The sequence below is a fragment of the Abramis brama genome, assembly GCF_963993115.1.
Source record: "Abramis brama genome assembly, chromosome: 1".
NCBI classification, from domain to species: domain Eukaryota; kingdom Metazoa; phylum Chordata; class Actinopteri; order Cypriniformes; family Leuciscidae; genus Abramis; species Abramis brama.
Window position 1 is genome coordinate 38,383,212 of NC_139963.1, and position 72,089 is coordinate 38,455,300.

Here is a 72,089-nt window from a genome sequence, read left to right on the forward strand (position 1 = left end):
TCCAGACACCTTGTGTTTTCGTCTCTCATATACCTACGTACCATATTGTAATTATAGCATCAATATCAATCAGCGACTCGGAAAAGAAATGCATCTGGCTCCCGGGTAGACTGTCTCAAAATAAAAGTGTTTATGGCTTTCAGCTCTTATTGCTTTGTTCTTGCTTTGAGGAGGGGTAGAGTTCAGATTTTGCTCGTGGCGTCAGCAGGGCTGATGAATAAGAAACGTAAGATGAAGCTGACAGAATTATGGAATTCAGAAGCAAAAACAGGTGCTTGTCATTCTGAGGGAAACTGCAACACTTCAGTGCGTTCTGGCATATGTCAACAATGTCGGACAGAAGAGGCCTGTTGAATGGGCTTCACCGCCAAAAGCAGACATCAGATCAACTGTCTTTGATTGTATATGGGATGTTGTTCTGTTTGCATTTGCAGCGTAACAAGGGGCCATTCACACAGGAACGTATCTTCTCCTGTGCTGGTTTTAAATAGGTTTTATGTGCCTTATAAGCAACTGGTCAAGGTTTGTCTGGTTAGCATGGTGTACGCATTAAACTCGCAATGTAACGGAAGTGACGTACATACGAGGCATTATCGAAAAATAAAAAACGCAGGGTTGTTGATTGGATGGAATCAGATCTGGGGTGCGTTTCCTGAAGTCAACTATGGTCTCAAGTTTCGATGAATTGTGTTGGTAATGACGGATATTGCGATCATAATTGGCTTCGGGAAAATGAATGTGAGCTTACAGTCGGTTGTAAGAAAGGGGCGGAGTTTAAGCGGACTAATATGTGCTTGTGAATACGTGCAATTCACCTTTATTCCAATAGGTGGCAATGTCTGATACACAATGATAAAGTGACGTTTCACCGGGGGGCAGGGTTTCATAAAATATTGAAGCTTCCCCGGGCACCGCCATTGATTAGCGGACCATCACCTGCTGTTAGCATTCCATTGACTCCCATTCATTTTGGCGTCACTTTGACAGCGAATAACTTTACATCTGAGGCGTTTAAAGACTCCATTTGTCCATTATTTATTTCTAAAGAAACACGAAAATGTATAAAAGGCTCCATTACCTTGTATCTTATGTTATGGCCCCGTAGAAGCAGTTTAAAAATAGGCTAACGATTGCGTCATAACCACGCGACTCTGTCGCACAGTAGAGAGATTACCGTATGGACAGGAGGAGAAGCTCGCGGGCAATCGGGGGGACGTGGAGACAAAATGACAAAGTAATTAATCAGAATACTTAGCAAAAGTTGCTCCTGCTGCTAGCTCATGGACACCTCCTACTCACACTCTCCGTCTCTGCAAGTTTCGGAAGGGAATGATTCAGATTTATCTTGGCACAGCTACTAGAAGACAGACGGGTTGCTAACGTCACATCTACGTCGTCAAGCTCAGTTTGAGTCTGCCCAGTACGCTCGACCATCAGGAAGTGAGTGCTTCTAATTGACTTCACTTGTCTCCGTTGAATCCAATGGGGTCGCTGTGTCCAGTTTATATACTGTCTATGCGTTTCACTCATAGTTGCACAGGCAGAAAATAATAGAATAGGAAGCATCATCATCTATTTACTGCAAAACAAGTACTAAACGCAATCAAATATTAGTGTCACTGTCACTTGATGGTGGATCTGGTGAAGAAGCTTTCAGCGATCAAAATATTGATTTTGAAGATGTTGAAAATGATAGTTTTGAGAATATGTTTGAGATGGCGAATATGAGCCAGATGCTTAATGTACTGGGAAATGACGAGGACAGTGATGATGATATAAAACATCTGCTCAAACTGAATGCTTCCAAGCTCCAAAAGGTAACAAAACATGCTTTATTTTATTCTTCTGTAATTGTTACTATAATATCAGGAGAGTTTTATATTATCGCGACTGATAGAGATCCATCCGTGTTAGTTATAGATCCGGGTCACTAAAGACCTGAATATGCGATAATGATTGGCGAAACATTAATCAATTTAAGGGTTAAAAATGACAAGATAAAACAAAGTAAAAAATGAAACGTTCACAAAGAGGATCAATAACACATATTTAGAAAATATATAGTGGAAAGATACAGTATATATAATTTCCATTTCATGCCGACTTTAACTCCTGCTGGTGACAATACTCAGTAACTGTGTAATTTATAGACCCTTTTACAGCCCACGTGATCAAATAGTTGCGCGCGCATTTTGGCAACGGAAGTGGTGTTTTTCCCCACTGGCTCTAACGTGTTGGCACCTCCGAAAGTTTATCAAAACGGTTTCCCAGCATCAAAATGTCTGGTTGTTGCGTTTACGGTTGCACTAATCGATATTCCACCAAGGGGCTTAAGTTTTATAGGATTCCGTCAGGATCACGGCCGTTTCAGAATAGTGGCTGCAGGCGATTAAACGTGTTGATTGGAGCGAGGACATAATAAAAAATGCTCGCATCTGTTGTTTAATCTGCTCGCGTAGCTTGACACGCTGCTGATTCTCGCCATACTTCCGTTGCCAATATGCGCGCGCATACGGCACTGTTGTGTACAAACAGTAAAAGGGTCTATAGTTTTCTTTTAGTTTCTTTTGAAAATGATTTTGAGTACACTACCACAACAATTTTTCAGTTAATATTACCTAGATTTCTTGAAACAATCTGTCCTCCAGATAAACTTTTGATTCACATGCTGTATTGAAAAAAAAAATATATATAATAATTATTGTGTTTAATGGCAGTTGGCAAGCCAACCTCAAGCCAATCTCTGCCATCTACTGGACTGGAGTGTGAAGTGCAAAAAAGCAGTGTCTTGCCTTTGTATGTGCTGGGTGAGTACTCGCATTGCTACTTAACTTGTGTTTTAACAATTTATGTTTTTTTGTTTGAGAATTTAGTTTTGTTTTTAGACATCCATTGTTGTTGCATTTGTGGACAATAGTCATATTTTGCAGACTGTTTTATTATAGCTCACTGTAAATATTTTTGCACTGGTACTAACTTTTATAATATAATTTTGGTGTTTTTCCATTTGACTACTCTACAAGTCATGTGGCATTTATGGCTCAAGTGACTGGCTCAAAAACCTGGATGAGCAATTGAGTGCAAAGATGTCATCATGTACTTCTGCTATTGAGATTAATAAGAATGCTCACGGAACGCTTTATTCGGGTATTATAGACCTCTTTTTGTTGTGTCCTGTGTGCAGCCTATAAGCTTTGTTATTGTTTACTTTTCAAAGGCAATTAATATTCCGCTCATTCCCTAATGTTCTGGGTTTGGCTTTTAATCGTTCTCATATAGATTCTGTAGGGCTTATTTAAATCAATAAATGGCTGCAATTACGCATGAGAGCCGATTCCAATTGATTCACACCTTCCCCTCTGGGCTATATTTTATACAATATTCACTCATTTAGTTTCACTGAGTACAGAAAGCGTGCCGTTTTCCCTCACATCAAATGGCATTTTCAACTCATTGCTGATGTAGGATTGAAAATAATCCAAGATATCTGACAACAAAAGACATTTGCTTTACTGTTTTCCACCCCCTCTTTCTACCACAAGGACCATTTGGAGTTCCCAAAGGCACAGAGGGGCTGATAGCGATCAAGGCCTGTAGGCCAAGATGTGCACTTTGGGGGTTTATGAATTGTCACACCTTTAGTATGGTGGGGGAAGTTGTAATTATCTGATTGGTCAGCTTGAATGTCTCACATTTGGGTTTTAGTCACATGGTCAGGGAAAGAAAAAAAAAATATTGTAACTGTGGCTCTGTCTCTTTAGTGCTCTGGCTCACTTATTCTCTGGGTCCCTTTCTTGGGGTTTTCTCTCTCTCTCAAGAGAGAGGCATTTTACATGCTGGGTAAGATTAATGGTATAAGTTATCATCATCTCATACATCCATTTTGTAACTATTTTAAGTGTAACCATAACCATATTTTGTCATTAAACCTTTTCAATTACAAATAATGTGCTAAATAGTTTTGATTTGGTATTGACTTTGAAGTTCTACATATAGCAATACAATATTGTCACTCTCTATAGCAACGCTCTCCCACATATTAAGCTATTGTAACTGCGCTTATTTCCATCGTTGGTATAAGTAGCAGTGGGTGGAATAGACAAGAAATGTACAGTTTTCTACCATCTTGCTAATAACGTTTCTTTAGTCATTCAGCAGTCGTGCAGCCTGAACCCCTGTAGGAAATCCACCCTTACACTGACAACATCAGTGCGGTGACTCCTGTGGGCCTGGCCACCGTTCTTCAATGCATATTTCATTCCAGAAAGATTGTTGGCTGGTAATCCATTTTCCATTTTTATGGATACACTTAAAATCAGATCACTATTTGCATGAGTTATGATATGCCATAAAAGCGGAAAATCTCATACATACAAAATGACACAAACATCTGCTTTCACTAACAAACAAAACTTGCATCCAATCCAAACCAACCCAAGCTGGTCGATCTGACAGATAAGATCTGATTTGAGAAATAGTCCTGTGTTTTTAAATATGTTGTTTTTGTCAATAGCTGTTGCCAATAGACTGCTATCAAACCTGCTGAAGCATGTGTCTTTAATTAACTCCATTACCCTCTGTCTGTAAAGCTACTGCATCTGTCAAATCCTGAACCACACTTCTCTTTGATTGGACTCCACGTAAACCTTGAATACATCCAAGTGATTGTAGATGCATTTTGTAAAAGAGAAAGAAATTTGTCAGTCAGAAATAAATAATTAAAATTCTCTCAGGCCACGAATGTACATATTTGATATGCTTTGTCTAAAGGCAAAATGAAAATGTATACATATATATAACTCTTGCCTCACCATTGACTAATGCTCGCCTCTTCGTCCTGCTATTGTTGAGGATTTATGTAAGGAAACATGCTAAAAAAAAAAAAAAACTCTTCATTTTTTTAGTGTAAAACATATTTCTGAAGTACAAAACTAGGATTGATGTGACAATTAAATAATTCAGTTCACCCAAGTTTGAGTTGAGTTGAAAGGGTCCAGTGCTATTTTGGACCCCATTGACTTTCATTGTATAGACAAAAAGAACATTCTTCAAAATGTCTTCTTTGTTGATCTGCTGAAGAAAAAAAAATGTCACACAGGTTTGTAACAACATGAGGGTGAATAAATGAGGTCAGAATATTCTTTTTTGGGGGGTGAACTATCTTTGTAATTCACTTTTTCTGTTTGTTTGTTTTTTTCGTTTTTTTTCTCGGTACCACAATTCTCTGATTGCAGACAGTGGATACTCCTGACATATTCAGTGGGCAGGCATCTATCTGAGAGGAAATCAGGCCGCCAAACTCTGACTAAGCTCTCCTCCATCAAAGTTATATGCTAAAAGGGTACACAGCACCAAGTAACATGAGATGCTGGCTGCATTAGTGAGGAGTGCAAGCTTATCACTCAGTCCATTTGAGCATGCATTCTTACCTTTGCTTCGTTTGCACAATAGGTATGACAGAGTGTTAGATTACGAACATTTACACTTCCTCTGATGAACAACGGCTGTCTGCAGTCAAACTCACCCACCCCTTGAGCAAGAGACACCAGCACTTATTTAGCATGACACCACACATATCTCCCCACTCTCTTCGTGGGCTCAACCGGACTGCCTGCAACCTCCTTACAATGAATCATAATTAATTTCACACATGTTAAACAACTAATGAGATCTGCCTGAAGCTTGGTATTTCTAATTCCCAGAGGCTCAGATTACATACTGTGCTGAACCTTTGATGCCAGTGCTATGATTATGAAACGGACTGTTTTATGATGCATTAAAGAGGATTTATATATATATATATATATATATATATTATAGGATTTATATATGTATTTTTTATCAAAGCATGTCTTATTATGTGTTAATTAACTGCATTGTGCCATCTTAAGCTAAACAGAAATATAAAGTAAGGTCCAAGAGTCTGAAAACATGTTCATTCATTCATTCATTCATTCATTCCTGGAAATAAGTTTCAGAGTTTTGAAAAATGAAAAGTTAAAATGAAAAACGAAATTTAACAAAAGTTTTCTTTTTCGAATAAATCGTTTCCTCAAAGAATCCTCAAAGAAAAAAAAAAACGTTTCACAAAAATATAAAGCAGCACAACTGTTTGACATTGATAATAATAAAAAATAATTCTTGAGCATCAAATCATATTAGAATGATTTCTAAGAGATCATTTGACACTGAATACTCGAGTAATGATGCTGAAAATTCAGCTTTGACATCACAGGAATAAATTACATTTTAAAATTTATATTGTGATATTACACAATATTACAGTTTTTGTGGTATTTTTGATCAAATAAATGCAGCCTTGGTGAGCAGAAGAGACTATTGTAATATATTGTTAATATGGATTTTATTATAAATAAATAATAATATAAAGTATATATTTTATCTGAATTTATTTTGCTGTCAAGTTTGGCATTATGATTAACACAAAGTATTTTAACGTCATTACAATACAAATACGTTCGCTATTCGCTTTTTTAGAATAGCAAAGGCTTGTCTAAAAAGAAGAATGAATAAATGCATACATTCAGATTTGCATATCATGTGATGGAAGGAAATATAAGTATGAGCTCTACTGGATTGTGACAGACAGCTCTGGATGTGTGCCTGATGGAAACAGATGTGAAACTTTGCACCGTTCAGATGGAAACTGCTTATTTTTAACTACAGGTGACAAGGCTTAGTTGTCTGTCTACCATAACACAGAGGAAACACATAATCCTTTCACTTCTTTTAAGTGTCTTTATCTCACATTCAGTGATATAGCCACAGGGTATACACTAGCTATGAGCAGCCTGAAAAAAGAACAGGAGAGGAAACGGCAGCTGATGTGTTACATAATGTGAATGCCGCCATAAAAGACGTGCAACGTTTAGTGTTGCTCGACGGCGTACAGCTTGGCAAATCTCCTCACCTTCTGCTTGTATATTGACAAGCTTATTTTTAAGCTAAAGTTTGGGGACATCTGTGGTAAAAGCACTGTGCTTGTCATATCAGCACTAGACTACCTTACGTACAGTAGCTGTTCATTACATCTGATTTGCGTTCGGTACTTGAGATGAATCAGTGAACACAGTAAACGTGAGTAGGTCACGAAGGCCCTATAGCGAACGACAGCGTTCTCTCAGGCACCTCTGTCGACCTTTCCAAGAAAGTCAACGTGAATTGTGTGAGAGACCAGAGGACAAGATGATTAAATTTCTCCCTTCAGCCACACACACTAGAAATACAAGAGGGAATACAGCAAGGTCACTACAGACTCCACTGCTCATGTTTGTTTGTTAGTTTGGGTTTGTTTGTGGAAGTCGTCTCTCCCTCCCACGGTTTTCACGAGCAAGAAAGGTAGAAGAGAAGAGACGGGTAAAGGGAAACATCAGCACGTCTATGGGCATAATCAGTTACTATGACACTCTGGAGGATCAAAAGCAATGAGCTGCTGACTGTTTAATAAACTGGGAGCTTACGCTGCAATATGCTCTTAACTATGATTCATTACTGTCACTAGATCCTATATGAAAATAAAAGAGGTGCCTGAGGAGTCTGCTCGATTCCAGCCGCGCTAAATTGCCGTAAATTGCCTCCGCATTGCACGTCAAGACTTTGTAAGGAGTTCACTTTCACACTTTTCTTTTAAAGATCCAATTAAAAATACATGAAAAGAAGAACTTTAGAAATCCTCACAAGTAGCTAAAGGGGTTTAAAGTTTATGTATTGGAAGTATATGCTAATATTTTATTCATTAGAGGCTTTCGACTAATTACAAAGGTGGAATTTTAATGCCAAATAATCCAGATGACAATTCAAATACAGATGTCAGTCATGTTTCAAGTCGCTATGTGAATTAAATGTTCATGCTCCATTTGCAATTAGTATTCAGAATCAAATTAGTGTATGATGTGGGGGAAAATGCTACAGTATTAAGAAAATGTGGGTTCCCTTGAGATTGAGAAACGTGTTTGGTTGTGCAAATTAATTGTAAAATGTAAATTCGTATCCATATGTGGAATATTGCAGTTTTTATTATAAATGATTTAACCATGCACATATTTTTTCATGTGCCCTTTTAATTTTTAATCAGAATAACTTTCCCTCCATCTTGCAGCATCCTCTCTTCTCTGATGATGTGTTTACTGGCACGAGGGCGGGGAAACCTGTCACTCACATGAGATTGACCAATAGCAAACCACAACCATCAAATCAATTCCCAATGGACAAAATCAAGTCCCACCCTATATTTTTTCTTGTTCAAGAAGCCATTTCGGACCTCTCGGATATACGTTACTATAGGGAATAAAAGTCTAACACAACTTGCATTTTATGCTGATTTTAAATGTATGATTTATGCATCATACAGTTTTCCATTAATTCTGCAAAATCAGAGAAGCAAGAAGAGAAAGTTCACCTTCAGGAGAAACCGTGTGTATTTGCTAGAGACTTTAGTGTGCCCTTGCCCTACCTGGGTCATGAGAGAAAGGGATTCTGGGAGTATAAAAGAAATCTGAGGTGAATGCCCTAAAACAGTTCTCACAAAATAAAGACTACACATTTCTCTAGTATTGCATGATCTATAATTCATTGTGCTGAATTCATTATCATTCCCATGACTCATCGCTATAGAGAAGCTGGATGGTATATGGAAAGGCTGCTGTCATAATTATGTAAAACGTCAATTACCCACAGCCTGTTGAAGTGTTGAAGTTGCACTTTTGATGTACATTATATTTATTCACGGTGCAAAACAGCTTGAGGCGCATCAAGACTGACAATCACATATGGAGACATCAAACTTCTGAAGATGAGATCTCCAACAACAAGTGGATTCAGAGAAACGAATACGGATCTGAGAATTTAAAGGTATAACTTTTATCCCTCTAGCGGTTAAAAAACAAAACTGCATGCATTTTGCAGAAGCACATTGTTTTGGTTGTGCTTCGGAGGTGCGGATGAATATGATTACCCTACTGCTAATAAAACATTCACTATAGGCTTAAGATATATAACCAGTATAGATGGGAAGGATCTCAATCTGACTAGCTGAAGACATTACTGTAGCTTAACCCTCTGGGGGTAAAAAAAAAAAAAAAAAGTTCACCGAGATGGACAGGCAGAAAGCACACCCTGTTTATTTTCTTTATTTTACAAAAACACAATGTTTTGTTTTTTTCGCTTGTAAATGGACACATAAAAAAGTAGACATTTAACAGTTTATTTTTTCATATTTCTTAAGTCTGTATGACCATAAATGACAGAGTATTTTAAGTCTATTTTGCTGCTATGTGAAAAAAATCGAGCAAAACGCGCCGGCGCGTTTGTCGACCTCAGAGGGTTAACCCATTAATAATCACGGCACTTCTTTGAAAATAAATTCCAGCACAACAGTAAAATATGTTGCTTGGTGTGTTTTAGAGTGAAATGCAGAACTGTGTTCAATTTACACACATTCAACTCATGATACAGTGATCAATCTCCAAGTGGCTTGGCTCACAGTAAATGCGAATTCTTACGAACTCCATCTCTGGATGTGCTGCAAGTTTAACATGCATTTGGAAACACATTTTGCCCTATAGGTTCTCTCTATTTACAATCGCTAAAGCTAATAGTTAAAGCTAATAGTAGTTAAAACGAATAATTATAATATGATTATTTAACCTTCATCGTAGAACTGTAGATATGTTAACGTGTCACTAATTTACTGAATTATCAACTCTTTTGAAATAGTCCTCAATTTGAAAAAATCCTCGATTGCAATTTACCAGTGTTGATTAACCGGCAAAATACCAGGAGTGGTGCATTCCACGGACAGAAATCCATGAACCACATTATTAGATTGTTTTCTAAGGCTGCTCGATAATTTAAAATCATAATACAATGCTATTGTGAAATCACGAAGGCTGTGTGATTAAGTTAAATAAATATATGTGTAACGCTCGGTTCCCAAATGAAGACGAAGATGAATCAGATTCAAATAACAAGAGGATTTATTCCAAACGTGATAAGCCAACATACGAAACAGTGTGCACTTGACACAAACAATACCAGACACTAAACTGAAGACAGGCAGGAACTAAATACACAGAAGATGATGAGACAAAGACAGACAGGTGTGAAGATCATTAGTGTCCATGGTGATTGATAACGTGCAGGTGATAGGTGATGGCTGATAGTGTGCAGGTGGGAACTGAAGAGGATGATGGGACATGTAGTGAAGACGGTGATTAACTGGTGAATGTGACAATATGCTGTCTGCTTTCAGCTCAGAGTAAAGAGTGAGTCTTTAATTACTTACATTATAATGGTTATTGTTTACTTAGGTCTATTTTGATTACCACACACACACAAAAAAAAGTCAGATTAATTTCAAACGGGCGATCCATGAAGCCCAGTGTTTTGAACAAGGAACTAAACTCCAGGTTTGTCCAGAAGGACTGTCCCTGTAATAACTAAGTCAAAGTGTCAGCTTAACAGCACATTAATAATTAGCACTGTGACTAGAATGATGTTTGTCATGTTGTTAAGGCTTTGTTAGGCACTGTTAGGATCACAGTTTCAGTGTCAGGTATGGATCTCTGTGAACTCCAGAGTTACTGAGGGAATTTCACCTTCATTGTGTTTGTGAGTTCAGCACTCAACCCTGAGGAGGTTGCTGCAATTAGCGCACTGCAATTTACTTTGGATTTAACCCATTTGTGCCCAAATTTTTCTGAATGGTTTCATGCATATAATCCTGTTAATAGTGTCCTATGTGAACATGTTCTGCATTTATTTTCCCCAGGTTTTTTTTTTTCTTTCTTGAAAATCATATTTGAATGTGCGGCAACTATAGTTGCCGGTGGGCAAATATGTTGTATGCACCCCTTCAATGTAAAATATGAATAGGAGGAGAACATTTGGCATTTATCTCAAAATAACTGCTTTCAACAGATCAATCTTTATTCATAAACAAATTTATTATGTATAAAAGTCGAAGAACATTTGATGCAGACCCAAAAAAAACTGCATCTAGCTTATAATCTCTTGAATATGAAAACACAACAAACAACAAATCCATTTGCCTTAACCATTGTGCGCTGTTCAGGGTCTTTTTGACCCACATTTCTGACTTTCATTCATGGGGATAACATGGATAATTTGACATGGTTAAGTGTTTTTAAAAGATTTTTGCCCATCTTTTGGAAAATGCTGTTCTAAAAGTAACAATTTATCACTTTAACCAGTAGATGGCTGCAGAGCACCACTATTTGCTATTTGCTTTTTGACTAACTGAAAGACATCTTTTCACAAGTTTTTCCAGTTGTACTCATATCTACATATAATGAAATCACAATTATAATAATAAAAGTTACTTTTTGTCAAAGTTTAGGCACTTTTTGTACTGAAAAAAAAATCTGTTTTTCAGTAGTGTTATATTATGATTAGAATCAAATGAATTTGATCAATGGACAAAATCCATCCTCAAAATCAGAAACAACACAGAACACACATAGACAGAAATGAAGTGGCACACTTTAAATTTGTAGAATTATATGAAAAACAGATGTTTGAAATAAATGATAAACTCTAAAAACTCCAACTTTTCTCTTTGCAACATCCTGATCAGGTTTGATTCTAATCATAATGGAACATTATTGAAAAACTGATTTTTTTTTTGACAAAAAGTAACTTTTATTGTTATAATTGTGATTTCATTATATGTAGATATGAATCTAACCGGAAAAACTTGTGAAAAGATGTCTTTTAGTTTGAAACTTTTAGTACTTTTAGAGCTCTGCAGCCATCTACTGGTTAAAGTGATTTATTTATTTTTTTACTTTTAAAACTGCATTTTCCAAGATTTGGCCAAAAATCTTACACTAAACCATGTCAAATTATCCATGTTATCCCCATGAATGAAAGTTAGAAATGTGGGTATTTTATAAGGCACATTTTGTATTAATTTTTCTTTCTTTTTTTTTGAACATTTTGTGGAGTAAAAATGTCCAAATGTAGAGTAAAAACATTAATAAACTGAGTAAAATTACATTTGTTTAAAATATATATATTGTTACAAAATAACATTTTGTTGCCTGGGGTCTCTCAGACCCCAAACAGCCTGACTGTAAACCGCAAACGAACAGCGCACAAGGGTTAAAGTTGTGGAACATAGTACAGAACAAAGTGCAGTCATAACAGGGCATTATGTATCAAAAAGGTAAATGAAAATAAATAAATACAAATAAATAGAATGAAGAAAAAAATATATCTATATAGAGATGTCATTTAAAGGGTTAAGTTATGTTTATGCACTAAACAAGACCAATAAACTTGATTTATTAACCTATTAACACAGTATACCCCATTTTCCCATGATATATGTACTTACAAGGCATTTGCCCACCGGCAACTATAGTTGCCGCTTGGACTTTTGACTAAGTATACAAAAAACTATATATCTCTTGTAAGATTTGTTTTGTTTGGCTGATTCTAGAGACCTTCATGATTATGTAGATATATATATGTCAACAAAAAATACTTATTAGTAACATGAAAATGACCTTTCTTTGGGAGGGTTTGCCTTCGCCCTGCTTCCTGGAAATAGGGGTAGGAAGTTGACAGCCTCATGTGACAGGGAGGAAGTGAATACCTTTTTTTTTTTCTTGAAATCCTTTATTTGGTTGTTTGCTTGCATTTCATTGAGAAATAAAACATGGACAACATCTAGAAAAATATTTACAAAAGGAAAATGACAACTATGTACTGCGGCAACTATAGTTGCCGGTGGGCTTTGCATCTGTTACATGACAAGTAATGAAATGAGATACAAATACCCTGTTCAAACAGGAGAAATACGGCATAACAACTTAGTCAAAAAATGCTCAACATGCTCAGATGTGGCAGAGATGCTTGTGGCACCTGTTGTTATGGGATGTGGAATTGAAGTTTCCTTGAGTTGTAGAGTCTGAGTGTTCAGCCAACATTATATCCTATAAGTGCTACCTGAATTAAAAGTGAGTTTATTTGCTGATGTAAAGTCTGTAATTATTAAGATAAACACGTAGAAACCCAAGTGCCCATTGTCATTTTACAGTTATGTTTTGAGTTGTTGCAATGTTGTTATGTAACTTCTTGATAGCGATCCAACGTAATCAAATCAACTGTCTGCGTTTAACTTGAGAAACCAACCGATCAGATTAAAAGCTGTAGGGACAGTAATTACAGTAGATGTTGTAATCATTGAATTTGTACAGATTTGCTTGAATGCAGACTGTCTGAGCCTCAAATGGCCCATGAATATCATTTAAAGAAATGACTATGGTTGGTTGCTTTTCATGTTGATCAGACAACCCGTAAGGTTTCTGCCCAAAGCAAAGGCAATGTCTACCAAACCATTCACAAAATTACTTTATCCTTTATATATCATGAAATCTTCAGACATGTTTTTGAATGATTAGACAGCTAAACTTTCCTTGAACCTGAAGGAATAATCCAGGGTAAGTACAACATAAGCTCTATTGATTTTTTTGCATACTGCCAGTTTTCAAAGAAAATAACTTCTGGTTGTTGAAAAAATAATGAAAATGTGACCCTGGATGACAAAACCAGTCACATGGGTCAATTTCTTTAAATTGAGATTTATACATCACATGAAAGCTGAATAAATAAGTGTATGTATGTATGTGTAATGTATGGTTTGTTATGGTAGGACAATATTTGGCCGAGATACAACTATTTGAAAATCTGGAATCTGAGGGTACAAAAAAATCAAAACATTAAGAAAATCGCCTTTAAAATTGTCCATTTATGTTCGTTATTGTGCTGTATTCACTCACAAAAATAAATGTTTTATCTCTTTATGGTGGGAAATTTACAAAATATCTTCATGGAACATGATCTTTACTTAATATCCTAATGATTTTTGGCATAAAAGAAAAATCAATCATTTTGACCCATACAATGTATTGTTGGCTATTGCCACAAATATACCCGTGCTACTTATGACTGGTTTTGTGATCCAGGGTCACAAATGTGTTTCACAAATATTTGCATTGCAACATTCAGATATGTCTGTCATGGGTTGGCTGTAGGCTATAGATATCAAAGGAAGACATACAAGACTTTAATAAACGCTGAGAGAACAAGAACACTACACAATGTTAACACAAGACCAAGAACTGAGGAAGGCTGAAGGCTTAAACACACAGGAGATGATGAATAACAGAACAGGGAACGATCCGGGTTACTTCCCTGAAAAAGCGGAACGAGATGCTGCGCTGCTGGGAACGTCTTTAGTCGTGACCAGCTGTGAATATAGTGTGTAACACGTCAATAGAATTGACCCAGAGGTATTAATAGAGGACCAGCCTGCCGCATCACAAACAAATTGCAAGGGGGCACCCCTTGCCAGAGCAGTAGAGGAGGCGACCCCCCTGGTGGAGTGAGCCCTTAGACCTTGCGGAACTTGACCGCGCGCCTCGTAAGCAAAAGCAATAGCATCCCTGACCCAATGTGATATGGTCTGCTTGGTGGCGGAACGAGGCTATAGTTCGAGGCCCCGTGTTACTACCCCCTATAACAGACAAACAATTGCTTTGACTTACGCCACTGGCTAGTGTGGTGGACGTAGGCCTGAAGAGCACGGACTGGACACAGTCTGTGAGATCTCTCCTGCTCCGGGGTTGTAAACGGCGGAGGGCAGAAGGCCTCAAGGGTGACCGGATGTATGGTCGAGAAAGGAACCTTAGGCAGGTAGTCAGGATGAGGATGCAAAATCGCTTTCACCTTCCCTGGGGCAAAGACTAAGCAGGATGATGAGATCAACATAGCCTGCATATCCCTGTTTCTTTTTAAAGAAGTCATAGCCAATAGAAAAAAACATCTTTAGAGTCAGAAGTTTGTCAGACGCTGACTCTACAGGTTCAAAGGGGGTCTCAACCAGACCCTCAAGGACTATAGCTAAGTCCCATGAAGGGATCTTGGTTCTTACAGGCGGCCTCAGTTGTCTGGCCCCACGAATGAAGCGAGCGAGCAGAGGATGTCTCTCGAGGACCGCTCCTTCCACTAAGGCGTGGCAAGCCGAAAGAGCGGCCACATAAACCCTGAGAGTGGAGGGGCATGTGCCTGTCAACAACTTTTCCTGCAGGAAATCCAGAACTGAAGCAATCTGGCAGTTGACTGGATCTGCATTATGTGCTGTTTCTTTTTCTTTCACTTGTCAGACAGAGTGTAGAGGAAAAAGAGAGATTTTTCTGCACACTGCCTAGCAAAAACTAACTCCTAACAAGATCTGTAGCAGATATAAAGAGGTAAGATAAGTTTTCTTGACGCACACATACACAGACTGGTCTCTGAAGACAAAAGACCTGATGATGGGCTCATCTATTTATAGCCTTGTGTCGTGGGTGCGCACCGGTGATGTCACCGACCGAGGCTATTAATACCTCCGGGTCAATTCTATTGACGTGTTACGCACTATATTCACAGCTGGTCACGACTAAAGACGTTCCCAATGCGCTAAGCAGCTCAGTATCGATTGTAGCTTGAAAGGGACCAGGGCAACTAATGAAGAACTCAAACGCAGTCAATATGGTGTTTTAGTTGAAAACTGAAAGTGACATCGGCAACCACTGGCCTGGCAGCAGAATAACGCGTTTTTAGTCATTTTCACGAATCCGTGTGAATGGGGATCGTTTTGACAACTTTGTTGTCTGTACGTGAAAAAAGCGAAGGAAAAATATTTCAGTCTTTAGTACATCATTGTCCTGAACGTACCCTGAGACTAGAAACTAAGCAAGACAAAACAGAACGTGATCGTGACAATGTCAGGGACTATCATGAGGATGCCACTTAATAAACATGCAAAATATAATAATGTTTTGATAAAGATTTGTGGATATTTACAACTAAAATAATAAATATTTTATGAAATAAGGTGCTTCAGATTTCTGTTTATAAAACCCCCAGTAAACTTGCCCCATAGACTTGGAAATCAAGCTTGAGTTGAACTTAAAGCTACTCTATGTAACTTTGTTTTATATATATATAAAAAAAAATGTTATTAATAAAAGAGTGCAAAAATATATCTTCCAAACCATGCCTTTACTTTACCCAAATACACTTTGATATACATAATGATTCAAATTTCAGACTGCTAGAGGTCCAAAAGTTACATAATGTATATTTAATGAATATTTGTGGATAATTATGTCCAGTCATATACATTTTACAAAATAATTCATGAAAGACTGTTTCTGTTTTTAAATCCTCCGATACACTTACCCAGACTGAGACTTCCATTTATAGAATTATTTTAACCCTTAAATGCATGATTGTTTCACCAATCATTATTACATATTCGGGTCTTTAGCGACCCTGATCTATATCTTACACGGATGGATCTCTACCTGTCACGATAATATAAAATGTTCCTGATATTAGAGTAACAATTACAGAATAATATTTTGTTACCTTTTGGAGCTTGGAAGAGTTCAGTTTGAGCAGATGTTTTATATCATCATCACTGTCCTCGTCATTTCCCAGTACATTCAGCATCTGGCTCATATTCACCAGCTCAAACATATTCTCAAAACTATCATTTTCAACATCTTCAAAATCAATATTTGATCGCTGAAAGCTTCTTCACCAGATCCACCATCAAGTGACAGTGACACTATTTGATTGCGTTCACTTGCTCTTCAGTAAATCGCTGAGCCATTTCAAGTTTTGCTGATGATACTTCCTATTCTTTTGTTTTCTGCCTGCGGTAACTATGAGTGAAACGTCACTTCATCATTGTGTATCAGACATTGCCACCTATTGGAATAAAGGTGAATTGCACTTGTTCATTCATCTAAGATTGAATTATTGTTGTGCAGAAAAAAAAATACTTACACTGTTACACACCTTGGGTCGTTAGTGACCCAATACCAGGGTTCACCAATCTCGGTCCTGGAGGGCCGCTGTCCTGCAGAGTTTAGCTCCAACCAGCTCCAACACACCTGTTTGAAAGTTTCTAGTATGCCTAGTGAGACCTTGATTAGCTGGTTCAGGTGTGTTTAATTGGGGTTGGAGCTAAACTCTGCAGGACAGCGGCCCTCCAGAAAACACCTGAAGTATGTGTTTAAAGGTTAAAAGGAAATCAAGATTAAGTTGAATTTAAGATGGAATATTCCTTCAAATGCTGTCCAGCCTGCGTGGATTTATTTTTTTTTATTTTTTATTTATTTTATGCCAAAGTGTCAAGGTTATGTTAAATGTAGATATATTAGATATGGACATCAGCAAGGACAGATTTTACGACATGAAAGCATATCCATGTCATTTAAAAGCAATGCACTTGTAAGGGCGAGACATTAATACAAATATTTAATTGTTTTTGAAGAGACAGTGCTAATATGGCCTGATTTATTGTCTCTGTGAGCTCTCCTGTTCTGGTTCTGAAGAATTTAGCAGCTGCATCCTAATAGAAGTAATGAGAAATCCCTCTTGCTGACAAATCTATTAAAGCACCAATTTACTTTCCAGAGCTGCTGTAGGTGATATTTATGATGCAAATGTACGAGGGGGAGACAGAGCTGCCGACCAAGTCATTAACAGTAAATGTATCAGCATTTGCATTTTGAGTGTCTCAGTTTAAAAATGATTTTTAGACACCCTGAGCTTTTACCTCTTTTATATTCCCCCACAGGCTCAGTGGCAAGAAGCCCTTTAATGACAACCTACCATAATGTAGCTCTGCTTCATGAGTGACAATGAGTTTAAAGGCAGTTTTCACACTTAAGCTGTTAAACGGCAGCTGTACTCAAGGACACTCATTTGCATATTATCACTTCATGGGTTTAAAGAAATATTAGACATTATATATACATTTATACAGTTTCCACATAGTGATGCATTAATTAATTCAACAGCAAGTGGGTGAATGAAATACACATTACAGCTATACGCGTCATAAGAAATGTAATTCTTTGCATTTAGTATCTTTTACCATATTTCTGAAAATTATATTAGTCTGTAAAACTCAGGATGAACAATAAGGAGTGAAAAATACCCAATTCAACATCACCTTAATCCCCATGACAGTTAATAGGGTTAATTGAAAAATAGAGAACAAAGACACACACACCCCTTAGCTTTTCCGGCTAAGCTCGGAGAAATATTAGACGAGCCTGAACTTATTTGTCCATGAATAAATAATGTTGAGGGCAGCTTATGAGGGCATCTGACTCCCCAGACCCATATTAGCACTCAAGGGGCTATGGATCCTGATAATGCGCTATTCTGTCTCCATTATAACTGCCTGAAAATGAAACTGTCCATTTAGAAAGGCACTGAGGAGATGGGGGACGATTTAGCTGTAGTCTTATTGTGTGATATTGTTTGTTTTCTGATAAAATACATTTTATTTTTATTAAATTTCTCAAATACTTTTACTGGTCATGGAGCCAGTAAAAATATATCCTATATAAATTGTATATATGATAATTATATATTTTGCATTATATATATATAATTTTTATTTTATTTTTTATTTTTTTTAATTGTCAAATTTGTGACAAATATTGTGTGGTTTGCCTTTAGAGGTCTAACTGCACTCTTCAATGTCAAAATGTTTGAGATGGCCAATCAAATCAAAGAAAGCGGGCTTTAGTGTTCACAGCAATGCAGTTTTTAATGGTGAAAGAGTGCGAGGTAAGATGTAAGTTGCTAAAAAAATTATTCTAGGCCTATTTGACAACTGTTTTACGACAGAAATGTTAAACGACTAGCAGTAATACCCAGTAATGTAAACTACTTGCCTTTTTGTCTAATTTCACTGTTATACTGAAAATAGGCAAGCCTGTCATTAACACGATTCAAGTATTCATAATTGAATATGACGTGACAAGAAGCATTTTTCCATTTTGCTATATTAAGTGTTTGAATTATTGAATTTGTGCATATTGATTTTATAAAACATATTATTCTATTTGTTTTACTCATTGCTAATGTTGGGGAAAGTTTTTTTTTTTTTTTAAGAAATGTGTTACAATATTGCAATACTTTTGCATTTTTCTCACCTGGCTTGAAAGTTTGTTTTTTAATAACAACAGCAACAACAAAAAGTTAGATTTTTTACTTATTTGTATGGTTAAATTGGCAAAGACATTGGCTAATAAAGTTAGATTAAATACATAAAGTTTGTGTTATTTAAAGGGGTGGTTGATTATGATTTCACTTTTCTAACTTTAGTCAGTGTGTAATGTTGCTGTTTGAGCATAAACAATATCTGCAAAGTTACAATGTTCAAAGTTCAAAACAAAGGGAGATATTTGCTTTTAAAGAAATCGCTTAATAAGGACTACAACAAACGACTGGTAGGAACTATACAACATTGATCCTGGGTTAGTGACATCACCAACCCTAAAATTTACATAAACCCCGCCCCAGAACACGATTTATAGATTATCAAGAAAGAATAAGCAAATCAATGACTAGAAGATAACTACACATAAGCTACATAAATTCATCAACTAACCAGAAACCTCCTGTTGCATTCTACATGTTGTCACTTCTTCTTGAATCTCTCCATCATTGTCTGAATCCGGTTTGAACATGTGAGTGCAAGCTGTTGAAGCTCCTTCCTCTGTGCCAGGAGAAGCAGCTCATTTGCATTTAAAGGAACAGACATAAAATGGTGTGTTTTTGCCCACCCTCAAAAATGTACAATTTTAACATGCTATATCAAAATATCTGTTGGGTATTTTGAGCTAAAACTTCACATACACACTCAGGGGACATCAAAGACTTATTTTACATATTGTGAAAAGGGCATTATACCACCACTTTAACATAATTATAACAGGTTTGTGTAATACTTGTAATGCATTACCCCCAATGCTCATTCCTTTAAATAAAGAATAGGTTATTACCATTATGATCTTTTAAATAAGTTGTTTTAAACATTCCCACAATGTTCAAAACATGGTTACAGCCTTGGCTAATTGGGTGGGTTACACTTTATTTTAGGGTGACGTAGTTGCATTGTACTTACTTAAATAAGTACTGAGTAATATTACTTAACTACATGTACTTACTATAGAGTTATGGTTAGTTTTAGGGTTAGCTACTTGTAATTACAGTATACACAATTGACTGTTATTACTATAATAAGTACATGTAGTAACATGTAACTATACGTCAGCTTAAAATAAAGTGTTTTCAACTTTGGACTCTTTAAACCATCAAGAGGAGAAGTTACCCCATTATGAGCAGTGCAAAGACGTATACATTACATGGCAAGAATATAATATGACAGGAAACAACAGCAACGTTTAAAAGAGGTGGTGAAATGCATAAAGAGAAAAATATGTTTACCCCAGCTATCAACCTTTGTTTGGCATTATATTAATCAAGTTGTGAAAGTACGAGGGCTGTAATATGACCTAATTGACAGTTGCAGAAGCTTCATTAAATCTGAGTGAAAGCTTCAGAAGCAGCAATCAAACCAGTCGGCATCTGCTGTCATGATGAATGAACGTGCATGAACCCTCTGCGGTGATACACATCAGCAGGGCTTGTGAAATACTGTAATTATGCATGGCCGATCAAAAGCAAGTCCATCCCTCTTTCTCACAAACATGCATGCTGTCATGATTGTTGCATGACTCTCTGAAGGTGAGATTTGATCCTAAGTAACTGTGTTAGCTTGTTCAACATGCACTAGGCTTTTCAGCATATAAATGAAGGCCAGTGGAAACGCTGTTTGATTATTGATCATTCCCTTGTTTGAGAACCGAGGCAGAAAACTCTCCCCGAGTTACATACACACCAGGGTTTAATGGGTGAACATGATTTCACCAAGTACAACATGTTCCTGGATCAACATTCTAATCAACCAATCAGATTTGAGGGACAAGTTTACAGTTTATATCAGGTTTAGGCTTACAACCAGGGTTAGGTGTCTCTACATCAGTGTTATTCACTATCATTTCCCTTTGATTTTAGGGATAAATTATGGGTAGGGTTAGATTTAGGGGTGTGGATAGGGTTAGGACTAAATTTTCAGACAGGAATGTTGTTCAGGAATGATGAAAGCCATCTTAGGAATAAGAAACTTCTGTCATAATTTACTTACCCACATGACATTCCCAACCTTATGAATTTCTCTTTTCTGTGGAACACCAAAGAAATTCTGAATACTGTGCTGTTTGCTTCCTTCCATGTAATTACAATGAATGTGATCTGAAGCTTTCAAATTTTTTCAGCAATCATTACTCAGTGTCACATGATCCTTCAGAAATCATTCTAATATGATGATTTGCTGCTGAAGAAACATTTCTGATTATTATCAATGTTGAAAACAGTTGCGCTGCTTAATATCCTCAGGATTCTTTGATGAATACAAAAATCAAAAGAATAGGATTTATTTAAAATAGAAATAAAAAATATCTAAATGTGTTTACTGTCACTACATTTGCAAAAAAATTCTGACTTGTCATTCTGGTTCAACATCCCGTGGGACGTGGGCAGCAATAATTCTTAAAAAACAAATTTTGCCCACATCAAACTGTCTGACAATGACAAAGACAGAGTTTGAGAATCATTTTAAATGAAAATCCCCGGGATGTTAGATGAAGTGAAACAGATTGAGTATCAGTATCTTAGAGCAACTCATCCAGCATGAGGGTAGATAAAAATCATGTGGCATTTGAGCTCTGCTTAACGGCTGAGTACATGAACCCCAAATATCTATATTAAAATCAAGCTTGGGTTTGAATTGCTGCGATGGGGATCTGAGTCAAACACTGTGCCTTTGTTTCCATGCCAGATAAACTCTGTATTTGTTTCTACAGATAACATCAGACAGGAAAGAAAAGGAAATTATAGCAAGTCGTTTCAAAACAAGAACAATGGCCCCCAAAATATTTTTCTGCACGCTTACATTGTGTTTTCCGAGCATGTCGTCTTCCCCCGAGCGGGAGGGTTTAGAGGATGAATGTCCTGAAAAAATCCATGATGATGAGGGTGTGAAGCAGGGGAGAGACTCATCAAGACCGCAGGGAGTCTAGTGTCCAGAAATCCCTGCAGTGGTCTCGGATTACCGCCCGTGTTGTTCAACTTTCTTATCCAGTGGGCTGCGGTGGTCTGGGAGGATGTCCTGCATCAATCTAAAAGCTGTCGGCCCAGTTAACCTCATCGCACCACATGAGAGACACATCTCAGACCTCTTTATCTGTGGCCATGCTCTGGGTGGTTTGTTCCTGTTGAATCTCTACTCCACACATCACTCTACGAAGGTAATGATAGAATCACCCGAGGAAAGAGAAACTGACACACAGGAAACGAACAGTAGCGGAATGTATTCCTGCAAACAGCTGAGCCTATAACTCAACATGAAATCAAATACAAGTTACTGGTCTTGCTATGCACAAGTGATCAGTGCATGCTGATCCAAATTATAATAAATATTAAAAAAGTTTAGCTTTGTAATCATTCATCACAATGTAACAAATTGGTTCACCTCTGAAAATACTTTCATAACAGCTGACGTTGCCAAGAGAGGAAAATAATGTTGACCAATATTCAAACTGCTTTGCTACTGCAAGGAAGTCTTTGAGGGATGCTGGGAAACCATATGTGAACCGGAGAGGAGAGCTAAAACGAGGAAAAAGTCCACCGAAAGAAGTGAGTGTAAGAAGCGTATATGTACAAAGTATCTACCTAACGTTAGCTTTTACAGTCAGAGGGGCGCGTAGGCTACTGGGCGTCATCTACTACAGTTCATATAGCTCACTCTGTTTAACGGCTCAAGCCATGAATGGGTCGAAATGAAAGCTGTACTCCTTATAACCACGGATAAATTAATCGAAACGTTTTAGCTGTGTTTGCCTACGTATTGTTCATTGTTCGTACTGTATTGTCTGTATTTGTTCTGTGATTTACGTTAGCAAAAAAAATAATATATATATATATATAAGAAATTGAACGAAAGAAATGCTTAATATTTTCTTTAAGGTTCTGTTACTGTATTAAAACTAAGATAAAGGAATCAGATCTCCAGTGGTTTAAAGTGATATTATGAATTGGACTTATACTGTTATTCCACATTAACTGGACATATAGCCTACCGTTCTTCCACATTCCAGAAATGTAAATTACTCTAACTTTTTATTTTTAAGATTGACACTGAAAAAACTTATCTCATTAGAATTGGGAAGCTTTTGTTGTCTATCTTCAAGTAAAATAAAAATATATAATATAATGTTCACAGTCCAAATAATGCAAAATATATTATTCAAAATGTGAAAATATGGACTTATATGGTTCTTCGTCTCAAGGCCTCTATTGTCAAAATAGCTGGCAGCGAAAGTGAGTACATCCTAAGTGAAAATGTCAAAACTGTGTCCAAAGTGTCAATATTTTGTGTGAGCACCATTGTTATCTAGCACTGCCTTAATCCTCCTGGGCATGGAGGATGCCCTACAGGTGCTCAATAGGGTTCAGGTCTGGAGACATACTTGGCCACTTCCTTAGCAAGGCAGTCGTCATCTTGGCGGTGTGTTTGGGGTCGTTATCTCGGGCCAGTTTCTGAAGGGAGGGCATCATGTTCTGCTTCAGAATGTCACAGTACATGTTGGAATCCATGTTTCCTTCAATGAAGCGCAGCTCCCCAGTACCAGCAGCACTCATGCAGCCCCAGACCATGATGCTACCACCACCATGCTTGACTGTAGGCAAGACACAATTTTCTTGGTACTCCTCACCAGGACGTCGCCACACATGCTGGACACCATCTGATCCAAACAAGTTTATCTTAGTCTCATCAGGTCACAGGACATGGTTCCAGTAATTCATGCTCTTGGACAGGTTGCTTTCAGCAAACTGTTTGCGAGCTTTCTTGTGAGCCAGCTTCAGAAGAGGCTTCCTTCTGGGACGACGGCCATGCAAACTGACTTGACCAAGCTTCTGCACCTGACGCACAGCACAAGGACTCAACTTCTTTGATTGACCCCTGCGAGGCCTGTTCCAAGTGGAACCCGTCTTGGAAAACCTCTGTATGACCCTGGCCTGTATTGTAACTCAGTTTCAGGGTGTTACCGATCTTCTTATAGCCTAGGCCATCTTTGTGGAGAGCAACAATTCTAATTCTCAAATCCTTAGAGAGTTCTTTGCCATGAGGTGCCATGTTGAACATCCAGTGTTCAATATGAGAGAATTGACCCTTCGCTAAGCCCCGCCCTCCTTAGTTACTGTTGCTACGCCTGTCAAGCTTTTGCGCCTGGCACGTCTATTACAGTATGTATGCACTGGTTTCAGACATTCCTAAGGAGATAATTAGTCATTTTTGGCAAACAGGTGAAAATATGAGAGTGCAATACTGCAGTATGCATTCGAGGGCTATATCCACGACATAATATGCAAACGATTAGAGAATAATTTCATCAAAATTGAAGTTAAAGCATAACGTTAGGTCCCAGCGCAAGCAGCAACCGCCTCATATGCTGACCATTCAAATGGGAAACACACAAATTTGAGGAACAGCTTTGTGAATGCCCAGCAGCGTAAGTGAAATTTGAAAATATTCTAATATTTATAAAACAAACAGCTTATCCATATGTATTGTGGAATAAACACAAGACATTAGCCTGACCACTTTGCAATGATACCATTCTCCCGCTTATATTTTTAGCAGGCCAGGCTAACGTTACTGCTCACACGTCGGACTAAATTACTGTTATGAACTGATTAAGTTTGCATACCAACCTTTTCCTTGGAGATCTCCGGCAAGCCCCGTGATGTTCCCTCCTTTTACTAACTACCTTTTACTTTTACTAGAACTAACGGGAGAGTCGCGATTGGATTGGGGTAACGGTTTGGCCGTCGATTAACAAAATGTTGAAATATATTTTTAAGTAACGTTAAGTTATGTCAGTGAGCCTCCGTCTTGCCTTTAATCACACTGCTTGATCCACGAGCTGGACAATAACTTTATTCTAGAGCTGCTATAAAGCCAAAACACTTTACTTTTAATTTCCTATTATCAAAGCTGCTTTGGAACAATCTACATTGTTAAAAACGCTATATAAATGAAGATGACGCCTGGCATTTCTCCCCTTGGGTTTTAGGTTTCGGGAAGGGAACAAAATCCACCACCCCGTCCAAACTTTTAGGATACCGGGTATCAGATTTGCACAATCCATACGCACAACGCGGCATGTTTCCCTCTCGCTCGAAAGCTTGCCAGACCTCCCGCGCCTAGTTACGGTTGCTAAGCCACGATTGGCCTGTGGCGGTTTTCGGGCGTGGCTTAGCGAAGGGTCAATTGTACTCAAAGCACAAATTTTAACTGCTCTAATACAAGATACACAAATTTGTATGATCCTGTCAAGCAGACAAAAACATGAAAATGATGAATAGGACGTGGCTTTGCATGGTTAAACGACGTACAGCTATTATCACTTAGGGTGTACTCACTTTTGTTGCCAGCTATTTTGACAATAATGGCTGTATGTTGAGTTATTTTCAGAGGACAGTAATATACTGCTATACAAGCAGCACATTGACTACTCTAAAATATATCCAAGTTTCATTTCTATATTATCCCTTGAGAAGATATAGCCTACTAAAATGTTTGCTGAAATGTGAGGGGTGTACTCACTTTCGTGAGATACTGTGTGTGTATATATATATATATATATATATATATATATATATATATATATATATAATAAGCATTTCCAGGATTAATTAAGATTTTATTAATTTCCATGACATTTCCAGGTCTAGAAAACACAAACCTAATCTAGAAATTCCTTATATGGCCAGGTTTTCCATGCAGTATATCCATGCAGTGTTTAGTTGTTTAAGCTTATTTTAATGCTTGCTTTGTCTTATTTTAAAGGAGCCGTATGTAAGATTGTGGCCAAAACTGGTACTGCAATCACTTTCAAATGACTGTAGAGCGGTGTATCCCCTCCCCCTCCCCCCTGACTCGAGGTTGCCAGATATGCTGCAGGATCCAGCAGGAACGTTTGTAGCTGCAGCTGTGGTAACTAGAGCAGAGCTGGCAACCCGGATGCCGAAACACTACTGACTTCGTGATTGGTAGATAGGTGGAGGGTGGAGCATCAGGCCAAAACACAACATGACAACATCAACATCAGTTGAGAGCTGCAACTTCACTTTTTAAATGACAATATCCTGGCCGTACTACTGTTGTCAGTGATATTAGTATTTGAAATGAACATGATTTCTTAATGTCTAGTGACATATCAGGGCCATTTTATGATTAATTGAAACACATTTCTTACATACAGCTCCTTTAAATAATTTAAAGTGGCCTCCTTGGTAGTGTGCTAAGGCTTCGTAATGGTTGAGAACCTTTAAAGGGATAGTTCACCCCAAAATTAAAATGAGGTCATTTACTCACCCTCATGCCATCCATACAATAGCCGCGTTTCCACTCTCAGGCCAAAAGCAGGCGTGCTAGTGCGTTCCAGGGCTAGTCACGTTTCCACTGTCACTTCAGGGCTTGATCGGGCCTCGTCAGGGCTTCCTCTGGGCCAACGGCCAGGGTTTTTTGACCCGACAAATGCCTTGGTTCAAAGAGTGCCAAAGAGGGTTTGAGGAGTGGTTACAAACAGAGGCAGAGTTTACCTGAGTCAGGAGACGGCAGCACCGGATGATTTCATATAACAGCTAACATTAGCATAAAGACTTTTAAAATCATTTTAGCTCAAAACTCTCGGCCATGTTTGAATACCTTCTGTTTGTGATCCGATGTGAGTTCTGATCACTGTATAAGGCAAACATATTTATACGTGATGCAAAAGACTATGCGCGTTAACCCTTACCAGTAAACATGGTATGACCACTTGATAAAATCAGACAAATCATATAGGCTATCACAATCATGTTTTCATTTTATCTGTCAGTAGACTGCATCTGGTCTCTTTATACCAAACTGTCTGATATCCATATTTAGCTCCGCATATGTCATAAAATTAAGCAACTTATTTTCCGGGTGATTCCTCTGTTTCTGAAAATATGAAAATATAACTATAGGCTATTGGGAGAGGGTGCTAAAGCTCCTCAGGTCATATTTTTGGTGGCATTGTAGAAATTATCATTCTTTCTAAATGTGATGTAATTAGGCCTATGTCTTTATTGTCGACCACTTTATTTCTGTGAGACTAATGTGCAATCTTGATACAAATTAATTAATTAATTATGATCAATGTATCACTTTTTATTGTAAACCTGTGGTAAAACATCGATGCTTGGGTTTTAAATCTTTAAGTAAACAACAAAAAATGCCAAACGCTTTTATCATGTTTGTTTTGCGATCTTGCTAGTTTCCAGTGATTTTTTTTTTTTTTTCTGATTAGTTTTCTGATCTAACTTCCTTTTGTTGGTGAAATGATGGGTTCGTGTGACATTGTTCCAGAGAGGCATTATGTGCAGGTTTCAGTGAAGCGCTGCGGAGCTTCTGGCCCGACAGTGGAAACACAGAATGGTTTTGGGCTTGGTGCTACAGGCCCGGGGCTTTTAGCCCGGCACGGCCCGTTTAAAGGCCTGGCTCGCACTGGCCCGACATAGCCTGGCTAACGTCAGACCTCGTCTCATTGAGACGTGGTCTGGGAACCACATGTTCATTTTCTCGTATTTGAGGCGTGGTTTACGAATGCCCAGAGCCGTTTATTGGGTGCTACGAATGTCTATCAAATGCGCCTGTACGTAGCTCATAGCCAATCGTTTCAAATTATACCAGATGACGTATGTAGAGCGACAGAAATTCGACGAGGAAGAAGACGATGGGTCAGAGATTTATGCGTACACGATGGCGTTCAGCGACTATTGCCGTTTGTGCAAGACAAACATGAGGGTAGAAGGTATATATGGACACTCTACAGACATGTTTTTCGCACTGCACGCAAGGCAGCATGGGGAAACCCAGGCTAGCTCCCTTCCCGTTCTGTGATTGGTCCCCTCGCTGAGGCGAAAATCTGGTCCATGGAATCCAGGCTGCCTAGCAATAAAATCGCGTTGCGCGCAAGGCAGCATGGGGAAACCCAGGCTAGGCCCGACAGTGGAAACACGGCTATTGGAAGTCAATGGGATCCAAAACTGTTTGGTTACCAACATTCTGTCTTTTGTGTTCGGCAGTCGAAAGAAAGTGATACAGATTTGGAACAACATGAGTAAAAGATGTTGTTGGTTTTAATTTTTGAGTGAACTATCACTTTAGGCAATGACATGAGAGCAAAAATGCTGTGATTTAATTCTACTGTATGAACAAGAAGTTAATATTGAGAAACTTGCTGTATGTTTTAGTCAAAATCCGCCCAATTCGTTTCATTTATATTTAAATACTAGTGAAAAAGTTTCAATAGAATCAAAGCTGTGAACACACACAAATGGAGTGATACAAATTATGATACACAATCAAATTCAAGGACTTTATAAGCTATCAGCAATAATAACAAATAGATTTAGTAATATGTCGGGTTGCTCTTGACCTTCAGCCTCTGTGTCCATATTTCCCAACAGGAAGAAACTAATAAATAAATAATGCCAAAATATTCCTCACCACAATCAACAACAACTCCAGTCTGGCTCGATTTTTATTTGTTATCAATTCCCGAATGGACAAAATCAAGTCCCACCCACTTCTCTCTTGCTGAAAATCTGTTCTCACTTTTATGTTACCTTAAGTGATAGGTGAAAAATATAGTAGTGAAAATAAAGCAAAAAGAGAGCCACAAATGTGTTGCACAAAGCACACCAAAAACTTTTCACAGGCACATAATACAGTCTAATGATCCAAGATCTAGGCCTTCAAATAATCTTTATAAAACAGAAAGCCTCCATGTAATTGGGCCCCATAACGCTGTAAATACGCTGTTGCTCAGGCTCTTTTTGATAATCTGCAGCTGTAAACAGCATCACATTGGTGACCTTTAGCAGGGTTTGTTGTGTGCATGTTAAACCCAAGGTCCTCTGCCTCTCACTCTGATGCTCCTATGCTTGGCTCTGAATAGTGGCCCTCTATGTCTAGCCTTGGAGGAATCAATTACTATTGATTTTCTTACAAAGTTCTGTTCACTCTCCAGGGCCAAGTCAGAGAAAGGGGACAAAGGGGATGAAAACCACTGGTGAATTACTAAAGTAACCTGCTTTACTGTGGGAGAGAGAAATTATTGAGTGTGAACAAGAAGAACACAGTACGATGGACAAGGTAATGTACATAAATGACGCCATCTGTGCTGATTAAAATTTCTTGTTGTATCGGAGTGGAGCGTAACCAAAGGTTCATCCATGTGACTGCTGTCTACTTCTCTTTGTAAAGTCATGGGAAGTGATCCAGACAATGTCTGACTTCTTGTACGATTGGGGAAACCAAAGGGAACCGCAGCAGTGTGCAAGCATACTAAAACGAGCTGTAATTCTCAGCTGACAATAACATGGTCTAGGTATATCTCACTCCCAAAAAACATGTACTCCCCCTCATGTTGCTCCAAACCTAAGACTATTTTGAAAAAAATGTTCACACTGCTCTTTTCCATACATTAAAGGTTAATGAGGACCCGTACAACACAGATGCGCTGCGCAGTTACGTTCACTACGTGAAAAGACTCGAGGCCCAGAGAGAAGGAAATGAAAAGTGGAATAAAGTCGTTATTTTTGGGGGTTTTTGCGCACAAAAAGTATTCTCGTCGCTTTATAAACTTAAGATTGAGCCACTGTAGTCACTTGGACTATATTAACGATGTCTTTAATACATTTTCTGGGCCAGCAAGTTATAATGTCTTAGAAGCCTATGGAGGAGTGATCCAGCTCTCAGATTTAATCAAAATTATCTTAATTTGTGTTCCGAAGATGAACAAAAGTTTTACGGGGTTGGAACAACATGAGGATGAGTAATTACTGACAGAATTTTCATTTTTGGGTGAACTAACCCTATAAGTTCTCTCTGCGCAAACTTTAAAAACACAAACCTGTGAGAACGCTGATGGCGTGCACATGCGTATTACGTGTTTAGTCTATAGGTATGCGACGTGAACCGGAATTATCCCGACAACGTTTTATCTGTACAGAAGTAAAGGGAAAGGAAGGAGGCCTTCACAGGGGAGAGACTAGTTGACACTTCAGGACTGCATTGTCATCGTGTCCAGGCGCAGGTCCTTCATCAGATCTGGATACGGCCTGGATCCGACGGACTGCTGTAAACCTCGGGATAAACAGAGAGACTAATATTTGCGTAGACGCCATTCTTCTTATGATGTAACAAGTACATCATGATTTATGGGAAGTGTTCCCGGTTCTGGCTGACCTAATCTATGCAGCCTAAGATTGAATTATAGAAGTCTATAATGTGTTATGTGTATGCTAGGTCACAGAGATGTGTTTTTAGTCTAGATTTAAACTGACAGAGTGTCTGCTTCCCAGACAATGGTAGGAAGACTGTTCCAGAGTTTTGGTGCTAAATAGGAAAAGGATCTACCACCTGCAGTTGATTTTGATATTCTAGGCATTATCAACTGGCCGGAATTTTGAGATCGCAATAGACGTGAAGGACTATAATGCATTAAGAGATCGCTCAAGTACTGGGGAGCTAAACCATTTAGTGCTTTGTAAGTAATCAGCAATATTTTAAAATGTATACAATGTTTAATAGGGAGCCAATGCAGTGTTGATAGAACCGGGCTAATATGGTCATACTTCCTGGTTCTGGTAAGAACTAGAGCTGCTGCGTTTTGAACTAGCTGTAGTTTGTTTATTAAGCGTGCAGGGCAACCACCCAGTAGAGCGTTACAATAATCTAGCCTTGAGGTCATGAACGCATGAACTAATTGTTCCGCATTTGTCAATGAGAGCATATGGCGTAATTTAGATATATTTTTAAGATGGAAAAATGCGGTTTTACAGATACTAGACACGTGACTTTCAAGTGAAACATTGGTATCAAAGAGCACACCCAGGTTCCTAACTAACGATGAGGACTTGACAGAGCAGCAATCAAGTGTTAGACAGTATTCTAGGTTATTACATGAGGAAGTTTTTTGTCCAATAATTAGAATCTCTGTTTTTTCAGAGAGTAGTAGTAAAGTAGTAAATTACTATCATCCAATTTTTTATATCAGCCATACATTCCGTTAATTTTGTGAATTGTAAGTTGATATTACTCATGCAATATCTCACACGTAAATGCAAATTAGATTTGAAACATTTATGGAAAATTCCAAGTTAATCAAATAACTTTCTAATACAAATAACTTCTGTTTTTCAAACACAATGCTGTCATATAGCATCAGAAAGCTTGAAATATAGCACATAAATTGCACCGTTTTACAACACCTTTACAAGGTGTAGCTCAACAGCATCTGTCTCACTTTCACTGATAAAGGTGTCCTATTGTGCCCTAGTTGTGATTTTTTTTTTTTTTTTTTGAGGTGTACAAAAATATTATAATTATGATATATAGTGATTAAATATATCTGTTAAATAAAATATCTCCATTTGGAGATTTTTTTTTATGCTCAAACAGCAACATCACACACTAACTAAAGTTGAAAAAGTGAAAAAAATGCATAATAGGACACCTTTAATGAAAAAAAGAGAAAGTAATATGTGTTTGTAATGACATCAGGGTGAGTAAAGGATTTTCTGAATTTTCATGTTTTTAGTGAACAAACCTCTCATCAAAGGTTTTCCAAATAATTTAACAGCAATTATTGTTGGTCACATTGAAACAATTCTCACTTTTTCCTATCGCTCTAATGAGATCAATGCATTATCTTTCTTAGTGCAGTCGCGGTTAGAGGTCAGCATGTGCACAAAAGGGGGCCTATTTGATTGGTATTCAACACATTTTTCATCATTTCATTGTCCCTCTGCCCTTGAATATAGAGGCACAGCGTAAAACAAAAAATTTGCATCTCAAAGTTAAATAAGCATAATTTGATGGTCTTGTTTATTTTCACGGCCTTCACTGAGGTTAGATGTGAAACAGTTGGGAGGATTTAGGAGCTTTTTTGAAAGGTTTGTTCCCTACGTCTCACATCTGGCTACAGAAGATATCCTGATCGTGTTAATTGTGCAATTAAACCACTAGCCAGGTAAGTGCATACTTCACAAAAGAAGGAAAAGAACTAAAGCGCAAGGCTTACGAAGAAGATTTAAGGCTTTTGTTTCAGGGATGCAGACTGATGCCATAGATACTGGAGCACTGCAGGGGAAGTGACATATGATATCACCTCGCGGACTGAGCTCCAATAATGGCCTGTGAACGACTCTCACAAACCTGTCATAATTAGCCAACACAGTCAGGCTGAATGGCGATGAACAGTCTTCATCTGGCCTGTAAAGACCGGAGCACTGAGCTGACTGCAGATGGAGCAGGGAAGGAGTAGATGCCAGCGGCAGTGTGTGTGGAGGGGAGACGGACATTAGAAGTTAAGGAGGTATTAGATTGTGATCATTGTCAGCTGGGTGTGGGATTCGCAGTGATGCGGAGGACACAAATGTTGGATGAAATGTGAGCTGCCTACTGGTACAAGGGGTAAATGTTCAGCTGGTCAGCTTTGTTGGAAGCTCCACATTAGCTCCTGCTGGCAGATGTCGTAACTGCACCATCTGAGGGCAAAAAGTATCTTTCTCCACTGATGGCATTAGAAAAAAATAGCTGTATTCTGATTAAATAACTTTTTGAAAAATCTAATTATCTGATTAAGTATATTTGTTAAGCAAATATAGTCCATATCATATATAGCCTATATCATGTATATACAACTGATTAATGGCATCTAACATAAGCATTCGCATGCGCACGTGTATATACGTGTGTGTGTGTGTATATATATATATATATATATATATATATATATATATATATATATATATATATATATACACATATACACACACACACACGTATATACACACGTATATACACGTGCGCATGCGAATGCTTATGTTAGATGCCATTAATCAGTTTGACAGCACTAAAATGGCATATAATGAATACATCTTTATATGCCATTATACATATATATACACACACACACACAACTTTTATGTTAGATGCCATTTATCGTGATCAATCGATTTGACAGCACATGTCAGTTTGTATGTAAAATGACCCAAAATTTTGAATATTGCAATTAATCAAAAATTTATATGAAAAATATTTGGCCTAAAATTCAGCTAAACAGTTCCTGTTTGTATCATTGCTCAAATATTTTAATGGATGTCCTCTATAGTGTTTTAATGTGGTTTAAATGTTTTAGAACAAACAAACAAAATGGATGGAAAAACAAATATAAACATTAAACACGTTTAAGCCATTTTCAGGGTGTGGCTATATATATATATATATATATATATATATATATATATATATATATATATGTATGTGTGTGTGTGTGTGTATATATATATATATATATACACACACATATATATCATATAATTATTTTATAATTATTAGTATATACAATTTAAATTAAAATTGATATATTAGTATATCAAATCGATTAATCGCATCTAACATACGTTTGTTTACATTACATATGTATATACACATATGTGCCTAATAATTATATTTTGCGTCTGTTGTCTAAAAATGCTGTCGGACATGCAGCCAATAGTCACAGAATCTTAGAGCTAGGTATGAGTTTCCAAATCTCAAACTAACAATAAAAAAACGAATAACTTTATGGCAAAACAAAGTGCCACAAAGAACAAAACTTTTATCAACGATGTTCCTCCAATCTGTAAATCATTGTATTAAACAGTGCAAAGAGCACTTTAGGTGAGCCTCTTTCTGTGTAAATTAATATCGCAGATGTTAAATATTCAGCATTGCATTTGCACTTCACACCTGACCCAGGGCACTTGCCAGTCCTCAAAAATAACTGCTAATGATAACAACACTCAAAAGAACAGGGCTGTTCACGAACACAAATTGCTGTCAGAATCTGTAATGAAGAGAGAGAAAAGGAAAAGGGATGCTGATGATGCTGTATTTAAAAAAAGGCAAACAGAAAAGACGGGAATAGAGTGGAGGGCGTTTGAAATGCAGCACATGGTAATGTGTTAGGTTTGCCGGTGCTTTTGAACACCTTGCCGAATGCCGATGCAGTTTGCTTTAGAGACAGCTTTCATCTCTGCTGAGCAATGTGAAAACTGAGTGAAGTTAAGCTAAAAGCAAACAATAAATATTGTAGTTGTCCCTGGAGGTTTAGGGATGCTGAGAGAGGAATAAGCCCTCAAAAATGTTTGCTCGGGTTTAACTGTAGCCTATATCGAGGACTCAAATTAATTAATAGCCTGGCTTTTTCTGCAGTGCAACAGCATATGGGCCGCTATTCAAGCAATCACGCAGAACACTGTCTTTTCTCAGAACACGAGATTACAGATGTAAACGTGCACCTGCCATGTGAAAACTTGAAAACATTTGAGCTTACATAGGCTACTAATTTAATGTGAATGACACATTTAGCAAATGAGAGCTAGCTGATTTTGCACTCAAGGCTTGATTTTATCCAACCGGTTTACATACACTTAAAGGTATAACGTTAGTTCACCCAAAAATCATTTACTCAAAATAATTTCTTCACTCTCATAGGCCTATTGTTCCAAACCTGTACGAGTTTCTTTCTGCACACAAACAAATTTTTTTGAAGAATGCAGGTATGAGAAAAACTCATACAGGTTTGGAACAAGATGAGGGTGAGGAAATAATGACAATTTTCTTTTTTGGGTGAATTATCCTCATGCTACCGCTAACCCGGACGTCAAAGTCACTTCAGTGATTTGGGAAAAGCACGTAAAAGTCCTGGCAGAAAGCGATGCATAAGAATGTAGTGTAACAACGGCCAGTTCCAGTAATGTACTAATATTGTGTTGGTAGTAGCCTACCAGTTTGCAACAATTATTAGTTAACACTAAGTTGTCAACACTTCAGAAAAAAATAGGGGGGTTGTTTGGCTCGGGGTCATGGTGCAAAGGACCCTAGGTTGATTTTACTCCGAACCATCCCTTTAAGACATGACTATGTTTACATTAATATCTCACCCAAGAATGATTCATTTGGTGTTGGCCTTCACTATGAGCACTTTATCAAAATTTAAATAACGGAGTTAATCACCAATTTTCAGAAAGTTAAGAGAAAGTAAGGGACAGTCTCACGAAAAACTGACTGTTTTACACCCCTTACACCTTTCTGTCACAGCCTATTTTCAAAAGGAAGGTGGCAAGCCCCATCTTGTGGTCAACATTGGATATTACAGTGCTTGAGAAAAGTTCAAAACCAAGCTAAGCAAATACAATGATTCAAAATAACCATTTCGAGTACATATTTGAGGTTAGACCTCTAACACAGGTCTGTTTTTTTAATCATAATTCAACCGCCAACTTACATTGGGGAGATAATGTTATGAATACAAATGATTGAAATGCATTCTTTAAAATAAAAAATAAAAAACATTAAAAATAAAAGTGCATACACATAAAACATACAAATAAATTAACAAAAAGCATTTGACAGTCTCATGCAACCAAACATTTGCATGGTTTATTATTATTTTCCTCTTTTGGTTGACCTAGACTGACATTTGTATAATAAAATGATCACAGCCCAGTTATAAGCCCACCAAAGCGGGTACCAATACACAAAAACTGCTCTGGACCGAGAGAAATCATTCCAGTGTGTAAACCAAGGGCAAGCATATCATGTCATAAGACTGATACAGCTTCATAATAATTATAAAGTCATCCGTCCTATCCAAACGCTTCATAAGACCAAGTCATATTAGTACTTCAGCCATTGAAAATATCCCATTTACAATAAGACTTGGAGAGGGTAATAGCACTTCTCTGAATTCATGGTCCGAGAAATTCACAACTTAAGACATGGAATGACATGAAAGACAAAATGAATGTAGTGTTTAGTGTATCAGCATTGCAAGCGATGCAGGAATTGTGTGCACTGAATGAATGCTGATGATAAAGGTCAATATTAGATACAACACTCCCTACAAACTACATGTGAAAGCATGACCAGAACACATTGCGCCAGCGAAATGTGAAAAAAATAATAAAAAAATATATATAAAATATACAAAAATAAATTCATCACATGGAAACAGGGAGGTCATACCCTAAAGAACAGCTTATGAATTAAAATAACAGTATTAATAATAAAAAAGTGTGTATAATAGAAAAAAAATAGCATGAAAATGCAATGCCAATTGCAAATTTTTGAATACATATGGTTAAAGCTAATTTATGCTCTCATATTACAATATTTATGAAATCAAAAGTTCGACAAGTGTGCAAAAAAGCAATTAAAAAACGGAAAATTCATGCTGTTTTTGTTTAAAAAAGCAGACATTGATAACCAGACTCGTCTTGTTTAGCAACAGTCACTTGCATAGTTAAGTGCATGCGTCAATGTAATCATGCAATACCGCTTTGTACAAATACTTTTTCAGTGCACACATAATATGGGCCTGTCGCAAAAAAAAAGAAAAAAGCAGCGTGCTACACATTAGGTTCATTGCTAAAGTATCTATTTTAAGATATAGTGTGCTAAAAGGGAAGGGTTTTTGAGACCGAAAAGCAGCATGAAAATGAGAACGGTTCAACATTGGCGTCAGCACCACTTGGATTAATGTTTTAATTACAGGGCAGCAAGCTGAACAGTGGCCAGCATAATGACACCATTATGCTAATGTAACAATAATGACTTGTTTAACCTTATATTTCTCCTGTCATATATAACATTTTGAATGAGTCCAAATGAACTTGTCTGAGCTTACTCGAGATGGAAATATATTTATGCCGTTGACAAGTATGCAAAATAAACAGGCCTTTCTGCAGAGCCATTTCAACTGGGTATTAAATCTCAAACTCTTGGCACAAAAAAAAACAAACAAAAAAAAGATTTAAAAATGAAACCCCATTATCGTGGTGGGGCATTACAATCCTGAATTTTGATTTACATTGATTAAATGCGTTTCATTACTATTGCATATGCACAGTATTTAATATCTTTTAAATAATGTTTCTCGAAAACACGTCATGTCAATATATCTGTTCTCCTACAAAGTGTTGAAAACTATTGCACTGGTTGTCCACAGATAAATATGGAGATAAAAACCTTAGCGGGGTTCAACTCCAGCTCACTCAAGCCCAAATGAAAACTGCTCACATATATATCGGCATTGGATTTGGCGGGCATGAAATGGTTCAAGTATGATTATGTGGCTTTCAAAATTTCATTATAAAAACAAAGATTTACAAAACAATTTCATGCAGGGCTTACACTGCCTCCATTAATATTCAGATAAAGAGATCACAGCATTTTGCTGGAATAAACTAAATCGATTGAGTTTAAAGATTGTCCTCCACTAATTTACCAATCGAAAGATCACATTCACACAGCAACGATTCAGCTATCGGCACATTTCTAAGGGCAGTAATGCTACTTGAACACTTGTAACTGCTCTCGTGTATAAAAGGATAGAGTGGGGTAGGAGAGCAGCCTTTAAGAGGTACCAATGAGATTGTTCACTGCTGAACCCCAGTAATGCGGCCAGGTTTCATGATGTTACTCTTCTCGATCTCATACTGTATCAGTGCCAGGGGAACACTGGACTGTAAATAGCACCAAGTGTAGATGTGGAGTGAATTGGTACAGTACTCCAAGGAATAACGCAAGAATCTAATTTCATCATAAGTGGCTTGTCCAAAGAAAAAGGAATGGTACCAAGATAAAAAGTATTGTACATATTGTCCATTACATCTAAGCATTATTCGAGGGAGAAAAAATATATACAAAGTGCTAAGTTAAAACATTCCTATTCAGAGTCATGAACAGTAGTAGATTCATTTACCATACCTTGCCAGAGGCAACGATTTGGTTCCATGGCAGGATAGAAAGGCGCTTTCTGATAATTTACATATTTTCTTTGAGAAAAGTAAAATACAGGTATATACTATATACTTTATATTCTTCTTAGGCACATCAAAAAATAGCTGCATTACAGAAAATAATGGAACTGCTATTCAAATTTCATTGAGGCGTCTGTGTTGGCCGTGCAGATGATTGCATGCTGGAAGAAAGCTTTCTAGAGGATGCCACCTTTTCAAGAGGCCTTTTCCCATTGATGGGAGACTGAAGACTAGTCTCAGAATTGGAAGACTTGGACTTGCCTACTGGTAAGAGAGAGCGCTTGATAGGAGTGGAGGCCTTCAAGGACTCTTTCTCATCAGTAGCAGCCTTGCTGGAGCGCGGCTCCGGAGAGACCTGCTGGGAAGAGTTTCCCGAGCCTTCACCCTCGTCAGCATTGAGTTTGTTCTGGCTGCAGGACTTGGCACTCCTCTCGACAGCCTTCTTGGCGAGAATCGTGGTCTTGCCCAGATCGGCCGACCGCCGAGTCTCTTTCTGCCGAAGCGCGCTCTTGAAAAACGAGAGTCCCTTGTCCTCGGATTTGCTGCTGCGGCGGAGGTCTCTTGAGGAGACGCTTGGGGAGCGCAGGCTGGTGACTGAGGAACTACTGCTGGAGCTTCTCACTGGTCTCCTCTCGGGCCCGCTTCCTTCAACAGTTCTAGGTTGGGATGTCCGTGGGGTGCCACTGACTCTTGACTTCTCTGCAAGGGGACTGGTGTGGGCCAAGTCCTTGCTGGAGCCTCTCTCCACCAGCTTCTTCTTGCCAGACACAGAGTTTCTCTCAGCCAACGAGGAGCTCTTCTTGGATGTGGGTGATGGAGAGGCAGAGGATTGGGGCGTGGAAGCAAGGGACAGCTTCCCCTTTGTGCCTCCTGACACTGGAGACTCCTGTGCCTGCAAGGACTCTTTCTTTCTGGAGGGCGTTCCTGAAGGTGTACCCTTGGTACTCTTGGGAGAATCACCCTTCTCTTTTAGATTGGTCGCTTTGGTGCCCTTTGCTTGAGGGCTGGAAGACACTTGGGAGGATGGAGATTTCGTTACAGAAGAGGTGCTCTGGCGCTTCTTGGAGGGCTTCTCTTGGTCTCCCTTGGTCTTGGTGGAGCTCTTCTTGTTGGAGGACCCTTCTGCTTTCTTCTCCGACCCAGAGCTCTTATGCTTCTGCTCTTTGGAGCGCACTCCGAGAGTATTCTGGTCCACAGCATTAATCTGGTTGTTGTTGTCAATGGGCTCACCTTTAGAGCTCTTCCTGTCAGCCTGGGTTGGAGCTCTACAATAGGCCTCATCAAGGATCATTTTCCCATTGCTGTCATCACTACAATTACCCTCCATCATGGCCAGCGGGGCCTTACTGCTGGGCTGACGTTCATGTCTGCTGTAGCCACCGAAGCAAGACGTGGACACTTTGTCGTCACAAGCTTCTCCTATCCTCTCTAGAGGAGGGGAGGAGCGCGAGTCCAAAGAGAATCGCGAGGGCGAATTGGACCTCATTTGTAGTTTTGCTGACAGAGACCAGGAAGGTTTCATCCCGTTTTCACTGAAAGCCAGAGGACTGGTAACCGACGATCTAGAGGACAAGCTCTGCCGTTGAATGCTTCTCACGAAGGGCCGCGTTGAAAATCCTCCTTAAAAAAAAGGACAGAGAGATTTAAACTAATGTGTTGGTAACAGACTGAATGAAAAGAGCATTGGCATGCAGTTTTGTCTTAACTGAGCAAGGCGGGAGATCCTGTGTTAGTAAGCGCTAAAGCTACAAGAGAGAGAAGACATAATAAAGAAAGGCAAGAGTAAAACACTGGCACAATACACAGAATAAGAGGACACAAGGAAGATGAGGGCAAAATATGGTACTACTTGGCTTCTAAATATTTATTAAAGACATCGTGAAGATAAACATCCATGTTAAGAGGCATAACGATGTTCCTCACCATCGTCTTCACTGCGATCACCGGGAAACTCCACTGACTCTGCCAATGAGATCAGAGATGTGCGTCTTGAGGAGGCTCCAGAGGCCAGGCTGGGCGGCCTGCTGCCTGGAAGCCGGTTAACCCAGTGTTCACATAAAGATGAGCTGGTGGAGCCTGAGATCACATCCAGGAGTTACACAAATCCAAAAACAAGGATCTTCATTTAGAGGGCCATGGTTTGCACTGTTGTAAAATTTTATTTTTTCCCCCGAAAAACATGTTATTCAAAATTTCTTCATCAATAAAAATAAAAATAAAACATAGTAGTACGTTTTCTGTTCACTCTCTGACTCGTAGAATTAAATGGGCTGTTTTGATACTGTACTTTAAATATGTTGTGATGGGCTAACCTATTGACTAACCACTGTGGCCATCAGGGTTGTTGAATACTGAAATAGATAGTTGTTGGTCACATGGCAGTTACTGCCATACAACGTGTGATATTTTTTTCCCAAAAGCAGTATAGGTTAGGTATTAGTAGGGCAGGGCGGTATGACAGTATATATCATGACCACCAAATAAAGAGATTTTAATATATAGATTATTTTGCAGTATGTAAATATATCCGTGTAGCACAGTACTACTTAAAGTTATATAAACATAAGAGTAATAAAGAAACATGCATGAATGAGAAAGTAAAGTTGATGTTGAGCGCAATAAGCTGTGAAAAAGAACTCAATGCAGTTGGTGCTAGCGCTGACAGACACACAGCTGAAGCCTGTGCACAAAAAGTGGCCTCTCTCCGACAGCATGCAATCACAAATTCTGAACGTTTATGATGTTGAATAAAGTTATTAAGCGCAATACACTGTGAAAAAGAACTCCATGTGGTTGGTGCTAGCGCAGAGTGACATACAACCGAAGTGCGAGCACAGAAAGTTGCCACTCTCAGACAGCATGCGATCGCAAATTCAGTTCTCTTTCGCGTCTTATTGTGCTCGAATGGTCAGATAGATGCACAATAATGTCAAAATGCCCGTTGTGTGGAATATTCCTGTGAACATATAGTCGGTTATGTCTTAAATTAACAAACAGTTAGGTGAAATACGAATTAGATCCGTGCATTCGTTCTTAAAGGGACAGCAGCCTGGTAAACTGCTGTTAAAAAAAAAAAAAGTATGTCATACATTTTAATAATTTCAATTTTGGGGTTCCACGAAGTGGAAATAAAACTGAGAAAACCATGATAGAATTTTCATTTTTGGATGAATTTTCTCTGTAATGTGCTCATGGCTCAGATGTCAATATTATGACAATTTTGAATGACCCAACTACGTCTCCATAAATGAGCTGGAGGTCCTTCAATGCAAGATATATGTCTAGACAGTACATCAAACTCAATATTTTTAATTGTTAATTCTCCAGAACAGAATCTCTAAAAAGGCTCTTAAAAACTGTCATACTAATATGAAGCAGTTTCATTGGGCTGGAAAAGAGGGTCACTTGGATGATCACATGCCAGCACCTTCACAAGCCTTCTAAATGAACAAGACAAATGAGTTAGCAAACTGTGTCAACCCAAAACTTAACAAGGAACAGGAGTCACCTGCAACAGAGCTGTTTGCCGACCAGGAGGGAATAGTTGTCCTCCTTTGATAGAACAGAATGTATGCAGTCTGCTGACAGACATCCTCATCAGCTATAGGCTGAACCTCACTGTCATCAAAGCAATACCACTGCCCATCAATGGAGTTCTTACAGTACGCTGTTAAGAGTAAAAACAGGGAATGAAATATCAAATCCACCAATCAAGCCGTTAATACAATACTATTTTGAATACTACACTTAAGTTCCTAGTTCTCTTTAAGGTGTTACCTGTGTAATGCCCTCCATGCATGTTTCCGTGATGGTTACACACAGCATAGAGGTCATAAAGGTAGTCGTCTGGGTTTCGGCCAAGTCCGTAAGGTCGTCTCCATGGTGACCAGTGTGAGGGTAAGCTCCAGCTGCTCTGGCTTCTCTTCACCACATGGGGTGCCATATCCATGCCAATCAAAGGAAATCTCACCATGTTTTGCATCTTAACCCTCCTATCCCCTTCCTTGAAAACACAAGGCCCACATATTAGTAAGTAGGCAGTCACTGAGCGCACACATTTATCCAAAGATATTGAATAGGAATTCTAACACATATATCTTTCCTGGTAGATAGTCATGATAACCAATGGATCGCCCCCTAGTGGGGTATGAACCTTTAAGTACTAGTCTACTCTAAACTTTAACCACAGGCCACTCTAACACACATTTGCACTGCATGTTGGGAGCACCATTTGCACAGGTGATGTGATCTAATTAGTACAGCACCTGTCTAAACCTCTTGAGATGCAAAATGAGAACATCAGGCAGGGTCCACAGGCTGAGTTTGATCCGACCCTGTTGCAGCTGCCTGCAATGAGGGCAGCGCCAGGCATCGTCTGGGGCCAACTGGAAGGCATACAGGAAGCAGACATAAACAAAATCAGTCAGAGGGGTTTTACATTTTACAAATCTGGCTGTTTCTTCATTTTCCTTAAAGCACAGCCAGTTCCAAACCCTTTCATAATTGCCCACAGCCAGCTCCGGCTAACCACAGTGTATATTTATATGCTATGTGGACCCATTCCAGGGTTACAGATGTGTTTGCAAAAAAACTAGCAATTTTAAAACAGCACTGACAGCAGAAATAGAGAAACCTTGACATATGTGTCCACAAAGGCAGCTCTAGAGAAGTGGAAATTAAAGGAGTGTGATAACTCTTTTAAAAAGACAGTTCACCCAACAATCAAAATTCTGTCATCATTTACTCACCCTCATATCGATCAAAAACGTTCTTCCGTGAACACAAAAGGAGAGTTTTAGCAGAATGTCCGAGCTGCTCTTTTCAAAACGAGGAAAGTGGATGGGAGCAGTCAAGCTCCAAAAATGACAAAAGCATCATAAACTGCCTCTTGTGAAAGGAAGAGACATAAACCTAGGGTGTGTTCACAACTGGCAGGTTTGGTTCAGTTAAAATTAACTCTGGTGTGTTTGGTTCATTAGTGCGCACCAAACAAGCGCTTCCAAATGAACTTTGATGCGGTTTGGCTGAAAATGAACACAACATGGACCAAAGACATCTTAAACAGAATGCTCAAGTATTGTTTTGGATGTTCGTTAAGTTCCATCACAAAATATACATCATACAAGCCAAACTACAAGTGTGAACACACCCTTAAGTTCACTATTCACTGAAAATCTCGTTCGACAGCCTTGGTCTCCTTTCATTTTCTTTCTATGGAATAGTTTAGTTATTTCTCGTTTTGAGTTCCACAGAATAAAGTAAGTCACACGGGTTTGGGAGACATGATGTTGAGAACATAATGACAGAATTTTTACTTTAGCGCGAACTAACCCTTCAGTGTGCACCAAGCCAGACTTTTACCTGCTCCTCTTTGGTGTAGAGCTGGAAGCACTGAGCGAGGGTGCAGGCCTGCGGCTGATGGTGCTGCTCTCTGTGCAGATACACACTCTCAGCATCAGGGATGTACTCTTCCTCAGTGTGTCCAAACAAACTGCGGGAATCAGAACAAACACTGGAGACAAATCTCTAACCAGACCAGTCATGCATGACTTCCTATCCTATGACTTCAACATATTTATTTTGTCTCTGCAAGATATTTTTCCAATAGTTTGCCAGAAAATGTTTAATACATGCACAAAAAAAAAATAATACATAAAAAAATTAGCGCACATTCAAAAGTGATTGCAATATCCCACATACTGATTGTGGCTCCCTGATGCCCGCAAATGATATACAATATTCCCCCCTCTTCGCCAATTCAGAAAACCCCCTGCAGTTCCCTCATAAACCTCCAGGGGTTCGCAAATCCTAGTTTAGGATACCCTTATCTATTTTAATGACTCAATTTTAAAGTGTGGTTTATTTTTCCAAATATATTGGGGGTCCACTATATAAAAACTACAGAATAGTATTAATTATGGCTTGGTTTTACTTACTATTCCTTGGTCTCTTTGTCCCACTCCACTACAATTTTAACATGAGGAGGTCCTCCTGGTCCACAGGATTTATATGCTCTACAAAGGAGAGATTGAGGAAATAGGATTTATCAAATTAGTGATATAGTGATACAGATTACATAACCAATGAAATTTGTTGTTCTTCAGCACAACCAAATTTTGATTATTTGAAACTATTACATCTATAAGATGTTACGGGTGTGTGTGTGTGTTAAGAACATGTTCAGTAGGTCAAACGGCCAGTAGAGTTTCTGATGAAGTGCTTCAACGGCAGTCATTACATGCTAAAGAAATGAGCGCTAGCTTTGCCACTCAAGTGCCTGTCAAAGCCAAACATCCCCAAGTCAGGGATCACTACAATAGTAGTGAAAATAATTTTTATGCTTGGCTGAACTATCCTTTTAACAGATGTTTCAGTATCCAAAATGAAGCAGCCTCGTTTTATTTTGTTTTATTACATTTATTTAATCTAATAATCACCCTGCCTGCAACACTAAAGCAGTTATAAACTTTTTATCTATGCTCATTAAAACATCTAGACTAATGTGATGTCTTTGGAGGTTTGTGTAGTTAATGGCACTTTAATAAAACTACTCAGTATTTGCTGGCTGCACATGTAGCCAGCGGAAAAACTGTTTATGTGCACCAATGGTGAAACAATGTACTTGTCTTTTAAACCAGTCAGTTGGACACCTGAATTTAAGTTTGCATAACAAACCTTTCCACAGTGGGGTGACATAGTGGCTGCTCCTCTTGTGGCAAAAGATATGTGATCCCAACCACTCCGACCACACGCAGACTAAAAGGTCCAACCTAAAATAATCAATCCGATTTATTAGTGCAAGTTGTATGCAAGACAAAAAGTATTTATTTGTATTGATCCCACCAGACTAACACTAATAAATAGCTGTATTTTAACACCAGCAGAAGTATCACTGACCTGAATGTAAACTCCTGGCCTTAATAGGTGACGCATTTTCTCAAGAATTTCTTTCTGCAAGACATCCCATGTCACACTGCGCTCTAGATACAGTACGAATGGAAGACCAAACCTGCAACAAACAGATTTTCCACTTACCGTCTTGGTAAGGTTTTTGCATACATTTTAAGACATTCTCCACGTGAGATGTTGTGTCAAATATAATGGAAATTCAACTGATGTGTTAGCATGAGGGAAAGACAATAATCAGGGTGTTTGACTGTTTTCGGCTACTGCTTTTACCTCCGTCCTTGATGGCCAGTGCAGGCTCTGTTACAGATCAGCAGAATCATTTTCTCACATCCAGTGTTTTTGTTGGGTGATGCTGGATTCATTGCACCCTGCATGAAAGATGGTGTTCGGCTGGTCTCCGCTCCGTATTTCAAATTGTTCTGATTCAAATTTGCAAGGAGGCTCCCTGGAAATCATTAAAAATGTTACTTAAATCGTTTAAGACAAAAGAGACAGAACTAGTAAGAAGAGATCTAAGCCAAGTTAGTTCCTATGTTTTCAAAGACAAAGGACTATCTTTAGTTTATTATTAGTTAAGTTTCAATAAAGGCTGATTGGTTATGATTAGGATTATTTGACATGACTATACAGTTTTTCTTAAGCCCAAAGTATTCTTCGGTTTTTACGTGTACACTAGGGTATGCGTACAGCATGAGTGACAAAAATATTGTCATCAGCACAGCCTGATTTTTCTAACCGCACGTACTCCGTATGCTCAGCTCACACAATTGCCATGAATTCTTTTTTTGCACCAATTAGTTGGTTCAAACTAACAGACTAACTTTCGACTGTTAAATAACACTGGCCTGGCCCGTTTTTACTGTTGAAAAAGAAACTGAGACAAAACAACAAACTCTTGGAGATACAACAACAATAAACGACAACGTTGAAGAGTGACTGTGTAAAGGGGTTAAGAGATACACACAAAAGTAATAAAGACATTTTCATCTGTAATAACTTCTGGAGAGAAATAGCACAGACCAACACTGGATAAAGATGAAATGTTCTAGTAAGCATGCGTTAACCAGCTATGTTCGCGCTTGCTACGAAACGGAGAATATTTTGAATATGTGTTTGGCTGTAGGCCTACGCTAAGTGTTTGCGTCAAAACTGACGTATACTTTGGGCTTTAACCAAAGTGCAATGCATGAAAAAGTACCTCTTTTAGAGCGAATGTTTTCTAATCTAAAAGTCTCAGGAGTTTCAAAAGCAAAGACTGAGTCACTCTCTTGAATGATATCAAGATCGTCGTCATCGTCACAAAAGGAGCGGTGGAAACCGTCGTAATACATTTCAGTCAGGACAAACTGCACAGACATAAGGCAAACAAACAGGAAACGGCTTTGGTTGATGACGTTATATGGGAAGACGAACACACAAACAGCAATTACTGTAACCCTCCATCAGTGCCCACACCTCAATATTAATGGAGAATCAATATTGTATTCAGGGAAACAGTAAAGATCTTTAAACCAAGACTTGAATGATGCAAAATAATATGTCGGTACTGTGCAAAAAACCTTTGGAAACTGCACCTGGTCTGGTGGGATCTTGGTCTCACGTGATACGGCCTCTCTCAGTCTGGACACAGTGCTGTTGAGTGGTACGGCCACACCAATCCTCATGCAGTGAGAGTACTTGCCTTGATAAACCACGGTCACATACAGAGGCCTGAGGAATGTCAAGTGATGAAACAAATTAATCCAAAGCAACTTTTAGTGCACAGAGACAGCCACCCTAGAGCAAACAAGGGCACAATAACGAAAGGTCATGGATCGCACCATGAAAAGTTCAAACCTACAGCCTTTTGGTTGCCAACCCAGATCATTAACCATTAGTCCACATCACCACCTAACTAGGGATGCACGATATATCGGTCACCATATCGGTATTGGCCGATATACATGTTCAATTTTAATGTTATCGCTGATAAATAATGGATTATTTCCTTCATCTGAGGCACTTCAGATGTGCACCGTATCCCATGATAGTTTTGAATTGCTTGAAATATTATTTAAATCACTTCAAAAAGGAAAGTGCAACATGTGCAGCACATGCCAGTCTTAAAGGCTACATAAAATTAAAATGAGAACATTATAATTGTGTGCTGGGGATATGGCTTCTTTAACAATTTGGATTTAGATTTATCGGCCAATATTGGTTATCGGCTTTCAAATATAAAGAATTATCGCTATCGGCCTTTTTTTTTTTATATTGGTTTACACCTAACCAAAAACTCAAAGGGTCCGTTCTCCCCAAAATGAAAACTTCCATTCATCTTCCAAACACAAATGAAGATATTTTAATGAACCTCAGAGATTTCTGTCCCTCTACTGAAAGCCCACACAACCAAAACTCTCAATGCTTCAAAAAGTTCATGAAGACACCATAAAGTAACCAATGGGAATCACTTCACATGCAACAACAAACTTCAATGGTTACTGCTCGCCAATCAAGCATGTTTGAGTTTACCATATTTGATGAGCTCTCTGTATGTGGGTTGATCATTGTTAATAATGTGAATAAAAGCCTAAATTAAATCTGTTCATCACATAAAGCAGAGATGGGTAAACGTGGTCCTTGAAGGGCCAGTGTCCAGCAGAGTTTAGCTCCAACCCTAATCAAACACACCTGAACAATCTAAACAATTTCTTCAGGATTACTAGAAGGCTACAGGTAGGTTTGTGTTATCAGAGATGGAGTTAAACTCTGCAGGACAGTGGCCCTCCAGGACCGAAATTGCCCATCCCTGATAAAGCAATTGTGTCTCTTCAGAAGACTTGGATTAAACTGCTCGATACATACGGATATCTTTTACGATGTCTTTATGAACTTTTTGAAGCTTTAAAGTTTTGGTGGAATGGACATTCAATGGAGGGACAGAAATCTCTTAGGATTCATTAAGAATATCTTAATTCTTTTCAAAGATAATTGAAAGTCTTATGAGTTTGGAACGACATGATTGCGAGTGAATGATGACAGAATTAGCATTTTTGGGTGAACGATCTTTTTAAAAAGTAATGCTATTATATTCTTACCTGAAAGCATCTTCTAGAATTTAATTTTAGTGAGAGTTTAGAAAAAGAAAAAACATTAATTTAAAATCCAAGCAGATACACCGTAATGCACTATTTGCAGTCTTTTTTTATAGCATTCAGCAGCCTGTAAGGACTGAAAGCATTTAGCATTGCTTTAATGATGCTTGATCACCTCTCCAAATGCATTAGGAAGCAAACTCATCTCTAAAGAGGAAACGCAGTGTGCAGTGGTCCCAGAAGATGAACACTTACTGGCTAAATCAACAACTCTTCCTTAATATCTTCCCACGTGAAGTGGCATATCAAGGAAGGGTAGGGAATAAATCGCCTATGAAATAATACACAGAGATAACAGCAATTGCGAAGCATGGATAAACAGAATTAAGGAAAGGGCAAATGAAATCTACTCCCACAGACTGTGACGGCCAGGGCAACTATAAGTCAGCGCTTAAGTTGCACATCGTTGAACTTCAAGACGAAATTTCCTCTTTCTCGGATCAGTCATTCTTCATGCTGGCAGAGCATAAGCTCTAAATCTACTCTCTCTCTGCACTAATGTTTTTCAGAGTGGAGAGACGCCGACAGTGCAGAAAGCTACTGTGGGTGGACGGGTCAAAATACCCCCGATTCCTCTTTATGATGTAGAACTTCTTGGATTAGGGATGATATGAAATCACCGGCAGGGTTTTACAAAATAATGATGTGGAAGTGAATCCTGGCCAGCTATTCTACTCTCCCTGGGGCTATTAATCACTGGTCCATCATCTCTGATGTACTATGGGGGGCAGGTGGGCTGTAAATCACTGTCTGTCTTCTAATAGTACGCCTTCTTTAATCATTAATGTGTACTAATAAATTCAGCAACTTAAAAAAATGCTTCTGGATTAAATCAAGTCCTCTCCTTGATCAACCACTTCACCGGCCTCTTAAAAATAGCATCACAGTACCTCAGGAGAGAAGCAGAACTGTATAATAATTTGAAGGGAAAAGTATATTTTTAGCACCTAAATCAAAGAGAAAATAGCAACTTCATAACTTTTGTATTTTATGAAGGAATATTTTGAGTAAAAGGAATTTAAGCACTATCAAAAAACAGACATCTATGTCATATCTGTAGTATGCTGTCAGTTTCTACAGAAAATTTGTTGAACCAATTGGTTTAACACTGATTGCTAACCGCCACAACTGGAAAAAGAGCAGCAGAAGAAGAGACGATCTATGCACCAAACCAAAACAACAGTTCAGATGGCACGCAAGAGCTTGCTAGAAGCCTATGTGCTTTGTGATGCTTTTTCCTGTTGTACCAAACTCATATCGAATATTATATATATATATATATATAAAAAATACTATTTGACATGGAACAAACTTCACTCACGTAAATAACAGCAATAGCTTTTCTAAAGTCCTTTAACAAAAATATGAGATTCACACTTCTGTTTATATTCAGCAAGGATGCATAAAAATGAACAAACGTGACAGTAAAGACATAATGTAACAAAATATTTCTATTTTAAATAAATGCTGTTATTTTGAACTTTCTATTCATCAAAAAAAAAAAATGTATCACAGTTCCCACACAAAAGCAGCACAACTGTTTTCAGCCTTGATGATAAATAATAAATGTTTCTTAAGCAGCAAATCTGCATATTACAATGATTTCTGGAGGATCATGTGACACTGAAGACGGGAGTAATTGATCACAGAAATAAATTAGATTCTAAAATATGTTAAAATAGAAAAAAGTTATTTTTTTTAAACTGTATTGTTACGCTTTTTACTTTATTTTTAAAGCAAATAAATGATGGTGAATGTTAGTGAAGATATATCGTGGGCTGTGACACAGATCCACCCCAAAGTTTCCAGAGTTAAATGAAGCCATTAGCTGTATCTGAATGTAAACTGAAAGTCCATAGCAGACTAAATTAACAACATCATTACAGCAGTCAGGAAATTGAACGCTTAATCTAAACTTCGCAGAGATGTCCGAACATATTTCTTCATATTCATCCTACCCCTGATGATCAGTCAGGTCATTAATCTGCCTTTATGTCACTACAGATGAAACATGTTGCTGTAATGAAAAAACAGAGCAAGGAAATTAAATCAGAGTCTCTCTGACATCAGTACTTACCGTGAGTGAGGTAATGGAATCGGGAGGGAGATGCAAAGAAAAGGATCGAAAGTGTTGCTCTGTTTCTGACAGTGGGGACAGGTGAGCGAGGATCTGGAATCAACAGAGGTCACAGTGAGACAAATATTTAAGTACAGTCGACAGACAGACATGAATGATCATACCTGTACTGAGCTTGAAACAGCTCTTGGACAAATGAGCCGGCTGAAAGAGGAGGTGAGGGTCCCTCTAATGCTCCATCATCTTCTTCAATAGGTGGCTATGGTGACAAACATGAGAATGTTCACAATACTAATACCAGTAACTCAAGAAAAACAGGAAGGTGGTCAACTATTGAATATTGTGCACAACAGATTTGCATATGATGCATCAACATAAACATTTACCACACTAATAAATAAAATGCATCTGTACGGAGCCCCTAAAGGGACTTGGTGAACCGCATTTACTTAGTTGTAAGTCTCGAAATGTCCCGCTTAAACAGACAGTAGCGTCTTAAATACTGTCTGTATGGGAGTCAAGCTCATATTCTCTTACCAGTGACCAAAGTAGGTAGCACTTTTGCATATACATACTGTATAGTTATTGTAGTAATTCCAATAAATGTTACTAACTAGGTACTAGTCTTAAAGATACCCCTAAACCTAATCTTAACCCATGTAGTTACCTTATATTATTCAGTACTTTCTTGGTAAGTACATTGAAAGTGCATGTACTGTAAAATAAAGTGCAACCCCAAAGTAATATCAAAAATGGCAACATCCATAAAACTGAAAAGTCTTATCGCTTTTTACATAACAAGAGTCCAATTGAGCCATGACTTTATCTGTCAAATCTTCATTAACCGTCAGCAGCTTCAATGTAAACGTGCTAGACGGACGTGTTTAACCGTTGTAGGCATCTCGCGCACAAACGTTTCAGTCATGCACAGAACAAAACTGATGGGAGCAGTTTCAGAAGGAAAACTGACTGGATCTAAAACCTTCAGATGACACACAGCTCATATCTCTGTCTCTGTAAGTTACCAAAACCACACAGTGTGTTGTGCAGCGCAGAGCGTCTCTCTCGCGCTGTGTGACGTGACTAACTAGTTGTCCAGTCCGGTCGCGTACACACAGCACGGGTTTTCCAAGAATGTGGTTGTGAGTCCTGAAAATGTATACGGTTTTGGTTATAGAATGCGGTTAACTTGTCACTCCCGTAAATAATCATACTATGTGCGAAAGGAATAACGTATTAAGAACTAGAATACAGGACTGACAACCGTATTCTGCTGCTGTGTGAACGTGGCCTATATAATAATTCATATAAAACTTGTGAACACATGATCAGATCACCACAAGGAATGTGTCAAAGGAAATTTTTACTGGACAGTTAATGTGCTTTTTGCATGCTGCACATACACAACCATTTAAAAGTTTGGGGTCAGTAAGATTAATAGGCTTAATAGATATTAAAGGCACAATATGTAACTTTTTTGCTTAAAAAATAGCAAAAATCACTATATCTATGTTATATATATTTTTTAGTTGTGTACTTACATTATCCCGACTGTTTCCAACAACTTTTAAACCAGGAGAAATTTGTAATTTAATTCGAGAAACGTCCCGTTTCTTTATTTCCGTTGTGTCGCCGCCAATGCCGTCATATCCGCGTTGTCCCTGGTTTCCGCTCGTGCTGCCATGGCAACTAGAGCCCTCTGATAGTAACCAAGGCGGCAGACGTGGACAACTCTGTAGTTCGCAATGTCTATCTGCACGCTGTTGTTGTTTCGTTCAAACATTATGGACCACGGCAAGCAGACTTTGGATAAAAAAGGAGAACTAAAACGAGAATCAATATCAGCGCGGTGTTTTCGAGATGCCGAGAGCTCCCATAGACAATATATAAACGAGAGCTCCACGTCCGAGACTTCAACTGCTCCTATATGTACTTTATTAAACAGGTGAGCACATTTACATAAAACTTATCAATGTTTTATAGTTCAACAATGATAAAATGTCAGAATATGATCTGTATGTTATTCTAATGTTGATCTAGTTTACTGCTAGTCTCATACAGACAGACTAACACATACATTTCAACACATTCAAATGCAGTTTAGTGTGATAGTGTAATGTTAGACCAAGTGAAACAGCGCTGCGTTACCTCACAAGTTTAGTTTGTCTAATAAACTGACCTGTGAGTAGTAATTCTACGTATAGTTCGGTAGAATGAAATGTCCATATTCCTTTTATATCCGCGGGACTCGCGTCGCTTGTGGAGCTGATAGCTGCCTCTTAGCAATCCCGAACTGCTTCATATCACAGTCATGATAAAAACATCGATGTATTCAGTCATCCATAAACATTATTAGATCGGTCGGCTTGACGTTGACGACAAGATCCATAATTCTTAGCAAATGTTGCGTCATCAAACTACACCTTTGTTATTGTAAATAGGTTAGCGACCCCTAGTGGCGAAAAATGCCATACTGTGCCTTTAATAGGTATTAGTACTAGGTATTAGTATAATAGATTAATACTTCTATTCAGCAAGAACCATTCAATTAATCAAAAATTACAGTTTAGACATTTATAATGATGCAAAAGATCTTTATTTCAAATAAATGCTGTTCTTTTTAACTTTCCATTCATCAGAATCCTGAAGAAATAGTATCACGGTTTCCACAAAAATATTAAGCAGCCCAACCGTTTTCAGCAATGATGATAATAAATGTTTCTTGAGCAGCAAATCAGCAAATTAGAATGATTTCTGAAAGGATAGTGTGACACTGAAGAAGACTGGAGTAATGATGCTGAGATTTCAGCTTTGCATCACAGAAATAAATTAGCCTACATTTTAAAATGTATTACAATAGAAACAAGATATTTGAAATTTGTAATAATTCTTCACTCTATTCAAGTTTTTACTGTATTTTGATCAAATAAATGCAGCCCTAGTGAGCATAAGAGACTTGCGCTTTTAAACCATCCAAAACGCTGCTCCGATTAATTTCTACTGAAACTTTGTAAAGAAAAATCTGAGGGATGAATTAAAATTATTTTCAATAGTAAATTAACATAACGCAACAAAAAAATCCTGTCAACTGATCTTGACTTGTATTGACCCAAAAACATTCTTTAAAATTCCAGAATTAACATGTTAGACCAGAAAACATCTACTCAATCTAAGCGCACAGAAGAACTGTTGTCAAACGTCAGAGTAAAGGTGCATGCATGTGATTATGCCGCACCATAAAGGAAGAACTTGAGTAAATAAATAAACCCCCAAGACAGTGTAAGTGATTGATAATCTGAGAGACTGACATTCTTTTATAAGTTTAAGATTCCAGCTGAGCATCTGACTCTCCAGGGCAGTGCAGTCAGTCAGCCAGGAAACTGTCAGCCTCGTGCTCCTTGGCACAAACTCTTAGAAACCACATCGTACATCTAAATCAATCAGACAAGCTGAATGACCTCATGCGAGGATGCAAGTGGCTGACCCTGACCAGGACACCACAGGCTGTAAAAAGAAACCAAACGAGCCCTCCTCCAAACAGGCCATAGGATGTGACTTAATGTCCCATGTATTTGATATATAATGCAGAATTTAACTCTTTTAACTCCTAGCGGCCATTCCAGGGCAGAATGGCCCTATAAATCCAGCCGCGTTTGGCTCTTCTCCTGTTCTGCCATTTAAACAATTGAAATCTCAAGCTTTTATTGACCTGCCAATACAATCCCCCTTCTGTGCAACCTTTGTAAACAGCAAGAGTGGTTAACGGTCTCCAAATTCAGCTGACCTTTAAGGTGCTCTAAGCGATGTTGGGTGAAGTCACTTCTTGTTGACGTTCGAATATTGTCAAACAAAACGGAGGCTAGCTCGACCCTCCCTCCTCCTCATTCCATCCCCTCCCTTCCGTGCTTCCTGAAACAGGCTTTTCCGATGTAAATTGGGGACTTTGTGCGTTCCTTCTCCTTTTCCCTCTTCTTTGCTATTTGTTCATCGGAACGTCGTCTCTTTGGTCGGGCGTATCAAAATTCAAGAGAGTATTATTCTAATGTTAGTCGTTGTCTAGGACATCTTTCCTCTAGCTAACTTCCCTCTTCATGCTTCTCTCTCCTCCACTCCCCACACCCCACTTCATGTGCATGCGCACTAACCCCCCAACCCCAAATCATTCTTGTCGGTTATTGGCTGGAACACTGTTTATGTTTCGTGGTCCAGGCTGGGCCAGTTTGTTTTTCTTGCCATTTGTGGAGCCTGGGCTGTCTACAGAGACCGCATTTTTTTACAGTGTGTTCAGGGGACCGGCAGCTAGCGGATAGTGAGGAGATGTTTGCTGTATGTGATGCAAAAAGTTTCATCCTAAAAAACGCTTGACATCGCTTAGAGCACCTTTAAGAGGAGAAAACTACAACATCCTTAGACTAAGTAGCTATGCACCAGCAAAACATTCAGTCATTTCACTATGACATCAGCAATACCTTTATAGAGGCTATGATGTTAGGGTGTACAAGATGGTTGAGGTCTTCATGGACACGGTCCAGTAGCCAGAGAAGGAACTCCTGGGCGTCGTGCTGTGCATTTCCCCGGTACTGCATGGCACTCTTGGCCACAGCATTCTACCAAAACACACACAGTGTTAGTCAAGCTTGGAACAACAAGGCATGAATGTTTCTGATCACTAGGAGCAAGAACAGATATGGAACAGTTCAGTGTTGACAACTGAGCTTTTTAGGGGTTTACCTAGTGTTTTTAACCCTATAAAGCCTATACTGTATCATATTTGATACATGAATTTTTAAGGTCTCTAAATTATCTCAACATGATCAAAGCTTTGCTGAAAAACCTTTTGTACACAATCTACTTCATGCCTTCCTTCTGTCGTCTGATTGATAGTTTTGTTTTTTTCAAGAAAATGCCTTGTAAAAATGTCCACCTTAAGGTTGAGGTCTTTTTGCTGTAAAATCTTTAATGGGTTTTATAAAGTAAATGTTAGAATAACTTATGTTGTTATTCATATTTCAAAATGAACACTTACTGGACTGAAGCTTAGGCTTAATTGATTATCCATAAACAAAACAATTTGAGCATATCAAATATGATACATCAGTCTTTTGAGGAATGTTTATTTGTACTGTTCATCTCAGTTATCATTGTATTGCATTGCATTATGTTTTGTTCCTCAATTAAAGAGCTTTGATCATATAACTGAGCATTGTATATCTTAAGACATATTGGGATAAACTTATATTTGCAAGTAGTCAGCTATACTGATTTACATTAGAAGCTAGAATTTCCTCTTACTTTTTGGCCATGTAAATAACATCTGCACCAAATTGCATATTTTTGCTTAGTTTAGTTGTCCTCTGAATAGGATTGGGGTGTTTTTTCCCCTCTAGCATGAGCTACAAAACATGGGCCACAAAAGCCTGATGTTTTAAACATCACACAAAACAAAACTCACATGCAAACTTTGGCTTGCTTATAGATGTAAAGTGTGATAAGAGAAACGATTTACACCTAGGCTAATCTTTGAAGCTGACTAGTAACCAACAAAGTGTGATTGCAAAGATAATCACTGAGTGTTCAAACACCTACAAGCGTGCTGATTGGCTAAACAAGGGTCACGGTAAAAAAAAAAAAAAAAAGTTTTGTGGTTTAGACATTAGTAATGAGAAGTTCTCACTTCTTTTGAACGCAAAACAAAACAAACTCAAAACAAACTCACTTGTTCAAAACAAACTCACTCGTCATATAGCCCTAATCGGTTCTCTGCAAATTTCGAAACAAACATGTTAAATTCTCAGCTTATTGATTTATTGAAGGTATTGACTCAAAAACGCTCAATCTGATTCAGTCCAATTCATGAATGACTTGTTTGAACCATTTTTTTTTCCTTTTCTTTTTTTAAGTTGGCATGAACCGGAAGTTTACACAATACTCTTTTCTTCCCTATTGCGGCATATATCCGAGTGAAATGCTTCTCAAACAAGAAAAGAATGCTTGATTTTGTACATCGGGAATTGATTGGATGGTTGTGGTTTGCTACTGCTGTGATCTTATGTGAGTGACTGGTTGTCCCGCCATTACACCAGTAAACACTTCATCAGAGGCCCTGTCCCAAATGGAACCCTAAGCCCTCACAATCTTCCTCCGAGTCCACACTTTTGTGACATAACGCCGCTTTGACTGTCGGGTAGAAGTCTGCCGCGGAGCTTGCGGGGTCTGCAAAAGTGTGCATCGGCTGAAGTATAATTTGGGCTTAAGTCTACAAGACTGCAAGTGCACATGAAGTGTGGCATTTGGGACAGGGCTAGAGAAGAAAAGTCTATCCAAAACAGAATGGAAGCTAGTTTGATTAAAGATTACGGTTTCACTTTATTTTGATGGTCCCTTTAACACATTCTGTTGACTTTAAGTAACACTGCACCAACATGTCTACTAACTCTCAGTGTTAGAGTATTAAGCCTAGTAGACTGGTAGGGTTAGGTTTAGAATAAGTTGACAAATAGTTGCAAAGTGACTTCTAGTCAGTAGAATATCAGTTGGCAGACCATCAAAATAAAAAGTTGGCAGATATTTACTTCTTTACCGACTTCTACAGAGCAATCAAAAAGACGAGTGTCATCCTTCGCGTGAACTTACTTTGAAGTCTCGACTGTGCTGCGGCGTGTACTCAAAAGTCCACAGGGCTCGGACCAACCCCGACAGCTGCTCGGTCACCTCTCCTTTGTCCTGACCGCCCTTCCTCTGCACGACCCCGTTCGTCTTGGGTTTCTCCTCTTCGTCCGTCTGATCGCCTCGATACTGCTCCAGCGCCAGATACTCCGCGAACAGCTCCGTGTTGCTCAGGCACTGCAGAATAGCGTTCATGAAACACGTATTGCCGTGGTTTTTCAACCCGGACACTCCGGGGATTTTGTCCCCGGACAGAAACCCCCCGCAGTCGCTCTCGTCCGACGCGACGGACCCCTTGCCTTCTTTCTTGAAGGCTGTGAACCCCCCATCGTCCTTGTCGCCCACGGGCGCGTGCAGCTCCGAGCTGAAATGCGAGAGCGTGGACAGAGTCTTCAGGACTCTGCTCATGAAACTGCCCACGGAGCGCACCGAGCCCCGGCGGAACAGCTTCTTGCTGAAGCCGGACTTCTTCTCTTTACCCGAAGCTTTGCTGGACATGCTTGAAGTGTTTAGGGCATCCCCTCTCTCAGTGATAATCGAGTGCAAACGCTGGCTGCTTATTTAGAGCATAAAATCGACTCAAGATCTGGCATGTTACTTCTCAAAGGGCTAGCTAGCTGGAGGCAGTGCCTCTATTATCCAAGTGTTTGCTTCAGTGACACAACCCGAATTTGCCTCGAGAAGATGCATTGTGAAGCGGTCACGCCTGCCACTTTTTCAGATATTAAAAACCTGTTATGTGAAGTTGGCAGTAATCTAGCATCCGGTTATTAACTTGCAGCTAGTTGTCAGCCATCTACTCGCTCCGCATCTATAACACACTGTATCATATGTTCACTGGGTATTACTCGCTACTAAACAAACCGTTTAGGTTTGCACGCTGCCTATAATCCAGTGAAGTGATTTCTACTAGCTAACACAGTGGCTAACTAGGCCTGCCGAGGCTAACCGTTTGCCATGTCAATGAAACGACGGGCAAAAGTTAATTTCTACCGGAGATCGAGTCCAGCATCAGCATCAAACGCGCTTGACTGACGCGCGTGATCAAACGCTGTAGGCACGCAGATCACTGTCATAATACAGGACAGTGGTTAGCTCGCGCTGCTAGTGCGCTAGCAGCTGCCGCTTCTTCATGCATAATTGAACGATGCACTGCAACTCCACCCAGGCAATGACGCGCTGTTCCGATAGCTAAATATGCGAAGGCGAGATACTTTAGCTTGTTTTTGTTTTGTCTATTTAGATTTTGAAGTCCATCCGTCGCACCGACCCCTCTCCAGCGCGAGCCCGATGCTACAGGACAGCAGCAGCAGATGCGCGCGACCGAGCCAGAGTTCGGCGTGCACCGCAAATCCGTAGCGTTTTCGCGTGTTCTCGTTGACTCAGCGGTTTTCTTTTAGCCCGTGCAGTTTGAAGAAGTCTGGTGGATTCCGATAGTGATAGTGGTGTGTTTGGTGGGCCGTCTCGTCCTCGAGAGCTTTTCTAAAATCACTGACACTGCAGGGCGCGGCGATGCGCCGTGACGTCACAGCCCAGCAGAGCAGCCTCGTTCAGGTAGTTTCTGGCAGCTACTGGTGTTAATGGATTAGGGGTGTCCTCAACCTCGAACGACTCGTAGTACTTTATTTTTCACTGTAGACTATTCTAACGCACTGGGTAGTGCACGACAACAACATACTGTTCTAAAACACGGTTTACCATTTTATACATACAAGTAGGCTTAAAGCCTTACTGGGTGGTAGCCTACTTCCACAGCCACCCAGTAAGGCTTAAGTACGCCTAGGCCTTTATCAAACCAGAATTGTGTTCCTTTTACGCATATTACACTGGATATTATGTTGCATTACTTTGAATAATTTTAAATTTACTTCAAAACAATCAGTGATGTGGAAAACAAACTTGCAACTGACTAGCAAAGATACTATTTAAAACATGGTCTTTGTTTACACCACAACTTTCGCCCATTCAGAGGGCAATCATAAAGAAACTTTGTGAGGAAGAATTAATGTTAAACTTTGTCAACAGCAAAGATTCAGGAGTAGAAGATGGAAGGATTGAGGACACTAAGCGTGTAGACTTGTCTTGACCAGCGCTGTACAGTATCCGTGTGAGAATGTGAGAGGATATAATGTGTTTCTGAGGCTCTGTTGGTTACAGTTGCCACAAAGAGGGCACAGAAACCTGTTGTAGATTCATTTAAAAATCTTGTCAAACAGGATTTCAGCGCAATTAAATTTCGTGCTTTGGGAAGCAGCCTACTTCGTGTTTTTGCATAGACAGTATGGAGTATTTTTAGAGAAATCTTCACAATTTGTTTCTATATTAATGAAAAGTACTGGATGCTATTTATACTTAAATATTATGCTCTCGTTCATCCTCAGTCATTCTATCCATCTATCTATCCATATCCATCGTTCTATATCGTTCTGTCTGTCTATCTATCTCTCTGTCATTAATTTGATCTATTTATTTATCTATCCGTCTGTCTGTCATTTATTTGATCTATCTATTGCTCTATCTATCTATCTATCTATCTATCTATCTATCTATCTATCTATCTATCTATCTATCTGTCTATCTGTCATTAAATCTATCTATCTATCTATCTATCTATCTATCTATCTATCTATCTATCTATCTATCTATCTATCGATCTATCGATCTATCTATCTGTCATTTATTTGATCTATCGCTCATAACCATTGTCTGTCTATCTATCTATGTCTGTAATTAATTCTATCTGTCTGTCTGTCTGTCTGTCTGTCTGTCTGTCTGTCTGTCTGTCTGTCTGTCTATCTATCTATCTATCTATCTATCTATCTATCTATCTGTCTGTCTGTCTGTCTATCATGTCATTCATTTTATCTAAGGTATTTATTAATAACATGTAAGTTGATGTTGAAATTTGATTAATGTAAATATGGTATTTATAGTACAAACACACGCACAAGAGAACTGAGATGGGTTTTGGCCTGCTGCCACAGATGATCCAGTTGTTACATATTCAAGGTCATTTGACTGAGGTCTGGTGTAACACGAGACTATAGCATCTCTATCCAGCAGAAACCTCACTGTGCCTCTCTCCCCCTGCAGGCCATCCGTCCTGCATAACACTAGATCTACACACAAAACCCTTCTCTTCTGCATGGCAATACAGAATAGCTGGGATGCTCAATATAGGACACGTATTAAAAATGTATGACCTTTAATGACTGTTCATTTATATCTTTATTGCTTCCCCCCCCCTGTGGATTCTGGTAATTCTGTGGATTCTCAAAGCACTGCATGATGTATGTCATCCAAGATCAGAAGCAGAAAATGACTCATTTATTTCAATGGCAAGTCATTTATCACCTTTTCATGTAAATGACAAGATAAATAACTCTGAAAAAAAAAAAAAAAAAAGACATACACATTATATAATCTTGAGAGAAAACAATCTCTCCATAAGATTTCTTTGGTAACAAAACCACTGTTTTTCTTACTGGCATTTAATCAGGTTAAGATGTAACGGCTGTCCTGTTTGGGCAAATTCTCTTTAATAATGCTTACATCTTGTGTTGCTTCCCAACAAATCTATCACTTCTGACATTTTGGCCAATAGAAATCTGAGCTTGCTGCAGGTTTTGTGGAGGGATTGGCTGGCTTGTTGCTAAGAGTCAAAGTGCAGTATAACTCATGGAGGAACAGGGCATTCCCACACTGCTGAATAGAGAGCACGCACCCTGTAAGCAGAGAGAGACACACAAGGCAGAAGAGCGTGTCGCAGCTTGTTGAAATATCATGGGAAACTGCACAAGCGCACCTGTACCAAGCTCCCTGGACATGCATGAGCGAACGCACCCCAATGTTTTGTGCAATCAAACACATAAAAAAGGACACATTTGTTAAAAAGCAATGAGAGTATTTATGAATGCCCGAGTACTTATGATTTAACTTAGGACATTGTAGTGGGTGGTGTAGGTATTTATTTATTTATTTATTTTTAAGTGTCCGGGATCTCCAAAGGGCCACAATGAGGAGGTCTGTGAAAACTTTTAGAGAGTGAAAAAAAAAAAAGTTCAGTTTAGAATTTTTGTTGTTTTATTCTCACAAGATTGTGATTATTTTATTCATACAAAATGAACTGAAATCTAAATCAAATCGTTTTTAGCTTGACTGCCTTGCAACGTACAGCCATGGCCAAAAGTATTGGCAGTGACAAATTTTGTGTTTCACAAAGTTTGCTGCTTCAGTTGTTGTGGTGTTGATTTTTTTCGAGATTGATCAGATGCTTTTTAAATAATTGCCAAAAGCTTAATAGCCCACAAAAACCCAAATTTCACTTGTTTTTTGGCCCTGGTACAAAATGACCAGCTAGCATCACTTCACTAATCATATTGTCAGCACTATCATTCTGATTGAATTATAAGGGCAGACTGATTGATATAAAAGGAAGGAAGTGCTGCAATCATAGTGTTTAGGGATGCACCGATATGAACATTTTGGAAGATACCGATATATTTGAAAGCCGTTAACCGATATATTAGCCGATATATCTAAATAAAAATTTTAATATCTTTTTTGAGAGCCTGATTACAAAAACAAAAGTCTCACCATTAAAATCCATGTCCCAAGCACACAATTATAATGTTATCATTATGATTTTATGTAGCCGATATGACAGACTTGTGTTGCACTGAACTGTATTTTCCTTTTTTTGAAGCGATTCCAATTATATTTCAAGCAATTCAAAATCATCATGTTGAACAGTGTGCATCTGAAGTGTCTCAGCTGAAGACATTATTTATCGGCTTTAATATATCGGCCAATTTTTTTTTTTATTGGGCCGACAATGATAACATTAAAAACGAACATCGGCCTATACCGATTTGGTGGCCGATATTTCATGCATCCCTAATAGTGTTCTTGTGTTAGCAATGGTTACCTCCAAAGGTTTGCATTAAAATGGCCTCACATGCAAGGGAATTGCAGCAAATAATATTGCACCATTAACTGAATCAAATAAGAACTTCAAGGAGAGAGGTTCATCTGCATTGAAAGCGGACTCACGCCCCAGGGTGTCCAGCAAGCGCCAGGACCATCTCAGGTATGGAATCATGTCACCACAGGTGCAGAGCTGCTCAATATTGGAAGAAGGTGGGTGTGAGAGTATCTCCACGCATAGTGAGACCAAGACTTTGGACAACGGAACGGTTTGGTCAAGAAGGGCAGCAAAGACGACACTTCTTTCCAAGAAAAGCATCAAGGACAGACAGAAATTCTACAAGGACTGGACAGCAGAAGACAAAGTTATTTTCTTTGATGAAGCTCCCTTCCAACTGATTGTTACATAATGAAATATCGATTGTCTGGAGAAGAAAAGGTGAACGCTACCATGAGTCCTGCGTCGTGCCAACAGTGAAGCATCCTGAGACCATTCATGTGTGGGGCTGTTTTTCATCCAAGGCCGGGAGTGGCTCAAAAACCCCAAAACACTGCCAGGAATACAGAATGGTATCAAAACGTCCTGCAAGAGCAACTTCTCCTAAAGACACAGGTGCAATGTTGTGCTGATCCGTGCATGACAGAGCTCCATATCACAAGACAAGAGTGATAATGAAGTGGCTCGGACATCATTACATTGAAATTTTGGAACTCTTAATTCCATAGAGAACCTGTGGTCAGTCCTCAAAACATGAGGCCGAAGCACAGAAATTGTGATGAACTCCGAGCACTAATAAGCCAAGGATGGATGGCCATCAGTCAGGGTTTGACCCGGAAGCTGATATCCAGCATGCCAGAGCAAATTGCAAAGGTTATGAAGAAGGGTAAACACTTAATATATGCAACAGTCAATATTTTACAATGTTTTTGCCTGTAAAAAGCCATTAAAAATTCAGGAATGCTTATTTTGTTTTCCAGTATACCATAGAAATGTGAAAAAAATAAATAATAATAATATATATATAAATATAATAATATATAAATATATATATATATATATGCTTTAGTACAATGACAGTATCTAATCTATTTTTATTTTTTATGCTTTATTCATTCAAATATATGGCCGTCTTCATATTTTAATTTTTGGATCATCATTTTATTTTGCAAGCCTTTTGGGCCAGAAAACACCTGGTTTAGGATCTACGTTATCTTACATGTTCCAACTCTAAAATACATAAAAAATGCCCTCTGCTGTGCCAGTTGTGTCACTACAGCGCAGCATTTCTAGACTCCAGTACACAGGCTTAATTCATACCCTTCCCACCAATGTCCTGTAGTCATAGATCATAAATTCATAAGTGTAATACTTTAAAATATTTCCAGCAATTTAAATCTCTGCTCAAAACTTTGAAGTGATACTTTTTTTTTTGTCGTTGTTTTATGCATTTAAGCCTGCGTTAAAAATGCAGAAAGGATGCAGCATATCAGTATTTCAACTAGAAGGAAAACATAAGGAAAAAAAAACACTTCAGAATTCAAAAGTGTTTATTTAGTTTGACCAGGTTCTAGCATTACCATCATATACATTTTCCCCGGTCGTAACTTGCAATTACATATATAATATACTTTATGAATACACAAATTGTAAGCATAAAAAAAATACAAATACAAAAACATGTTATAGGATAAGTATAGGAACAGCAGTGACAAAGTGGAGCAAAAGACATTTCAGTCCGCTTCTGCCCATTTTCAAAATACATTTTGCAGATTGCACGCTTTTAATGGAGAAAGAAAGAAAAAAGAAAAAAATCCGAGGCATGACATCAGACACCCATGCCCGCCTCAGGAAAAAACAAAACTGGTGCCCATCAGAAACGAATTTATGTAAACGGGCAACTGAAATATTGACCGTGGCTGACAAGGGTCCAGCAGGCATAATGGAGACGTGTGATCGGTGCATCAGTGTGCACATCCTACTTTCTCCACCAAGATCTGGGAGGCAGGACGTAAAAAAAACGAGTTTAAGGGCCGCAGCGCCCTGCACAGTGATGATAACCATCACTCTCCAGCGTCTCGGCCTGGACGTCAGCCGTGAGCGATGGGTGTTTTCAGTGCGCTGTCTGGATGCCATGCACTGTGTGGAGCCTCGGAGGCTATAACAGAGGCACATTTCACCACGAGACACTGACTCAGTGAGCAAGCAACAGAACACTCCACTGAAGGACCCAAACCTCCTCTCTAGCTGCTAAGACACAAGGTTGACAGTAACTAACTAGATAATTGAGAGGATATGTAAACATACAGGTCTTGAAACCAAACTAGAATGTGGTGTCACATAGTCAAGGTAAGTAAACGTGTAGTATTATTGTTATAAAACACTAGCCATGTAAACTTCGCCTTGATCAGGCAATATAAAGAGATCGGATGAATCTCTGCAAAAAAATTATAGCTTGTATTCCACTAGTAAAAGCCCTTTGTGTGTGTGTGTGTGTGTGTGTGTGTGAGAGAGAGAGAGAGGATTAGGAAAAATAACATGCACTGAATATTATGCTCTTTAGTCTATATACACCATGTCAAATAGATATGCTTTTAGCCTAGCAAAAGTGATGTGTTATTTCCCTGACCACAATTCCAAAAGAAATTCAGATCTTGTGTAGGTTCATTAAAGGCAACATTGTCAAAATATTATAATTTTTTAAATAAACTACAAGATTATGTATATTTTGAATCTAAATTCAACTTGAACAAGTTGAAACAAAGCAAATCAAAAACTGCAGTGTTAAACTATGTGGATAATATTTTTTCACTCTTCTAAAAGTGCCCTTTCTGTCTCCATCACTTACCAAAGTGTGAACAAAAGAAGCCCTACAACACCACTAATTAACAGTCACTGTCATGTAAGTAAAGCGTTGTTCGAAACGGTATTGCCAAAACAAATCAGGCTCAATTCCTTTGTAGCCTTGCCTTAATTCTCCAACTAAACCAAATCTAGCTATAAACATCTCTTTCACAAAGTCAACGCGTTTCATTTGTTAACAGTGTCAGGTGTGTGTGTTTTTTTGTTTTTTTCAACTTAAAAAAAATTCCAGTTTAACAAAAATCCTCATGGAATGAAAGTGGGGATGGAAGACAAACATTTTTCTGTTCTGTTTTTAACCAACTCAAGGCAGCAACAGTAAAACCTCACAAAACGTGAGGAAACTTTGAGGCAAACTGTTACGGATGTTCTTTCACCCTTCTGGTATAAAAACTAACACTACACAAGTCAAAAAATAAAATAAAAAAAATCAATAAAATCATCATCATCTCATCTGTTCCTACAAACATGCTAAAACAAAAATCCTTGCTATAAAAATCCACCATTCCTTACCAGTCAACGTTATACATAAGCCATCTGAATATTGTAATCTCAATCAAAAATACTTTTTCCACTCTCTTAATTATAATTTCAAATGATGAGATTTAACTTCCTGGCATAATATACAGTTTTAAATATATATATATATATATTTTTTTTTCTTCTTTTTTGACAAAATTGCTCACTGGACCAAAAATGATGTGATAAACATATTTTGTGAAAGTCGATTAGAGACCCTGAGTAAATATGATTGGACCAGAGGTGATTGAGGCCCTTTTTGCTCAGCTAACTAATGACATGCATATTTCTACCTTTCAAACAAAACGATTCAGATAGATCTCAAGATGTCAAGAACCAACAGTCCGGTATAACTGTGCAGGCACAAACAAGTGTCTATTCTAAATCGAAACAGAATATCCACTTTAAATAGGTTGTCATCCCGCTTGTCAAATTTCTCTCTCGGTGTGATATGGTGCATGTTGTTTTGCCCGGCAACTGCAGGACCGGAGGAAATAAAACAGTTGTTTCACATTCGAGAGCCTTGTTCTTGAAGAATCTGTAAGAGAGGAACAACTGTTAATGGATGGAGTGGATGATGAAAGTCAGCATGTCTAGATAAAACAGGGGGAGACCTATTAAATATTCAAAATAAGATTTAAAATTCATCCAAAAAATAAAATAAATAAATAATCAGTTCGGTTCATTTCTGCACATCACTTCAACACTGCAAAGAAGTATCTGCAGAGTACATATAATTTATGAAAACATTTTAAATTATGTAAATAAATATGGCTGTATGCTTAAATAATAATAATAATAATAATAATAATAATAATAATAATAAGGGTTATTATTGTTAACTAAAACTATTAAAAACATTTGTTTTAAAATGAATGAAATACAATATAAACGTTAGTTGAAAAACTTGAAGTAAATGAATATTAGAAATGCTACCTTGGCAATGAACTACAATTTAATTACATTTAAACTAAATCTGAAATAAAAATATATTAATAAATAATTATTTTAAAAAAATAATAAAAACAAAAATCACAAAACTACTAAAAATCAACCTAAATTAATATGGAAACTAAAAATAAAATCTATATAATAAAATATTAATAAAATTATAATATAACAAAAGAAAAATAAATAAATAAATAAATAAATAAATATATTAGTATTATATTTATTTTATATAAATAATATAAATATTATATTAAAAAAAATCCATTTCAACCAAACTGCAAACATATATAAATATAAATATAAAAATAAATATTTATCATAAATAAATATTTCATCATAAATATATATAAATATATAACTATAACTACTTGACTAATGGTTGAAATTGAAAAAAATTATAATACTAAAAATATTTACCCTTAAGGCATTGCATAGCAAGTAAATAAATATGTGATACTGAATATCTTTAAAAAAACATGAAAATCATATATGACTTTTTTTTGCTATATCCCCTGGCCCTAAACGTGAGGCCTTTGCTTATTTGTTCAAGCTATTGTGCGAACCTCACAGGAAGCGTACAACAATGCCTTGGTGATCTCACTCCAATGTGTTTATTACAGTACATGACCTCTGTTGACCTGGGGCGGGGGAGCATTACACATTAAGCAGGTTTTCCATCATTATCTGGGAGAAAAAAGCAGACTAGATGAGCTAAGGATATAATTCTAGGGCTTTCTAATAGGCACGAGTACAGCCAGACAGCATGCGGCAAATTGAGCACTAGTAACAGAGACTCAGAGAGGGAGGGAGAGAGCGAGCGACACTGCCTTCAGCATTCAGCAGAGACCTAATTATCAGCTTAAGTGATATGTAAATGATGCCTCACCAAGAAATACTGAGAAACAAAAAAAAAGAAAGTAATTCCACATCCTCAGTGTGTGCACAGCATGCAGGGAAACAAAACACTCAGGCATGAACACATTTGATCTGGTTAATCAACTCTTTGAGTACTGTTATGCCATGTGACCATCTGAAGAGCAGAGCTGTGGGATATTTTCTTACGATCTGTGCGCAAGTGACTATTTCTGTCCGTGCACGAGGGAAGAGTGCATGGGAGACTGTAAAAGGGTTCTGTTATCCTCACCTTGGCCTTTTCACTGGGCTCGCTGTTTGTGCCGTATGACTGATTGTGCAGCTCCTTAGAGACCACGCAGAGGAACTCAGCTTGATCCTCATTTCCATAGTTGTATGAAGAGCCGATACTAACCAACTGCCAGGAGAGAGGAAAGGAAAACACATGACGACAGTATTTCCATGGTGAACTGATTTGACTGATACGATATATTCAGTTGTTGCTGGTAATAATGTGTAAAACCACAAAAATCAAAAGAAAATAAAGAAAAAAAATGTTTGCATTAAAAGTAGGGTAGGCATTTTTTTGTTATACTGGTTGCTACTCTCTTCTCATCCTGATAGCAATTAATAATAAAAGTGGTCTAGGGGTGGGCGATATGGCAAAAATATCATATCACAATTTTTTTTTCAGGAAAATCACGATTCTTTTTCATGTTGGTTTTACTATTTTGCAGCTGACTGAGCATTACAGCCAAACTAATGTCCCTATTTTACCTTATAAGGCTTTAAAAACAAAGCCTTATAAGGTAACACAATGTAAAATAAAAAAGAATTGCAGACATTTAGGCCAAAGTGGTAAAGATAAAAATCTTTTTTCATTATTTGCTTTGTTATTAAAAAATAAGAACAAATGTACACACTACACATACACGACTTAATATACATAGGACTGGGTATCGGTAAAAAAAAAATCAATACCGATACCGATACCTTGACTTCGATACCGTTTCCTGGACGATACTTTTTCCGATACCAATTTTATAAAAAATAAAAATAAAATCCGTTTTAACAACATTACATTACCTCAAAAAAAAAAAAGTTTGTTGACTTTTTTACACTCATATTTTGAGCCTGTAAAAAGCACCAATGTTAAAGTTTTCTATGTATCCTAATCATTTAACGTGTATTCTTTAAATTTAGCTCGTTGTTTCTGCCTTAACTGTTAATGCATTGTTTAACAATGAAACTGAATGAAAATTTAATTGAAATGCATTAGCCTACTTACACACAGTCACCTCTGATAACAGATCACTCTAAATTGTAATTTAGACGCATGCATTTTCTGTAAAACTGCTTTGAAACAATATGTATTGTGAAAAATGCTATAGCTACAAATAAATGTGAATTGAATTAAATAGGCTACTGGGGGCGGAATATATGCCTGGTATATGCCTAGGGTTGGGTATCGTTTGGGTTTTTTTGATACCGGTGCCAAATTGATACTTTTAAAACAGTACCGATATCAATACTTTAAAAAAAAAAGAGCCTCAAAACGATGGTGAATGACATTAAAATTTTAATATATTCAATTTTAAGAATTTTTTATTTTATTTTTTTCAATAAAAAAAAAAAAGTTCTTTAGAGTAAATATGTAAGGGATAATCCACGGCTAGCCATGCATTAAAGGATTTTAATGCACGACGTAGAGGCGAAGAACCACCCGACGCGAAGTGCATTAAAATTCTTTAATGCATGGCTAGCCGTGGATTATCCCGCTTATACCTTGGTTATTTGCCAAGTTAAAAATAAGTTAAAGCTGTAACTGATGTTTACAGTGTAATTTCTTAACAGACGTGTAAAAATGACGGTTATTTCTTAAGTTAGTTCTTGCACTCCGTCCGCTTTAAATAAAGTAGAGCCATCGGATTGCTTTTATTTGAATAAATTCACATTTATTTAAATTCATTATTAAAAGAGAGAGACAGAGAACTGAAGGAGAAGGAACAGACAGAGAGAGAGAGAGAGAGAGAGAGAGATATGCGTGCGCGAGTTACCTGTGTGCGTCTCTTCTTTAAAGTCTAACGTTAGCAGCTAACGTCCCCTCTTTGCTTAAGCATATAGCTAACTTAATGATTCTTTAATGGATTTATTAAAATTATTTATGAATGACAGGCAACACTGACAGTGACAAGGCAATCTTTATTTGAACTAATCATGTCATTTATTTATTGTTAATTCTTTGTGCCGCTTTTTGTCATTCAACGTCTTCTCCAAGTCTTCTATTTCGTCTTGTGCCTGGGCCCATTTCTCAGAGTTGCCATATTCACCATACAAATTAAACGATATGAAAAATTCATCCATTTAGCCTACCTAAATAAACGTTTTCATATGTGTCTCTCACTCTGCTTGCAAGTGTATCTGTGTTACTATGGTTACCAATGTAGCGGATTAATTTCGAACTGTAATCAAACTGACTGGAACTACCTGTGCATTAAACGGTTTTACTGCACACCTTCCAGCCAATCAGAATCGAGTATTTAAACAGCCCATGGTATAAATAAATATAAGTAGTCTAAATACAAAACACAACAGATTTACATAACAAATTCACAATAAAACCTAAACCACCTAACCCAAATACAATAATTTAACACTAAATAACACTGCAGTAGCCTACTAATAACACAAAGTAGTCTGTATTCTTGGTATGCTACAAACCAGCTTTAAATTTCAGCAATTCTTTTCACATTTTTTGCCTTCTCTGGCCAAATACGACACCTCTCCTGACTTATTGCATGTCCTGCACAAGGTGAGCGTTATTTTAGAACGCAAGAAGAATGCTGTCATGTTTACAACTGTGGCAATAAACGTTCATCAGGATCAACCGAAAGCTGTATTTTCAAAAGTATGTGAGGTTCGCGGCTCTATTGTTGCAGTAAACTTGCACAAAGTTCTTGAATAAATAATATATTAGCTGTACGCCGGTCTGTTATTGTATCCTCGACTTTACATTTTCACAATAAACATGACGCGGAACAAATAACGAACTGTGATTGGTTGCGTTATGTCAGTCAGTCCTTGGCTGATATTTTTATTCTTAAATGCATTTAAGTGAATGTGTTTTGTCATTTAAGAAACCTTTATAATGATCATGATGCATGTTAGTTGATCTGTAACGCACAATGGCGCTATTACACACTGCAGTTTAGAGAATTGAATCTGTCAGGCTACAACACGTTAATTCATCCACTTCTCCCGAAATACATTAAAGTAAGTGGCTGGTGAAGTGTGAGAAGAATGTGGTTGAAAACACTGAATAGTTGTGATGACAGCGCTGAGCGCGTCTGTCTCTCTGGCTCAGCGCCAGCCAACGCGCGAACACAGATTTGAATTTAGAAGTTGATGATCACGCGATCTGAACATTAAGCACACTGGTGTGAACGATCGTACGCGTCAAAGGGTTAACTAGCGATCACATGCGGTGATGTTTCTTGCGTCCGTTTCGGAGAACCAGAGGGTAAATATTTCAGCCGACAGCTGAGGCATTAAAGTGGCACCAAAATGAGGCACCGAAATCCACGTTTTGATTCGGTCCGGTTACTTAGGTACCGGCACCATATCGGTGCCCGGTTTCGGTACCCAACCCTAATATAATGAAATAAACAGTGCTTTATTTTTTTTCAACTACAGTAGGTGTATTTAACAGTAGCATTCAAGAAATTTAATGAACAAATATGAGTCAATTGTGACCAGCAACTGTCTGGTTAGCCACATTCTTCAAAATATCTTCTTTTGTGTTCAGCACAAGAGAGAAATTAATACAGGTTTGGAACAACATTAGAGTGAGTAAATGATGACGGAATTTTCATTTTTGGTGAACTATCCCTTTAAGGACAAGCAGCAGCATATTTACTATTAGGCTACTGTCTCTTTAACCCTCTACCGCACGCATTATGATAGACCTATAGAAAAAAATATTTTACTCTTTTTCTTTTCTTAGAATGGCTTAACTTGAAGTGCTGTAAAAACATTGTTTTGAAAAAATATTGTTTTAAGGTACTTTATGATATGTTGCCATATGGCAACAACATACAACAGTAGAAATTTTTAGAAAAAAAAAATGCCATTTAAATTTGATTTTTTTCAAATCTTTTTTGAAGAGGAGTGGACCAACATTCCACAGGCCACAATCAACAACCTGATCAACTCTATGCGAAGGAGATGTGTTGCACTGCGTGAGGACAATGGTGGTCACACCAGATACTGACTGGTTTTCTGACTCCCCCGGACCCCCCATACAGTAAAACTGCACATTTTAGACTGGCCTTTTATTGTGGCCAGCCTAAGGCACACCTGTGCAATAATCATGCTGTCTAATCAGCATCTTGATATGCCACATCTGTGAGGTGGATGGATTATCTCGGCAAAGGAGAAGTGCTCACTAACACAGATTTAGACAGATTTGTGAACAATATTGAGAGAAATAGGCCTTTTGTGTACATAGAAAAAGTATTAGATCTTTGAGTTCAACTCATGAAAAATGGGGGCAAAAACAAAAGTGTTTCATTTATAATTTTGTTCAGTGTAGCTAGCTAAACTATTGCAATAATGTCATTCCACTATTGCACAGTGTTGCCGCTTGGCAACACAGACATTTGATAGATTTACCAAAAACTAATTTCATAAAAACTTTGAGCGGTGAATGTGTCATCTTAACTTGGTGATATTTCCGATTTTTTGGTGTATGTGATATGGGCTGGTCCTTGTTTGTTACTGACGTTTTAGTTTGGTTTCAGCAACTACCAACAAGAGACCGCAGTCTGTCAAAAATCATGCCACAGCAAAAAACTGCATGTCATGTGACTTAACCAAATTACATCATTAGCTAAATTAAGGTCTTCTCATTCCAAAAAAAAAACCACGAGAATGTTTTCTTAAAGAGACAGTGGCAAGGAAATGAACACAAAGAGTATGTTGCCATATGGCAACACCATGCGGTAGAGGGTTAAGACCTGCACGCGACGCGTCTAATATACATGCATATGACACACACTATGACACGCACCAGATTTTCTCTCAAAATGTCTCTGTTTGCTATTACTTTAGACATAACCAATTCTGTTTATGTAAACCTTGTGTGTATTTGACAGTATTAGATAACCTGTAACCAGGTGCTGTTTGACAGGCTTTTAGTGTGTGCACTTCGGTCACTCGGTTTAGTGTGACACAGACACTTCCTCACACCTGCTACTGACTAGGGGTG

The 72,089-nt window shown here is 38.2% G+C and overlaps 2 protein-coding genes across 4 annotated transcripts in view; both read right to left on the minus strand.

The window, feature by feature from the left end:
* Positions 1–35,332: 35,332 nt before the first annotated feature.
* On the minus strand, positions 35,333–58,222 carry usp31 (ubiquitin specific peptidase 31). 3 transcript variants are annotated; one of them, XM_084130144.1, is made up of 17 exons: positions 56,683–58,222; positions 54,519–54,656; positions 50,214–50,308; positions 50,050–50,142; positions 46,413–46,548; positions 46,037–46,184; positions 45,109–45,283; positions 44,827–44,938; positions 44,605–44,699; positions 43,866–43,943; positions 43,291–43,420; positions 42,195–42,314; positions 41,707–41,932; positions 41,438–41,596; positions 39,853–40,005; positions 39,636–39,674; positions 35,333–39,549 (listed from the first exon to the last, which is right to left on the minus strand). In XM_084130144.1, the coding sequence occupies exons 1-17, from the start codon at positions 57,211–57,213 to the stop codon at positions 38,051–38,053; spliced, it is 3,927 nt and encodes a 1,308-aa protein (XP_083986270.1). In that variant the 5' UTR covers positions 57,214–58,222; the 3' UTR covers positions 35,333–38,050. The 3 variants fall into 3 exon arrangements, with proteins under 3 accessions (XP_083986270.1, XP_083986271.1, XP_083986272.1); XM_084130145.1 differs by lacking the exon at positions 39,636–39,674; XM_084130146.1 differs by lacking the exons at positions 39,636–39,674; positions 39,853–40,005.
* A 6,950-nt stretch (positions 58,223–65,172) lies between these two features.
* kctd5a (potassium channel tetramerization domain containing 5a) overlaps positions 65,173–72,089 on the minus strand; it is a 16,862-nt gene continuing 9,945 nt past the window's right edge. Inside the window, exons 5-6 of the mRNA XM_084088715.1 lie at positions 67,116–67,241; positions 65,173–65,558 (exon numbers count right to left, since the gene is read on the minus strand). Of these exons, the coding sequence (XP_083944841.1) occupies positions 65,529–65,558; positions 67,116–67,241 (156 nt within the window). The 3' untranslated portion in view covers positions 65,173–65,528. The remainder of the gene's footprint in view (positions 65,559–67,115; positions 67,242–72,089) is intronic.

Bases quoted from the DNA above. Each gene is read 5' to 3' on its own strand.
- usp31 (XM_084130144.1), bottom strand. From the start codon at position 57,213: ATGTCCAGCAAAGCTTCGGGTAAAGAGAAGAAGTCCGGCTTCAGCAAG. The intron at 54,657-56,682 runs GTAAGTTCACGC...GTGTTTTGGTAG, and splicing joins AGCACAGTCGAGACTTCAAA to AATGCTGTGGCCAAGAGTGC. The intron at 46,549-50,049 runs GTAAGTACTGAT...GACATTCCTCAG, and splicing joins ATTCCATTACCTCACTCACG to GCCTCTGTATGTGACCGTGG.